Source organism: Brassica napus, chromosome C1 (genome assembly GCF_020379485.1).
Source record: "Brassica napus cultivar Da-Ae chromosome C1, Da-Ae, whole genome shotgun sequence".
NCBI lineage: Eukaryota > Viridiplantae > Streptophyta > Magnoliopsida > Brassicales > Brassicaceae > Brassica > Brassica napus.
In genome coordinates this window covers 21,685,255-21,757,343 of record NC_063444.1, presented here as the reverse complement: position 1 = coordinate 21,757,343, position 72,089 = coordinate 21,685,255, and the positions used below count along the sequence as shown (strand labels likewise).

At 39.5% G+C, this 72,089-nt stretch overlaps 1 protein-coding gene and 2 pseudogenes across 1 annotated transcript; 2 read left to right on the top strand and 1 right to left on the bottom strand.

Annotated features, from left to right (window-relative positions):
• Nucleotides 1-18,093: 18,093 nt before the first annotated feature.
• LOC106405922 (F-box/LRR-repeat protein 16) lies at nucleotides 18,094-19,857 on the top strand. Its single transcript, XM_013846478.3, has one exon. It carries the CDS (start codon nucleotides 18,216-18,218, stop codon nucleotides 19,749-19,751), a length of 1,536 nt encoding a protein of 511 aa, XP_013701932.1. The 5' UTR covers nucleotides 18,094-18,215; the 3' UTR covers nucleotides 19,752-19,857.
• Nucleotides 19,858-20,055: 198 nt separating this feature from the next.
• On the top strand, nucleotides 20,056-24,522 carry LOC106404320 (annotated as a pseudogene).
• A 7,045-nt stretch (nucleotides 24,523-31,567) lies between these two features.
• Nucleotides 31,568-32,973, bottom strand: LOC125580803 (annotated as a pseudogene).
• Nucleotides 32,974-72,089: the final 39,116 nt, after the last annotated feature.

Here is a 72,089-nt window from a genome sequence, read left to right as displayed (position 1 = left end):
GTGTAATTGATTAAATTTATATATTAAATGACAATTTTCTAAAGTAATAATTTTTAAATATTACAGATTTTAATTAAAACTGATTACATTTTGAAACAGATAGAGTAATCTATAAACTAACTCTATATAGATACGATGAAAAAATTGTAAAGTGGTCTCAACTTGAATTTTTCTCATTCTGTGCTTCTCTAATTGGAAGGAAATAATCAACTTCTAATATTATGTTACTTTCAGTATATTAGAAATAGTCGAACAGTAAACCAATTAAAGATGATGTAAGGAAGACATAAAGATGTATTTCCAGTTATCACAAATATAGAATCAATTGACAACAATTTAATTATGTCTAGCGTAGGACAACGTAGAAGAGTTTCCATACCTTCTAATATTATAATCATGTTATAATATTATAATCACTTCATTCTTGGAGTTTAAGATTTTCTATCTGATGATATTATTAGTTTAATCCAAAAAAAAGAAACGGTCTAACTGTACATTGTAATTGGAGAAAGAAAACAAACAAAAATCAACCGAAGACTTTTAAGGTATATGAAACAAAAATTGGAAAAGCAATTCTCTGCAATTAAAGAATAAGACAATAAAATTGTAAAAATACAAAATAAAACAAAAAATATACACAGAAAGAAAGATTTAGTAAAATAAAATCATAATATAATTTCCATAATTGATAGTGCTCAGTTACACTAAAAAGTCTAACTTTACAACATACACAGTTTTATATACATTTTAAAACCTATTATCTAATTAAAATGATTCTAAAAAAAGTGCCGGCATGAAGAGTTAGAAAATATACGATAAAATATAATACATAACGTTAAAAATACATTATCACTGATCACTAAAAAATCATGTTAGTAGTAATAAAAATGAAATGACAACACATTTATTAAAACCATAGAACGGCACGCAACAAAGTGTTATTAAATACACAAACTACAAATTAAATATGCTCAACGCAAACACACATAAAAATGAGACATCATATTTGGATATATTTAAATAAATAATTTTAGATATATTATATTCTTGATAATTTTAAAATTACTTAAAAAGAAACTAAATTATTAAAAAATTAATATACAAATAAAACTAAAGCAATATTTTGTAACGTCAAAATAATAAATGAATAAAAAATATATTATGTTAATAAAATAGATTTTAGATTTTAAAGACTTCTAATTCATGTAATATTACAAAATTCAAAATTTATTTATTACAATTAATATTGGGGTTTTTGCCAAAACTAACCCAAACATATACCCAAACTTGAATCAAATGCAAAACTAACCTAAAAGCCTAGTGAAATTACAGCTCAGCCCCTTGTGACAAAACAAAAAAACAGAAGCCATTTTTACGAATATAGCCCTAGTAAATCGTCTGAGTCGTCTGAGATGTTGGAAGTTGTCTGGACGACTGAAGTGTAAGTCGTCTGGTACCGGTTTATTTTAAAAATAATTTATAAATCTTGTAAAAAAATATTTTGATGCATGAAAAATAAAAATCAAGTAATTATAAACAGTTTTAAGTGATATAAATTAAGATATGATAAAATTGATTTGTTTTGAAGATAGATGAGTGAAAGTAGTGAATCATGAAATACTTTGGTTTAGGAGTTTGGCAAACATATGTTGTAGTATTGTATGTATTGTTAGGGTTAGATTTTGGAAAACTAAAATGTTTTTTTTCAAAAATTAGTTTTCACCTTTATGCGTTTATTTATGTGTATAGTAAACACTTTTAAAGTTTGATTTGATTTTATGAAGTCTTTAATTAGATAATTAAGTTTAGGGGTTATGTTTAGGGTGTGGACGACTTATATTTCAGTCGTCTGTTGAATAATTTACTCGGACGACGTATATTTCAGTCGTCCACATCGTACCGAACCTTTAATTTTACCAATGTACGTTTTAACCTAACCGGATCATTTTACTCGGACGACTTACATTTCAGTCGTCTAGTGAAGAAATTAAAACAGACGACTTACATGTAAGTTGTCCAAATATTCCCGCCTAAAATTTTTTTTAAAAAATATTTTCCCGCTTAAATAATTTAAACCAGACGACTTACTTGTAAGTCGTCTGGAAAGTCTTCTATTTTAGTTTCCCGCTAAAAATATTTAATTTCCCGCTAAAAATATTAAACTCTTCTGGACGACTTACATGTAAGTCGTCTGTTTTAATTTCTTCACCAGACGACTGAAATGTAAGTCGTCCAGGAAGTCGTCTGAGTCAAAAATATTTAACCTAATTGGATTTTTGTCTCCCTATATAAAGAAAAATTTACACATTCTCTCTCCTCCTCTCAAATGGCTGCAACAAAAATGTAATGTTCATCATTCTAAAACTCTCCAACCTCTTTCTAATCTCTTTGATTTGAAAACACCAAACTTTATATGAATTTTTCAGTTTCGTCTCATGTATTTCTTACTAATCTATCTCTTTTGCAGGTTTTTAATCAAATGGTACTCATCTTCCACTAATTTGAAGGTAAATCTATTAATTTTAGATATGTATTTTTGTGTGTTCTATAAATGTAGATTTATCTAATCTTCCACTCATTTTCTCTATTTTTAAGTCATTTGAACGTTTTTGGATATGCAGGTTTTTCAGATCTGGAGTTGATATGCAGGTTTTTCAGATCTGGAAGACTTCTTGGACGACTTACCTGTTAGTCGTCTGGAAGTCGTCTGGAAGTCGCCTGGACTTCTTGGAAGTCTTCTGACAAAGTCGTCTGGACTTCCAGGAAGTCGTCTGGACTTCCAGGAAGTCGTCTGGACTTCATGGAAGTCTTCTGACGAAGTATCCCTTTCATAATAGATCTGAGCGTTTTGGTAAGTTCTTATGTCTGATTTTTCTTCATTTGGTAACTTCTTGTTGTATAAAGTTCTTACTTTTTCCCAAACTAAAACTCTCCAAACCCACTCTAATCTCTTTGACTTGAAAACACCAAACTTTATATGAATTGTCCAGTTTTGTCTCATGTCTTTCTTACTACTCTATCTTTTTTGCAGGTTTTTAATTAGATGGTACTCATCTTCCACTAATTTAAAGGTAGATCTATTATTTTTAGATATGTATTTATGTGTGTTCTGTAAAGGTAGATTTATCTAATCTTTCACTCATTTTTTCTGTTTTTAAGCCATTTGAACGTTTTGGATGTGCAGGTTTTTCAGATCTGGACTTCTCGGACGACTTACCTGTTAGTCGTCTGGAAGTCGTCTGGAAGTCGTCTGGACTTCTTGGAAGTCTTCTGACAAAGTCGTCTGGACTTCCTGTAAAGTCGTCTGGACTTCCTGTAAAGTCGTCTGGAAGTCGTATGAACTTCCTAAAAGTCTTCTGACAAAGTCGTCTGAACTTCCTGGAAGTCGTCTGGACTTCTTAGAAGTCGTCTGGACTTCTTAAAACTTGTGTGCTCTTGTCTACTCAAGTGGAATCCAAGCTTGTCTTTGTAGAGGAATGATCTATAATAGTTTTGTTTGTGGTCTGTTTTGTGAATTGCATGTCTACTCTTTTAGTTGTGAATTTTTTGTAAACTCAGTAATAATGTTTTCCAAGATGTATTAAATGTGCTAACAATGTGTTTACACATTTACAAATCAATGAAATAACAGACTTCAGTAGCCTTTTTCTTATCTTTGGATCTCTCATATACAATAATAAACTCCAATGGCCTTTTTCTCATCTTAATAAACAAGAATGTTGGTAGCTTTATATTGATACAACATTTTAAGAAGCATTTTAACCCTTCTTCCAACTCATAACAATAGTCATCATTATTGTCTATAACAATAATACTTAAGAGATGGAAACAAACAATAGTAACTAGTCAAAGCATATCATATTTTATTATAAGTTTGCGTTGAAAAACTTAGTCAAATTTAGTAAAACTAAGGGAGAGAACATATTTTGTAAATATGAGTTTTACATATCTTGAAGTTACTTATCACTCTTAAAAATACAAGTTATTCAAAAACTAACGTAGAAGACTTAAAAACTAGCGGAGAAGACGCGGACGACTTCAATCTAAGTTGTCCAGACGACTAAACTATACGTCGTCTGGTCAACGCAGAGGTTATTTTTGCAATTGACTTTGAAATCTGTTATTTCGGACGACTGAAAAATAAGTCGTCTACTATTGTTTGGCTAAAAAAAAACTCCAAAAAAGCTATACGACTTACATTTCAGTCGTCATAGGTTAGTTTTGCATTTGACTGGATTATTTCAGAAGTTTGATTTTTCTAGACGACTTACATTTCAGTCGTCTAGTGAAAATTAAAATAATAATTTTTTAAAAAAAGTAGACGACTTACAGTTAAGTCGTCATAGGTTAGTTTTGCAATTGAAAAAAAAACTTCAAGATTTAATTATATACAGACGACTTATAATTCAGTCGTCCAGGAGACGACTGAAATGTAAGTCGTCCAGGATTTACGAGGTTTGACCAGAATCTCGGAAAAAAATCCTGGACGACTTACAAGTAAGTCGTCTCGTGGACGACTGAATTATAAGTCGCCTGTGTATAATTAAATTTTGAAGTTTTTTTTTCAATTGCAAAACTAACCTATGACGACTTAACTGTAAGTCATCTACTTTTTAAAAAATATTATTATTTTAATTTTCGCCAGACGACTGAAATGTAAGTCGTCTGGGGAAGTCAAACTTCTGAAATTATCCAGTCAAATGCAAAACTAACCTATGACGACTGAAATGTAAGTCGTCTAGGTTCTTTGGAAATTTTTTTGAAACCAAACAAAAACAGACGACTTAACTTTGAGTCGTCTCAGGTTACAGATTTCAAAGTCAATTGCAAAAATAACCTCTGCGTTGACCAGACGACTTCCAGGTAAGTTGTCTACAGCCAGACGACTTCCCAAGTAAGTCGTCTGATGAACAGATCTGGAAAAAAACTCGATGTCATACCTTAAATTGGTGAGATAAGTTCCTTAGCATACATAAGGATTCTCCAAGCACACAGAATCACAAACGAAAGTAACCCACCCAGAATCGTTAGCTTCTATGACTCTATGAACCATAAAAAATTTAGAATCAAAATCTTGAGTTTTTTTAGCTCATTGTGGAGAGAAAGTGAGAGATATGTTGTGTTTAGTTCACAAGAATGGAAAAAGAAGAAGGGTAAATCGATTTTGGGAGCATTAAGAGCTTCAAATTGGTTGTTCATGGTGGTTGTGGTATTGATGACAATGGCAATCTTGTAATTACTTGAAGATGATGAGGGTGAGAGAGTAAAAATGCCATTTTCGGAAAAAAAAGAAAAAAAAATTGATGACATTTTCGTAAATTATATGAACTTTTGGGGTGAATAGGGCAAAACCAATTTTCAAAAAAAAAGGAGGTTAGTTTTGTGTTTGACTTTAAGTTATATGTCAATTCTGCAAAAAGCCCATTAATATTTTACCGTTAGATATATTAAAATAATATTCTAGATCGATATTCAATTGTCAGTTTCAACCATTACACGTAAAAAAATATTATTAAGTACGTTTTTTTTTTGAAAATGGAGTTTTATATTTTAAGTAGGTTATTAGAGTACTTTTTCTTTTCGTGAATTTATTCGAGATGATATTCCGATCTTTTAAACTAAGATAATTTATATTATATACATAATTATATATTTTTACATAACTCTAAAATCTCGGACTTGATTCTTCATATTTTATTAGTTAATTGTGTTACATATAATATAAATACTTACTTCAAACTAAAAATATAAAAAAAAATCAAATTTAAAAATTAGTTATATATGATTTAATATACAAAAATTCATATACAAATAAATATGATAAATGTAAGAGATTTAAATATATTATCGTGTGGAAAATGATCAAGTTTAAATAATAGTTACATGCAGCTGCCATCCGTTGTCTCAAAATAGTAGTTGTAACATCATTTTCTTTTGGTTGGATTGTGACAAAGCTCCTAAAATAGCTGATCTCAAATCATTTTATTTCCTAGTCTCCCTTGAAGAAACCCTAGTGCGGCAGTCTTTTCCCCGGTGTTGGAGCTCGTAACGGCGTCGGAGGTTCCTCATTCCTCTTCTCTCTCGTTTTTTCTTTGTCCTCTCGGTTTTCTTCTCACTTTTCGGTGAGATGCTCATGGTCTCTGGTGAGTCCATCGGTTTCTGGTGACTTCGCTGTCTGCGGCAGAGTAAGATCTGGACGATTCGAAGGCGGATCTGGAGCCGCGGCGAGTCGAGCGAAGTGGTGGTCTCGGGTTGGGTCGGCTTTTTCTCAGGTTCCTCGATCCCTTATGTCACATCCCGGTTCTCCCAAACCGGAATGGTTTTGTTTTTCTTGATTATTAACTTGATTTAGACCAAAGCCCATTAGCTTTTATCCTTCTTTTCTGGCCCGTGTAGTAAACCCTAAGGTTTCCTCTTCTTTTCTTATAAAAAGGAGCCTCCTCATTCTCTTCTCTCCCATTAGAAATCAGAGCGAAGCCTTGCAGAGTTCCAGAGAGATCTGAAAACCCTAGCCGTCAAGGTTTCTCTTCTCTTCTCTCTCGCCTGCGTCTCTCTCTCTCTCTCTCTCTCTCTCTCTCTCTCTCTCTCTCCCTTGTGTTCGCCGTTTGCTGAAGGCTGGAGCCAAGCCGTTGGAGATCTCCGATGAACCGATCCAATTATATGTCCAGATCTGTCCTTGTCTTCTTTCTAGATCTGGTCGCTGGTGAGGTAAGGAACCCTAGTTCTCGTTTCTTCCATCTCTTTGTTCTCTTTTATCTTGGATCTCTCATCCCGGATTCTTTGGTGGTAGCACCAATCCTTTTTGTTGTAGACCTGGTTCGTGGAAAGCCATAAGCTTCAGATCTGGTTCTACTCTCTTTTCCATTCTCAGATCTAAGGCCAAGGTGAGGGCTTGGTTCAATCTCTATCTCTTTCTATCATTATCTCATCATGGTAGAAGTGTCTAGGTTGATCATTCATCCCTACTTGTTACTTTCTATAGATCTATTAATATAAATAAATATTCATATGATATATATATATCTTGATGCTTGATGTGTGAAAGACATAGATCTATTACTAAGGTTGTTAAAATATGGTTGGATGATGTTTGAGGATTGAATGTGATGATTGTATTGATTGGGGTTATTGTATATGAGGTTGATATTTATATATTTGGGAGATGTATTGAGTTAGGGAAAGGCTTAAGGCCTATGTGTGCCGGTGTAACGTGGTGGAATGACATATATGTATGTCTCGGGCGTTACATCGTTTCTTGTTGGGTTATGTGGCAATCATTTGAGTTGGCATGATTCATCGCCGAAGCGGGCATGCGGCATGCTTGTAAATGAAGTAACGTAGAAGCGTGATGTCGTGGAGACAACGTGGAACGTATGAACATGGTGGCGGATCAAGCAAGAACCAATGTCGGTAACTTGATTACGTGAAGGCGTGAGACAGCGTGATGTCGTGGAGACAACGCAACATGAAAGTTCTCGAGCGACAACATGAGGAACGCGGGTACCGATTTAGGTGGCGTGCATGGTCTCATCGTTGGCACCGCCGGGGTTTATCCTTGTTTCTTGTTGATTGCTTTCGATTTACTGAATGTTAAAGTTAGATGCTTATGCTATGTTGTGTGATGATTGTTGGTGATTGATTTCGGGGCTCCTAGAGCTTCCCTCACTGAGCTTTTGTCGAAATGCTCACCCCTGCTTCTTCCCTTTTCATTTCAGGTTCGGCTCATATTGGTGGGTTTTTGTCAAAGACGTCCTGGGATCCTAAAGACACATTGTTTCGGCCTTGTGGCTGGAGACAAGTGTCATGATATCGCCGACCATTTCAGCTATGCTGGGTCGGGGTGTCACACCTTACTCTTGGCTTTACTATCTTCGAGAGTTTGTTTTCAGTCTAGTTTGGGTTTGGTAATGTTGTTGTGTTTGAGGATTTATTTTGGTTAGAGGAAATTTTAGGGGCTTGGCTACTGATGGGTCTTTATCTTTGGTCTATCATGCGGCGGGTTGGGTGATCCGGATAGAGTCTTCAGTACTGCTATTTATCTGTTCTGGTGTTGAGTGGTAGCTTTGGGATTCTGCTGCTTTGTTATGATGTATGTAGTTCTGGAGCTTTGAGTTGAGTCAGGTTTCGTTATTGGGGTTTGTCAAACAGATGGTATCTTGTTGCAGAGGCACCTATATTCTCGTCTTTTTTCTGTTGTGGTCGGAGGTTTGGGGCTCAGTATCTGAAGTTGGTTCGGTCTTCAATTTTTCTCTTGCGAAGAGGTGTCTAGCTATTAGTATGTAGGTAGCTATAACTATGACTCGAGTGTCCGCGTGTAAGAGTTGTTTATCATATTTGGCTTGTTCCCGTTAGGAGTTTTAGGCATGTCCTTCTGCCCTGGCTTTTCTGGACTGCTTCAGTTCGACGTGTGGAGCTGCCAAAGTTGGTTATGTCTTCTTTTGTGGTTGTGTGTGTGCCTCCTCTCCTGTCTGTGTGGATTCTAGTTTGAGCGCAGTCCGAGTCTCCTCTCGGAGATAGTATGTGGTGTTAGCGGTTCTTGCGGCTCTTCCTTTCTTGTTCCTTCTCAGACGTTTACTGGTTTGCTTTGGAAGGTTGTAAATCTCTTCTTGCTCAGAAGGTCTGTGCTAGCATCTCGTTTCTCTCTGCTTTCGCTTTTCCTGATCAGTTCAATCCTTTGATTTAATTTTAATCTTTAGTGAAAGTCTCCCATTTGTTTGGCTGTAGTTTCTCCTGTGGGAGCTTATGTCTCCAGTTTCATCTATTTGAAAGCTGGCTTTGGTGACCTAAAGACGTACCCAACCATGTATTCCTTTCAGTTTCGTTTAATATCATCGAAGAAAAAAATAGCAGTTGTTACATTTTACAATGAACAGAAAATATAGAAAAGGTCTAATTTATTTATCTTTCAATATATGTATGGTCAATGTAAATGAAGTCTTTGATTATTCCTCTTTAGTTGTTTCAGTAAAATATCAAAAACATTTATCAATCAAAAATTGTGGTATTTACTAAAAATATGTCTAAAATATCAAAGATATATTAGTTTTTTGAACTGAATGTAAAATTGTATTCAAAACAAAAAAAACTGTTTCTTTACAACATTTGTCTGAGAGTTTTTCGAGTTCTAAACTGAACAAGCTAAATCATTGATGAAAACCAAAGAGAAAGGCTGTGATCATATCTTCTATCCCGAGGGCTTTGATGGACATGGTACAGTTGTGAACCTGCTTGTCTACCGAGCTCACTATCTTAGATGAGAGTAAACCTCTCTCTCCATGCCGTCGATTATTGCATTCGCGCCAAAATGCATGTATAGTGGTCTGAAAAGTGTAACGCAAGAGGTAGGTATGAACTCTTTCTTGCGACGAGTCTGAGATAAGTGTAATGAGAGCTCTGCAGTCAGATGTGAATTGTGCACATAGGATTTCTGTAACCAGTTAAAGATATAATTTATAATGAAAAGACCAAAACCTTTATACAAGTTAAGGGAATATGTTAGGTTGGATTCTCAAACCTCGATGTAGTAATCATTCAACCTTGTGGTGGTCCTTGTAATTGAGTGAGAGTATTTTTTTCAAATATATATATATAATTTTATTAATCAACCCAAACATCAGGAATTACTGTCAATTACAAACGTGATTTGAACAAATCTAAATCTAACGTAACATCCCTAGCTTCGTTCAACCACCACCACACCGGCGTGTTCCGCTAGGTAATTCCATTATCCTCAGACTATTAATCGCCATTTTCAACCATTGATGGTAACCACTTGAAGGTGGAGTTCACCTCGTTTTCCTCGGTTGCCGGTAAATCTCATGCCACCACCGGAGTAGCTGATTTTTTACGATCTCTTCAAGCTCTTAATATTCACAAAGTAAGCGTAAGCTGGTTGAACAATGGCTCAGTAGTATCATACCTGAAACCCTCAGACCACACTCCAAAGTGTGTTCTCCCAACATTAGAAAAGGACCAGATGCGCTGCAGCCGCCTAGTAATTAAAGTGGCAAGGGTACCTGCAATAGAAAAAAGAAAACATCTTAACGAAGCTTGTAAAGAACAAACCCCGATACAGGGATGGATGATCTCCAAGTGCGCCGCTACGGACAGAGAGAAGGAACTCCGGAGACTCACAAAGCACTACAACCATCCACGTACTCCACCTCTTCGAACAAGAGGAAGGTTCTTCAACAGCAAACTCTAGCGAATCAGTGACATACGAGACTTCCACACACAAATAATAAAATCCGACTACTCTCAACCCAGAAAGTGTACTTCTGGTGAGATGGTACCACAAAACATAGCTGGGACAATATGAAGAAGACCGGAGCAGAGGATTAAACTGACGACGCAAAAATGTAGACAACTCCACACGCCACCTAACTCAATCCTCTACACGCGCTGCTGGGAAGTTTCTAAAGACACCGCCGGAAGAAACGAAGCCCACACACGCCTTGACGGAGACCACCGCCGAACTCCAACCTGAGCGAGGTAGAAAGCTGATATACCATGTTTTTAGCCATGTTATATAAGTGTTTTAAAATCTATTTATTATGTTTTGGAGTCTTTTTAGAGTATTTACAGGTTCATGTATGTTTTGAAAAAATATGGTGATTCTGGAGCAGTTTGAAGATAAAAGACGGAAGAAACTCGTAGCTGTTCATCGAACCAGCCAAAGTCGATGTTCATAATCAAATGTCGATCGACAAACATCTCTTGTCGTCGATCGACGGCGAAGCGAGAGAGCGGACCGCTTGTTCATGACCGACTTGAAGCCCAAGGTTCACACATTTACATAACTACCACTGGCCGACTTTGTTCTAATATTTATGTGCTATGCCATTGTATTGGGCAACACACACTTTCTTCTTTTCATACCACAAAGTTTAGGGTTTTTACTAGTTTGGAGAGAAGATCCAAGACTCATTTAGAGCTTTGTATAGGAACTCTAGTTTTTCTACCTTATTCTATTTATGCAGTTTATTCAGATATTTCCTATGTTCTGCTTTGCTATGTCTGAGGAATTCACCTATTAGAGTTATGGTTCAATTTAGGATTATGAAGGATTAGCCAAAACTATAGAATTGCTAAGGTGATAGACATCCTTCAAGGAATTTCTTGTAATGCTTGTGTTCTAGAGTAGCTAACTAGAACCCTGATTTTAGGATTGTGGACAACTACGACGGTAAGTTCTGCACCAGAATAGATTCCTTTAAGCTATAATTGCTAGAAACAAGCGACAACTGATTTAGTTAAGACTAGTGAACCTATCGATCAACTCGCTAACACTTTCTTAAGGAAGCATCGATCGACGCTAAGTCAATAGCATCGATCCGTATCAACAAACGACAACTGAGATATTGGACGTAGTCAATATAATTGATTCACAACGAAAGCTGGATACCTTTTGCATTAGACTTCGAGTTCTAGGATTGTCAACCTGAACATTCTATATCACTATAATCCTGATTATTTGAAATCGTAGATCTAGCTATTTCTATTAATTGTTTACAACCTCAATCAACTGAACAATTGCTTGTTCACCCTGCTTTCATTATTTACTGCTTTTAAACTATTTGCCTAGCTTAATCACCACTGTCCACTGAACTAGATCTATTGTGTGCCCTCACTCCTTGTGTATCCGATCCCTAAGTACTACAATTGAACTTCTTATTTGAGAGAGTAAAAGTCACTCCTTAGGATAATTTGAGTGATATCAAAAGCTCCTCATACACCAAGACACAAAAGAGAAGGATGAGAGCTGACACCACCGCCCCACGCTGACACAGATCCGAGATAGAAACGAGCCGGAGAGAGCCAAAATGAAGACCATGCGCCAACAAAGCTCTGTAAAAGAATGAATCGAACAAAACATAAAATTGTTAATCCAAATTTCAACCACCGTAAAAGTCGACCTCACCACTTCCCCACCACTTACACCTCGTCGCCACTCCGGATGAAGCCTACCACCAAACAAAATTAACACTGACGTCTCGGATCTGAGATCTGATATCGAAAACCACTCTAGAGGTTCGACATATCAGAGAAAGAGATAAAGGAAACAAAAGAGGCAAAGAAGAAGGGAAGGGACACCACCGACGACAGTTCACCGCCGACACCCGGAGACGAAAAAAACGACGAAAATTGAGAGTTATGAGAGAAAGAGTTGAGAGAGTTAGGAGAGAAGCAAAGTTATATTTTCTTCTTTACAAAGTTGTGCTTTACTTTGTAAACGAGGCCAGTCACCAGTGAGTCGATGAACCATAAAACCCTACAATAGTTATGCCTAACATTACATTCACTCACACCATACATAGTGTATAAGAACTTGAAAACTCAACCAGAACAAAATTTTGATGAGCTTAATTGTTGGAAAAAATCAAACTTCTCTTGCCAACGTGACTGGAAAAATTAAGGTGGCGTTTCTCTAAATTTGAAAAAATATGGCGTTAAGCTGAGATATTAGTTAAAAATTAAGGTGGTGTTTCGCTAATTTTGAAAAAATATGCCGTTAAGCTGATATATTAGTTTATTACATTGAAGAGAAATATTAATCTTTGGGTCCAATATTACTATTATAAGGATTATGCTCGATTATTCATGAATTTTAAGAATCATAAAACCTAAAACATTTAATTTGACTTGTGTATATCAGAATTTGCGAACTGGAAAAGTTAACTATATAGTATTACTATTTTTTTCTCAAAAAAATAAATAATTGTGAACATTATGTATTACTATATATATATATTTTTTTTTTCAAACAATAAATAAATATAGTAATACATAATTTTCCAAGTTAGTACGCACGTTTCAAAATAAAGTCGTTTTATAATTTCAATGCAAAATTTATTAATTTTATATTTTTTCTATTTTTTAATTGGTTAAAAAGTGGTTAGGTGTATTGGTAATGATATTTTTATCTATTAAATATATAAAATTAAATGTTTTCTTTGTCTGTGTGTTGGAGTCTAAACACAAGTAATTTGAAACGGAGTGAGTATAATTTATGTAAACTCTAGATCTCTATTTTAATTTGCAAGCTGTCAACAAATATTTGTTTCAAGCATATCTCTATTTTAATAATTTAGTAATCTGCTTAAATACTTTATTCACCGTTTATATATTTTGTTTTCATTTTATTACGTCCAAATCTATGGATAAGTTATTTAGAACATATTTATTCTTACATGTTAGAAAAACATAGATATTCTCATTGGAATATCAACTGTTGATATGAATTTGAATCGATCTACGGTAGAATAGTATATATTTTTTCTCCTTATAGATTTGTATATAGTTTTGTCGGCGAATATGAGAGATCTCATTATCACCAAATTTTATTATAGCTCAGTAAAAAAACTCAAATTACTATATTATACCAATTTCATGCTTTTAAATATTCATTTCACTTTGATAAAAAAGGGGGAAATGGCATAAGAACTCAATTTTTTTGGCTAGCACTTTTAATTTTAAATTAACATTTGTATCATAAAGAACTTTCAACCTAACTTATTGTTCATCAAATAAAAAGTTGACATGTTGTTTCTACAAAAATAATTAATTAATTAATAAAATAAATAAATAAAAATTTTAATTCAGAAAATTAAATAAATATCAGAAAACTAAAAATATCAGAATTAAATAAAATTCATAATATAAAATAAAAATTCAGAAAATTAAATAAAATTCGGAAAATTAAATAAAATTCAGGAAATTAAATAAGAAATTAGAAAATTAAATAAATTCTGAAAATTAAATAAAAATCAGAAAATGAATAAAATAAAATTAAAATACACAAAATTCAGAAATTAGAAAATTCAGAAATTAGAAAATTCAAATTATGTTTAAAAAAAATTAAAATTATGTCTAAAAAAATTTCAAGATTTTCTTTAATTAAAAACTGACATATCATCATTGATAATAAAAGTTTCAAACATATCACTGTTGACACTGTTGACGATGATGGTTTCTCACATAACCATTAGCTACCATATTGAAACCATATCTAATTTGGTTTGGTTTGGTTTTATATTACCGATTTTTTTGGTTTATTCGGTTTTATTCCAAAAAAATATTAGTGTTTGGTTTGATTTCATATTATATGAATTTTAAAGAGTCATGTTGTCAAAGCTATCATTTATTAGAAAAATACCAAATGTTCATAAAAGATAGAATGTCAAAGAATAACAAAATAAATATAAACATATCTACCATCAAATAAAACAATCAATCTAAAACCAAAACCAAAGCTCAAAACTGTGAAATTAAAATAATGAAAAACAAAACACATGCATGAAATAAAAGTTTCTCTTTCACTCTCCCATAGTTGGTGACATTGTCCATCAAAGTCACGCTTCCTCATCTGGAGCCACAAATTTGGATACGAATATTAAAATCACGGATCCGACAGATCCGGATCCGGAAACGGGAAACCTTAAAATTCCCGGATATCTGGACCTGTCTCAGCCCTAGTTCATTCTCATGTAAAAAACATTACTCAACAAAAAATAAAGAAAATATCTCTCAATCTTTGTTTTGTGATTAATACTTGTGTTTTTAGTAATAAAACCACGAACTAAAGATGAATCGTAAAACAACCTCTCAACTAAAAATTCAACAAAAAAAACTTTCAACTTTATAATTTTGTTAACGTCAGTAACCCAGCTTCCCAAAAGATTTCACACATGTCTGACCACATTTTTTTTTCTTTGGGCAAGTCTGGCCACATATATTCATAAATTTCTTCTTCCTTTTATGAAATTACGTTTATATTTTTATCCCATGATAAATAAAGTTTGGAATTTTATGTTTGCTCTTTGAATAATGTAGTATTTGAATCGAAACTATTGGAACTAGGGTAAAGAACAATCAATATTGATAATGAGCTTTTTGACCTATTACTGAATAATAATGCCTACAATGTATTTTCTTGTAGGTTATAATTTTAAGTAGGCCAGTTCAATATGGATTTGGGTCCGGTTTCTGTTTGGATTTTTTGCTTTTTGGTATTTCGATTTATTAAAATTAGCTACCATATTGAAACCATATCTAGTTTCGTTTGGTTCGGTTTTTATATTACTGATTTTTGGTTTATTCGGTTTTATTCCAAAAAGCATTATTGTTTGGTTTGGTTTCATAATATATAAATTTTAAAAAGTCATGTTGTCAAAGTTATCATTTATTAGAAAAATTCCAAATGTTCATAAAAAATATAATGTCAAAGAATAACAAAATAAATAGAAACATATCTACCATCACATAAATAATCAATCTAAAACCAAACCAAAGCTCCAAGGTGTGAAAATAAAATAATGAAAGACAAAACACAAGCACATGAAATAAAAGTTTTTTTTAACTCTCTCATTGTTGGTGACATTGTCCATCAAAAGTAATGCCTCCTCATCTGGAGCCAGGGATTCAAATACGAATATTAAAATCACGGATCCGACAGTTCCTGATCCAGAAACATTAAAATTCCCAGATATATGGATCTGTCTCACCCCTAGTTCGATCTCATGTATAAAAACATTAACTCAACCAAAAATAAAGGAAAGATATCTGAATCTTTGTTTTGTGATTAATACTTGAGTTTTTAGTAATAAAACTATCAACTAAAGATGGATCGTAAAACAACCTCTCGACTAAAAATTTGAGAAAAAGAAACCTTCAATTTTATAATTTCGTTAACGTCAGTCACCCAACTTCCAGAAAGATTTCACACATGTCTGGCCACATTTTTTTTCTTTGGGCAAGTCTGGCCACATATACTCATAAATTTCTTCTTCCTTTTATGAAATTATGTTTATATTTTTATCCCATGATAAATAAAGTTTGACATTTCATGTTTGCTCTTCGAGTTTTCCGTTATGTAGTATTTGAACCAAAACTATTGGAACTAGAGTAAAGATCAAACAATATCGATAATTAGATTTTCTGACCTATTACTGAGTAATGATGCCTTACAATGTCTTTTCTTGTAGGTTATAGTTTTAACTAGGCCAGTTCAATATGGATTTTGGTCCTGCTTATGTTTGTTTTGTTTTTGGTTTTTTTTTTTTGGTATTTCAGTTTATAAAAATTAGCTACCATATTGAAACCATAACTAATTTAGTTTGGTTCAATTCATATATTACCTATTTTTTCGTTTATTCGGTTTTATACCAATTTTTTTTTTTGTTTGGTTTGGTTTCATATTATATGAATTTTAAAGAATCATGTTGTCAAAGCTATCATTTATAAGAAAATTCCCAGATGTTCATAAAAATTAGAATGTCAAAGAATAACAAAATAAATAGAAATATATCTACCATCAAATAAAATAATCAATCTAAAACCAAAACCAAAGCTCAAAAGTGTGAAAATAAAAAAATGCTAAACAAAACATAAGCATGAAATAAAAAGTTTTTTCAACTCTCCCATAGTTGGTGACATTGTCCATCAAGATCATGCTTGTCCATCAAGGTCATGCCTCCTCCGACCAAACTTCGGAGAAATTTAGTTCGTTTATAGATGAGAAAAAAATATCAATAAATCCAATACTTGTAAATATTATAATTCAATGCTTGCAAACTAAAATATGAATTACCTTCTACTAGAGTCCATGAACTATTATAAGTTAATTTGTTATATAAGTCATAAGAAAACTAACTTATATATCAAATCAATTATCATGTATCGTGTTATAATGTATATATTGATATGTTTGATTTTGATCGGGTTTGTTCAGTTTATTCGGTTTGATCGGTTATAAACCTAACCATATCCAAATCCTATGGTTTTTATAAATCATATCCATTCGGTCTATATGGTATATACCAAAACCAAACCATATGTTTATTTAGGTTTGGTTTGGTATTACCATATTGAACATGCGTGATTTAAAGTCAAAAGAGCCCTAAGATGAATCAATGTATGAGGTGCTAGGATCTACGTTTTTTTGGGGTATATAGCACATGGACGGGAAAACAGCTTATTTATGCCCGAACTAGGGGTCGCTGAGAAAATACATACCCCAACTTTTACTGCATGTCAAGACATACCTTCACTAATCAAAAATTTGAAATTTATACCTGAACTAGGGGTCGATAAAAAAATACATATCCCAACTCTTATTGCATGCCAAAACATACCTTAACTAATCAAAAATTTGAAATTCTATACTATTATTTTCGGAATAATTTTTTGCAACGGAACTCTCACGTTAAAAATTAGAGTGGCTAAAGTCTATGTTACCCTTAATGAATTTTTATATATATTTTATTATATAATAAAATGAATTTTATATTAAAAATCTTATATATTTTTTAAAAAAATAATTATGATGATTTTTATATATTATGTTGTTATCTTAAAATAATATTTGACTATTATAAAAGTAAAAAAATTAACAGAAGTGATTTTTTACAATATTATATTTAAAAAAAAAAAATAAGATAATTCTTATATATTGTGTTGTTATCTTGATGTAAATATTATTTACTTATAATATTTACTAAATATTATTTACTTATAATATTTACTTATACAAATATATCTTAAAATCACTTCTTAGAAAATATCCTTATACAAATATATTGCTTCATTAATATTTAGTTAGATATTATTTTTATCTTAAAATTTAACTTTCATAATAGTAAAATATTATTTCAAGATAACAACACAATATATAAAAATTATCTTATATTTTCTAAAAAATATAATATTGCAAAAAATCACTTCACTTAATTTTTTTGCTTTTATAATGGTAAAATATTATTTTAAGATAACAACACAATATATAAGAATCATCATAATTATTTTTTAAAAAATATATAAGATATGTTTTGGTATGCAATAGGAGTTGGAATATGTATTTTTTTTTTATCGACTCTTAGTTCAGACATGAATTTCAAATTTTCGATTAGTGAATATATGTTTTGGCATACAGTAAAAGTTGGGGTATGTATTTTCTGTGGCATAGTTCCCTGCATATGGACTCAAATAGTTGAGAGTTCCATCACCAAAAATGTTTGACAGTTGTGATAACATAATTTAGCAAAAGAAAGCCCAGTGGGCTGAGATAAGGAATAAATAGGCCTTGAAGAAGGGAGAGAGAGGGTTAGTTGGTGGGTGACTTCTTGACGAAAATCTCGGAAAAGCAACTCGTGACTCGTGACTCGTGACTCAACCCTTTTATCCTCTCCACTGGGTGGCGCTCGCATGCACCACACAAAATGGGTCAAGCTCCGTCTTCTCCGGCGGATTCAACTACACGAGACACCGCTCTATGGCTCTGGCCTCCGGATTTCGTAGATTGCGATATCACGGCAGATCTCCCCGACGACTGCCTCGCTCACATCTTCCAGTTCCTCACCGCTGGAGATCGGAAACGATGCTCTCTAGTATCCAAACGTTGGCTACTCGTCGACGGTCAAAACCGCCACCGATTATCGCTGGCCGCCAAGGCGGAGATCCTCCCTTTCTTGCCTTCCATCTTCACCCGATTCGATTCCGTGACGAAGCTCGCTCTCCGATGCGATCGAAACTCCTTCAGCTTGAGCGACGAAGCTTTCGCCATGGTCTCGACTCGCTGCTCGAATCTGACGCGTGTCAAGCTCCGCGGCTGCCGCGAGATCACGGATCTAGGGATGGAGTCGTTCGCGAGAAATTGCAAGAGCCTGAAGAAGCTCTCGTGCGGCTCTTGTGATTTTGGAGCGAGAGGGTTGAACGCTGTGCTGGAGCATTGCAAGGTTCTTGAGGAGTTGTCTGTGAAGAGGATACGAGGGATCCACGAAACGGCGGAGGCGGTTAAGCTCCACTCATCGTCTTCGCTGAGATCTATCTGCTTGAAGGAGCTTGTTAACGGTCAGGTGTTCGAGTCTTTAGTTGCGTCAAGAACGTTAAAGAAGCTGAGAATCATTCGTTGTTTAGGTAATTGGGATAAAGTTCTTCAAGTTAACGGCGATGGTAACAGTTCTTTGACTGAGATTCACTTGGAAAGGCTCCAAGTTAGTGACTTTGGGCTCTCTGCAATATCGAAATGCCGAAAGTTGGAGACTTTGCACATTGTGAAGACACCCGAATGCTCGAATTCAGGTCTGGTTTGTGTTGTGGAGAGATGTAGATTGCTTAGGAAGCTTCACATTGATGGGTGGAGGACTAAGAGGATCGGTGATGAAGGTCTGATGGCTTTATCTATACACTGCTTGTTATTGCAAGAGCTTGTGCTTATTGGTGTTGACGCCACGCATACCAGCTTGTCCCCTATTGCTTCGAACTGTAAGAAGCTGGAACGGTTAGCTCTTTGTGGGAGTGGTGCGATTGGAGATGTAGAGATGGCTTGCATTGCGGAGAAGTGTGTGGCGCTGAGGAAGTTCTGCATCAAGGGGTGTCCGATTACGGATGTTGGGATCAAGGCGCTTGCTTTGGGCTGCCCTAATCTGGTGAAACTGAAGGTGAAGAAGTGTATAGTTGTTACAGGGGATGTCAGGGAGTGGCTGCGTGAACGGCGGAGGACGTTGGTGGTGAGTATGGATGGAGATGAGACCAAAGGTCCGGTCATGGTAAGTGAGCATGGCGGTAGAGGTCTTGAGACGGTGGTTGAGGAGGTGCTGACGCCCGTTGCTGATGGCGGTGGGGATGCAGAGCTTGCAGGTGGTGGTGGTGGTGGTAGGTTAGCTATGTTGAAGACGAAGTTACTTGCAAGTAAGAACTTTGTGGCTTTCACACTAAGGAGATGGTTGCAAAGTGAAGCTACTGGTTCTACTTGAGTCCGCTTCTGTATTACCTCTTGTTTATTTGTATGATCTTAACAATTCATTATCAATATTTCATGTGATCATGTATGTTATTATTATTAACTAGTACTACCAATCATATCTTCTTTTTTTTTTTTTTTCACTTATTAAAAGCTTTAAACTGCAGAGAGAAATGTATGATATGATCAACGTGTCTGATAAGTGTGGTATAACCTGAAATTTCAAGCTCAGTTGCTTTATTAGTCATCTTCAAAGGAGAAAACCGACGTGTCTGCATATCACTTTGTCTCTGAAGTCGGTGTGTATTTTACCCAACTGCGTCGGTAAACCACCGAAAGTTAGCAAGATTTGTCGATATAGAAGACATGGACTACTGTTAGGTACTGTCGGGTTGGGGCCAAGTTTACAGAAAGGCGAATGGCTTTGTCTCTCCCTCATGGAACCAAAAAAGATTGCCGATGAATAAAGATTCAGTAATCTCTATTATTATATTCGATAAATTGCAAATTCATTAGAAGATTAGTATTTTCATGTGTTTTTGTTGTTTGCTAACAAGTTGTTCCAATTTTTTTTGGATAATCATATCGAAACAGAGATCATTACAAAATCTGTTTACCTCGTTTGTATATGAAAACAAAACCCCATTTCGGTATTAGGTTCTAGTTTTTTGTTTGATCTGATATTTACAAAAAAATTTCATGCTTTAAAAAAGGATTTAAAAAAAAATATTGAAAAGAAAAAGAAGATTTGTTGATCAGAAAAGAAGAAGATTTATTTGGAGTTTTACGATTCCAAAAAATTGTGAAATTGGAACACATTATTTGACTTTTAACTCCAAAATTAAACAACTCTTAAAATAACATCATTTACGAAGCATTTTTGGAAAGTTTTCGAGATTATGTAGTTGTTGGAAGTTAAAACGTTTGAAAATTTCTTTAATGTTCTTTAAAAACCCCAACAGTCCTAGGCCAAAATCACTACATTTCACAACTTATTCGACGGCACATATGGATCATAATCTAGCCACCGCCGAGAATAATATTTTCTTTTTTTCTTTGAATATGTTTTGTTAATTTCGAGATTTCTTCCGTTGTCAGGGTACGTTACATTCTATGTATCTTACGTTATATGCTCGATAACATTTTTCGACTAGGTGCTGGAAGAGCTGGTGAAGCAAGTGCATCTTCGAGGTCTACGAGGAGAACACGGAGGATGGATTGATTTTTTAGCTTTTTGCAACCAAAGAGCTTTAACACCATCTAGCATTTCCATGGTTTCCCGTGACGTGTTGGTCGCTTTTCTCACAACCTTCAAGAAGAAAGAAGATTTGAAGGTTTTGTTATTGTAATTATAAACTACCTAATGCTTGCTAATTACTAGAGTGTTGGTTCTAATTCTAAACCAATTCATTTTTTTCTTTAGGCTCTGCAATGTCGTGCCAATAGTCTTCTATTTGAAAAGTTGAAGCAGGTGACTACTGAAAATAACACTCCTGAGCAGGTGAGTGTTAGCTGTCTAACAAAGAAAACATGTTTTAACGATGCGTATATATATATATTGGTAGTAGTATGTGTTTGAATTTATCTTTTGGACTGTACAGATGCTTATTCGACTGACCATGAATCATCCAGAATTCTCATCAGACTATTCTTTCCCATCACTCTCCAATGTTTGTTTCATTTCTTTGGATCATTGTCTCTTTATGTTTAACGTGTTGAAGTTTCTTGTTTAGACTGTTTCTTAAGAATTGCTAAAAGCAGGACTGGCTTGTATCCGATATTGGAATGAAGTCGTCGACTGTGATGAAATCAACCGACATGATAGCTGTCGATTGCGAGATGGTTCTTCGTGAAGATGGGACTGAAGGTCTGGTTAGAGTCGGCGCTGTAGACCGTCATGGAAAGGTATTTGTTGGTTTCTTGTTTTTTTTTTTGTAATCTTGGTTCAGTTGATTAAATGTTTATTGCTTTAGGTGATTCTTGACAAATTTGTGAAACCGGCCAAACCTATTGTTGACTATAGGACAGCCATTACAGGACTTACTGCACATGACATCGAAAAAGCAACTCTCACTGTGGTAGATATTCAGGTATACATTGTTGTATCTATAAATGATATTTTCTCCTATTTTATGAAAATTCTTAATTTAATTGTGCAGAGAGAACTTCAGCACTATCTCTCTGATGGTGCTTTTTGGTTGGTCACAGTCTGAACAAAGACATGAATGGTAAGTAAAAATGGCATTCTAAGAGTGAGTAATATACTATTTTTAATATATAATTGTTCTAAATTATTGGTATATATTGGCTTACAGTGTTGAAGATAGATCATCCTAAAGTAATGGATACAGCACTTGTGTTCAAATTTTCAAATGCTAGAAATTCAAGAAAACCTTCACTTAATGACCTTTACAAGGTACCCTCTATAATGGTTATGTTACTACTATTGAAGTAATTTACTAGAAAAAGACATTCTCGTATTTCTGATTTTTTTTATTTTACAAGCGATTTTTTGTAAGGAAGTTCGAAAGGAAGGTGTTTCTCATAATTGTGTACACGACGCTGCAGCTTCAATGAATATTGCACTTGCTTTTATAAAGAAACCATTTGACACAACAGTTACCCCATCAAAAGAGGTTTTTATAATAGATTTATTTACAAACAAACTATAATTTATCATTTACTGATGGCTTATTTCTATAGATGCTGGAGGCTGAGAAATCAAGACTCTTCATTCATAGAATCCCTTCCTATGTGCCATCTGAAAAATTGAACCTTGTTCTCGCTGGAGAATTTCATTCTACAAAGTTTAAACTTGATGTTAAGGTGATAATCAAAAGCATATGAATATGTTTATTTTAAAGTTTTTTTCTTTCTAAAGTTCCTTCACACTGAATTCTTTTCTGATTTTTTTTTGATAGCCGGCAAAAACACAGGGAGGTAACTATTGTGCTCTTGTTGTTTTCGATAGTTCCAAAGAAGCTGATCAAGCATTCGAAAACGTTAATGGATACAAAGAGAGGGTACTTTAGAATATCTTTATTCGTATTGACTGTAAACTTTGTTTGAAGATATGATGAGTTTGATGAAATGTGATTTTTTTTTTGTTTTTCAGGATTCATTTGGTTTGCCACAAAAACTGTCTAGCTTAAAGCTGAATTCGGGATTAAGTGCAAGTTGTTATGTCCGCAAAATGGTTTAAGATGAATGATGCAACCTTGGAGTATTCTACTATTATAATGACTAGGGCATAGCCTCCACGCAAGCGCGGGGCTGAGAATATTGTTGATGTATTGGATAATCTTGTGTACAGAATGTTGTGTTTTCACTTATACACGCAGTGGCGGATCCAGTCCTAATTTTAAGTGGGATCAATATGGTTCTTAAATAAAAAATAAATGTTAAAGAGGGGTCAAGATGGAATCAAACCTAAATTTTTGTGGGTTCAATGGGTGAATATTACCACTGAGCATTGAGCTACTGAATTTATACAAAATTTAAGCACAAATTTAAAGTTTTTATCAAATTTTTGTGGGTGTCATTTGACACCACTCCTTCTTTGGGTGGATCCGCCGCTGAAACACACGCTACCATGTCTACAAAGCAATTTCTGTTTTGTGGTATTGCATTCAAATTTAAACTTAAAGAATTTTCTCTACCCTATATACGTATATTATGACAATAAATCACTAACAAAATCGCAACATTCCATTATATTGGTACCATGTTCAGATGCTGGTCACAGATTCAACAGACTCAGCTGTCTTCGTTGCGTTTAGCGGGAATAACACAGGTAGCAAAAAATTTGGTGTAATCTTTTCCTTTTTGCACCCTTGTTACATCTATAAATTTTATAATTCTCAAATCAAATCCGTAATTTAGAAAACAGAATGAATCTGTAAGTTTTGGACTTTGAGTTTTTCGTGCTTTTTAAATAACAGATAAGCTTAATCATCAGGTTCAAAATATCTAAGAATGTCAACTCGTAATTAACGATAAAAATACTTATCTAGATTTACTCAAGTCTGATTCTAAAACAATCCATAAATCCCTTGAAAACCTCATAACTTTAAACCTAAATTTAGAAAATCAAAGCATTGCAATATATAAGATTTAGTCGTATTAGAGTCTAATCCTAAATCCATATTTTTTTGTTTGTTTGAAAAGAAGCTTTATATGGTTACAAGAGGAAAGGAAAACTTTATACAGTTTCACTCAGTATTTATGAGAAAAGTTGGAGGATATGCAGCCCAACACATCATTGAACAATTTTTTTATTTTTTTTTATCATTGAACAATTTAGAACACTGGTTACTCATATTTTTCTTTTTAAGAGTATAAGATTTTAAGAATTTAGAATTAGGCTGTGCCCTTTCCACTCAGGCTCAGTGTTCGAAACAGCTTGGTACCAACATTGAGCCATACATTCATAAAAAGCAAGGTAATAATAATCAATACCATTAAAAGAGGATCATTCTCAAATTATATCCTTAATGAAAATTGCAGTTTTCTCAAAAATACCCTTATTTTTACAAAGAATTAATAAAATTCATTAATGGCATTTAAGTCTTTTGGTTTTGGGCCTACAGATACACCTAAATGGATCTATAAATAATAGGCCTATATATATATTTAAAATATATATTAATTTTAAATTTAATCTAAGTATAAATATATTATGAACAATAAATGAATTAAGAAACATGAAAATATTATTTTCTTAAATATACGTATCAATATTCAAAATAGATCATTTGAATATTATACATATTTTCAATACAAACCAAAATCGTATATCCTACACCATATATCATATACATATTTGAATATCATTTTTCAGTGTATAATGTCATTTTATACATAATATTAATATGGCAATTACGAGTGTTCAAGAATATTTTAAAAACTATCTTAAAATAAATTTTTAAATCTAAAATACAAACACAAACTTATAATAGGTTATTAATAACGAAAATAAACTAATATTGTCATATCAATAAGTTATTTTATATTATCATTTTTTATTTAGATAACATGATAAAATTTTATCAAATTCTAAGGAATCACTAATTTATGTAATATTAATAAATATATGAGTAATTTAATCAATTTTTTAAAAAAGTACTATAAGATATTTTGTTATCGGATCAATAGTATCAGATCGCGGGTTAATAGTCAGTTTTTAGGTTTTTACCGGGTTATATCGGATTTTTAATTAACAAATTTTTCATTAAATCCGAACAGGATTATATACAATGTATCGGGTCTATAGGTTCAAACATGAATCTAGGTCAGATATGAAAACAAATTTTAAAACTCAAACATTATTATAGAACAGCTACCATATTTCGAACAAATACCATATTTTGAAGAGAAAAAAAACAAATGATAAAAACCTAAAAACTCAATTGTTATGGTTCGAAATGAAAAATAATGGTAATTTGTAAATCAGTTTTCGATTAATAAATAAAAAACAAACAAACCCGCGCTTTCTAAGCGCGGGTCAAAATCTAGTTACCTTTTAAAATATTAATAAAAGAAGTTTCAAGTAGAAAAATTAATATAATCTTGTATTTTCAAAATTGTATACAATTAGCACACGCACAAACCGTTAGTAGATTAGATGACATACAAAATGACTTAGAGATCAAATATATCATATGATTGTAGATGCAACAATTTACTCCTTATTTTAAGCAAGAACCAACTACGACAAAATTTATGTATGATGTGTATCTCTTTATTTCCTTTTTAAAAGTACATCCTAAAAAAGAATTGAAAAGAAATAATATTTACATTTGCAAATGACTTGTTATACACATACATAAAATGATAAAACTGTGTTTGCAGAGACAAAGTCCAAGACTTTTTACGTAGTGAGAAAAAGAAGAGAGTAGAAAGATTCCTAACTACTCTTTGAAAAAAAATAAAATTTCTTTCAAGTGTCAATCTTTATCGACTTGTGAACACGCTCTTGTTCTTTTGTAACTGAAGCAAAGAAAGTAAACTTTGTTTGTCGTTATCTACCATAACACATGAATCTGCAGGTAAAAGCAATCTCAAGGTGAAGCTTTCTACTTGCTTGACTCTTAATTTCACAATTTTGTTTTTCCTCATTCTAGAAACTAAACATGAATGTAAAAAAAAAAAAACCTGAATACCACAGTTCAACTGCAATCCATAACATTGACTGAGACAGAACCTTAAGCAAAGACAACTAACGGTTTAGATCGCACCATATGTTCTTTCACTTGGTCTATGTGTTGGTGCTTGAGTAGAAGACGTGGAAGCTCGGTCCCATGAGACTTCATTGGCAAAGGCCTTGTTGATCTCTTCGGTTCTCTTGAGTAGCTTTGTCCACTTCCACTCACCTGTTTACAAAGACCATATCCAGTACATTACCTATAAATTGGCTCCTGTGGATTTATAAACTATACTAAAGACCAACAGTGAGGTTTCATAAATGAATACTTATAGAATCCATTATATAAAAGATGAGACTGGTAATGAAAAAGAGAAATACCGAAAAAAACGTAACTTCATGGGGGATTCATGCTTTTGGCGGAAGAGTTCCAGCAAGCCATCCTCAGATGCTACCAGGGTTTTGTCTTTTGCCATTCATATTGGCGGTGGCTTGTTCAGACACAACGGCTCTCTGACGGTGGAGGAATTCCAGTTTCTTTTCAAGTGTTTCCATTGTCTTAATCTTTTGTCTTACCTCTGCATCCTCAACCTGTGAGCACATCGATAATGTTCAGATATCAAACAGGAACTTACACTACGCTTTCAAAATGGAAAGAGAAGTAATATCCTACATACCTCTAATTTGAAACACCTCGACTATTCTGCTGCAACTCCGCAGACTGAAGTTCCTATTACAAAAAATGGTTGCTATGACAAAACAATCTCTGAAGAAATTCTCTCAAACACATGTCTCCTGCTTTCTAGTCGCTTATAATGGTACACTGAATTAGAATCAATTTGAAAGGCAATAGTATTATTTATTCACCTTGTATAACTCAGTGTTTCTCGTAACAGTCTCTGTTAACTCTTCCTTCAAAGTTTATATCTTCTCCATGCCTCTAGATCCTCCTTACTCGGATTTGAGGGATGTGATTACACGCTCCTTTTTTCCTTCAACCTATGGATTTATATACAACATACAAAGGAGAAAAAAAATATATGAATTTCATGTGATTACTTTGTTATTCACACGGTTGAAGGAGGGAGAATTCAGCTAGAAGATACCAACCTTAGTAGTATGTGATGCGCCCAGTTATCTCAAAACACAATAAAAACGCAGTTCCACACATTGATGAACTGAACCTTCATGATATCTACGACCAGCGGGGATGAAGCCGTGGATCTCCGAATTCTGCATATTCAGTCAGATGAGATATTTAAATGAAGAGTTAGATAGGCGATTATAAACAGATCTGGAAGAGAGGTTGCAATTGATCGAAGAAGTCTTTACCGTGTCATCAAGGAAGAGAAGCTGATTCCCATGAACTCGTCATTTTTTTGATGTTCCGAGAATCCCGAAAATGGAGAGAACCGAAAGTTGAGTGGCAGACGGCGGCTTTGGCAACTGGAGCAGCGGATGAAATCATTTTAAGAAGGTGTAATACAGTTTTATTGGAGGACGAATTGTTTAGAGAATGAGGGCCGTAGGGTTCCTCTCGTAAGATAACGTATATATAAGGCGGAATGGAGGAGGTGTAGCGAACGTGGTCTGCCATTGATTGGGAGACGTAGAGGTTGATAACGGAGATTGTGATTCCGTTATAAAGATCCGTTCCGAGAAACACCAAATCGAAGCTCAAGTACAAAAGATCCCGACGATAGAACGATCTTTCCCACAATGAACTATGTAACGAATTACAGAATTGTATCAAGATTTGAGAAATTACAACTCTATTTTCCTGAATGAATCTAAAAGAGAGAGACCATGACTCTGTTTATACTCGTAACAGAACAAACTGATTCAACTAATCAAAATAAGACGCGTGTCACACTCTGATTAGCTCCTCCTTTCTGTTACGCTGTTAACGACTTCCTCCCTTTCCTCCACTCCTTATTTGACACCTGTCTTTCTTTACATCCTCCGTTTTCCCTGTAACACAACTTCCCTCCTTTGACAACCTTGACCACAAGGTTAGAACTCAAATGCTGGAAACTTCTTCTTCATATCAAACAAATACTCCCACGTCGCTTCCTCCGCTGTTTGGTTAGACCATTGCACCAATACCATCGTAGCTGCTTGGCCTTGGCGTTGAACCATCTTGCGAGCCAAGCAAAACGTAGGTTCCTTGAGCGACACATCATATAAGACCGAAGGCAACTGATTAGATGTAGTGGCATTCCCTACCAAACGCTTCAACTGAGATACATGAAAGACCGGGTGGATTTGAGATGATGTAGGTAGTTGCAACTTATATGCCACTACTCCCACCTTATCCAAGATCTTATAAGGACCATAGTACTTCAGTGCTATCTTTTGAGAAGAGCGTTGAACCACTGATTGTTGCCTGTAAGGTTGAAGCTTCACAAACACCCAATCTCCTAACTCAAAAGATCTCTCACTGCGATGCCTATCAGCCACCTGCTTCATCCTGTGTTGTGCTCGTAGTAAATGAAAGTTAAGAACCATTAACATATCTTCCTTCTCCTGTAAACTCTTAGCCACTACTTGAACTCTAGCTTCTCCCGACAAGTAAGGAAGATGAATTGGTGGAGGTTGACCAAAGACAATCTCATAAGGGGTAGTCTGAGTAGCTGAGTGATAGCTTGTATTATACCAATACTCCGCAAGAGTCAGCCATTTACTCCATAACTGTGGCTTATCATTTGTCATGCATCTCAAATAAGTCTCCAAGCAACGATTTACTACTTCCGTATGACCATCACTCTGCGGATGATAAGCCGTTGATAGGTTTAAGGTGCATCCTTGTAGCTTGAATAACTCCTGCCAAAAGTCACTTGTGAAGATTGCATCTCGATCACTGACTATAGAGCGCGGCATACCATGCAGCTTAAACACATTGTCCAGGAAAGCTTGAGCCACTGAAGCTGCCGAGTAAGGGTGTTTCAAGGCAATGAAATGTGCTGCTTTACTCAAACGATCCACCACCACTAGTATTATTGACCTCCCACCCGAGAGAGGTAAACCATCTATGAAATCCATAGAGATATCCATCCAAACACCTTCAGGTATAGGTAATGGCTGCAATAGACCAGGAGATGCTGCAGTGTCGTATTTACACTGTTGACAAACCATACATGCTCTGATCTAGGCCTGGATATCTTTAGCCATGCCTTTCCAATAGAACAAACTCTTCACTCTCTGAACTGTTACATCCCGTCCTGAATGTCCTGCATGACTAGACCCATGTAACCAATTCAAAATCATCTCTCGGAGTGTTACTTCAGATGGCACCACAATTTTATTCTTCCTCCGCAAAATGTTCTGGTACCAAGATAAATGTTTCTTACTCGTAGGTTTCTTTTTCAACTCCTCAATGATGTCTTTTAACAGCGCATCCTTCTCATATTCTTCTTGTATCCTCTTCAACAAGTCACACTCCACTACTGTCATTGCCATATGCAATATTTCTGCTCCATCCACTCTAGATAATGCATCTGCCACCACATTATCTTTACTTTGTTTATACTGAATCTCATAGTCGAATTCTAGCAACTTTGCTAACCATTTTTGCTGTATTGAAGTGTTAAGCCATTGCTCTAGTAAATACTTCAAGCTTCTCTGATCAGTCTTGATCACAAAATGATTAGTCAACAAGTAGTGCCTCAATTTTTGTATTGCAAACACAACAGCTAGTAACTCCTTCTCATAGATCGATAAACTCAGTTGCTTGCCTTTCAAATGACGACTTATGAATGCCAATGGATGACCCTCCTGCATCAAAACCGCACCAATGCCTTGATTGCAGGCATCAGTCTCCACCACAAAAGGTTTATCAAATTGAGGAAGGGCTAAAACCGATGCCGAACATAAAGCTTTCTTCAACTGCTCCAATGAAACCTGAGCCTCCTCAGTCCATTTAAAAGCATCCTTCTTTGCAATACAGTCATAGGTCTCGCTATGATGCCAAAATCCTTCACAAAATGCCTATAATAGCCTGCTAGCCCCAAGAACCCTCTCAACTTTTTCAAGGTACTTGGTGTTGGCCATTCAGCGACTGCTTTGATCTTACTTAGATCAGTAGACACTCCTGAAGCTTGTATGAAATGTCCCAAGTACTCCACTCTTGATGTTGCAAACGCACATTTGCTCTGCTTAGCAAACATCTTATGGATTCTCATCAATTCAAAGACTATTCTGAGATGTTTGAGATGATCTTCCATACAAGATTTGTATATGAGAATGTCATCAAACAATATCAGAACAAACTTCCTCAAGCACTCCTTAAACACATCATTCATCCATCCTTGAAATGTTGCAGGTGCGTTTGTTAATCCAAACGGCATGACCAAGTACTCATAATGCCCACTATGCGTTTTAAAAGCCGTTTTATGAACATCCTCCTTCTCCATTCTTAACTGATGGTAACCAGCCCTCAAATCAATCTTTGAGTAAACTGATGATCCTCCAAGCTCATCCATCAAGTCATCAATGAGAGGAATAGGGAATCTATCTTTCACAGTCATGTTGTTCAATATTCTATAGTCTACATAGAGCCTCCAAGTGTTGTCCTTCTTCTTGACCAAGACGACTGGTGACACATAGGGACTGGAACTTGGCTGGACTGTTCCTGCTTGGAGCAATTCTTTAACCATTTTATCCACTTCATTCTTTTGATAAACCGCATACCTATAGGGTCGTTGGTTTACTGGCTCAGCTCCTTCCTTCAAGATTATCTTGTGGTTGTGATTGAGCCTGAAAGGTGGTAACTCTTTCGGTTCTTGAAATATATATGCATACTCTCTTGTTAGCTTCTCAATCCTCTCATCCATATGGCCTTGTGTTGTGTTAACTCCTAACACATTCAACTTCACAGCTGCTCCGTCACATTCTTCATATGCATAAATCATATGTAACTGCATCTCAGACTCTTGCGACTTATGCTTCCTCTTAAACTTCACTTCTCTTACTGATCCTGGTTGAATACTCGTCAGTAATACTTTATGATTTCCCCACTTAAACCTCATCTCCAGCTTCTCAAAATCCCATGTAATAGGTCCAAGCTTTGCCAACCATTGAACTCCCAAAACCATATCGTGACCACCAAGCGGAATTACCATGAAGTCAGAGGTAAACTGTTGACCTTGAAACTCCCATTGGAGGTTCTCAATCTTTCCAGACACTGTAATTCTATTGCCATCAGCTACTGCAACTTTTGTCTTCCCTGCTTCTTTGATTTTACATCCCAATATCTCTGCAATCTTAGGATCAATGAAGTTATGTGTTGATCCTGAGTCAATCAATACGTATATCGTCTTCTTCCCATGATATCCCCTCACTTTCATTGTAGTATAATCAGTAATACCAGATATCGCATTGATTGAGATCCTAGCTTGATCCTTCGCTTCATATTGTTCCTCCTCTTCTTCATAATCCAACGCCTCATGAAAAATATCTTCTTCCTCACACTCCATTGCATACAATTGAGTCTTTTTATGTTTTAAGTAATGATCAGGAGTAAACTTCTCATCACAGTAATAGCATAACCCTTTAGCTCTCCTCTCGCTCATCTCCGCTTGAGATAAGAATGGTTTCATCTTACCATTCGTTTCTCTCTGCTTTGACACCTCCTCCTTGTTCTTACTTCCTTCTTCCTTCTTACTCCCTAGTATTTCCTTCTGTTGATTCTACGGAGGCTTATGTTGGCTCCAATTACTCTTCGTTTCTCTCCTCGGATGTGCCCTTTCGTACAATCTACCCAGTACTAAACACTCTCGAGTTGAAGTTGGATGAAACATTCTGACATGCATCTGAGTATCCAATCTCAACCCTGCCAAATAAGCACTCAATAGGTATTCCTCTGACATACGAAGCCTTGCTCTGATCAACTCAAACTCAGCATGATACTCCGCAATCCCTTCTGTCTCCTTCAATTTCTTCAACTCCGCAATAGGATCATCCAAGACTTCTTCAAATCTTTCTTTAAGTCTATTCCTGTAACCTCTCCAATTGCGTAATATCAAAGCTCCCTCATCTTCTTGTACTATGCCATGCGTAAGCTTCACCATCAAAATGCATCGACTTAAGACTGACTTTAGCCTCCTCCGAAGTATCATCAATCACAAAGAACTGCTCAACCTTCGGAAACCACTCTTTGACCTTAGTACCGTCGAATCTATGAAAGTCGATCTTCCCCAATCTCGTCATACCATTATTGTGACGATGAAATCCATGTTGATTGAATCACGGAACGTTGTTCTCCGCACCGGAATTCATTTCGTCATGAACTGGTATTGTAGCACTCGTCGACGCGTTTATCGTATTACGATTCATCATCATTTCGAACGCTTCCACCTTCTCCTTCACACGCTCTCCTATCTGAGACGTTTTCTCGTTCTGTAACTCTATCGCCTTCTCAATCGCTTCAAATCGTGACGTCGTAGCTCCATCCATCTTATGCACCGCCATCGTGTTCTTCAATAGAGCTTGTGCTCTTGTTTCCACCATTGTTTCCGATCACTAACGCCGCCTAATCCGAGGATGCGACGGCTCTGATACCACTGATAACGGAGATTGTGATTCCGTTATAAAGATCGATTCACCGTTCCGAGAAACACCAAATCGAAGCTCAAGTACAAAAGATCCTGAAGATAGAACGATCTTTCCCACAATGAACTATGAAACGAATTACAGAAATGTATCAAGATTTGAGAAATTACAACTCTATTTTTTGAATGAATCTAAAAGAAAGAGACGACGACTCTGTTTATACTCGTAACAAAACAAACAGACTCGACTAATCAAAATAAGACGCGTGTCACACTCTGATTAGCTCCTCCTTTCTGTTAAGCGGTTAACGACTTCCTCCCTTTCCTCCACTCCTTATTTGACACCTGTCTTTCTCTACATCCTCTGTTTTCCCTGCAACAGAGGTAAAGAATTATAAAACGATTCATGGAATCAGAAACAAACAATCTGCGCTTCTCTCTATGAATCAGCCAAACCCTTGTGGGAACCGAAATTCGCACTGTCGATTTCCGTTTAAATTAGGAAAGTTAGGAAAACCCTAATTTCCCAGAGGTCCCGGATATCTGTTAAACCACACGCCAAGCAATCAGAACACACAATTAAAGAAGAAAAGAAATAAGAAATCGTAAAAGAGAGCAAAAAGATTTTTATTCCGAATTCGCGTATGAGCGTTACAACAAGGTAGAAGCCTTCGCTATGAGAGCTGTCGGCGAGATTCCTAGTTCTAACAACCTAAGATTGCAAAACCTAGTTGAGTCGCAGCTCGAAAAAACAAAAACGGAAAGTTGCCTAATTGCTCTAAGTGCTAAGCTTGCTCTGAAAAAAGTCTCTCCCCATGCCTCTCGCGTAGGACTTCTTATATACTGGCTCCTAGGTCGGTTTACGCTTTTCCTCTTCTGCCCTTAAGTCGTCATAGCATAAAAATGGAGATATTCCATTTTTTCCGATCTTCGTAATTATTTTCAAAATTTCGTATTTATCCGCGGAGACTTGACATTTATCTTTCCTTGCGAACTAAGCGTAAACCGTCATGCGGCTTACGGGCTGTTGGCTAAGAAATCGTAAGTTGGGCCTCGAGTCATGTCTTAGGTCCCTTTGGGCCGTCTTCTGACTCGAAGCGTTTATTACGGCTTCTTTCGATAAAGAACAAACTTTTCGTGGTTTTTACCGTAAAGTTTGATCGATGACTTACAATGGCGGGAAACATGAAATGGGTTCGCTACGGTCTTCGGGAGATAGCATCGACGGGTAGACGAGAATGCATGGACTAATGTCGTATCAACGTTTCGGAAGAGGTCGGTCGCTACGTAGCGACCGAGCGGAACGAACGCTTAGCGACCGAGCTTCGGCTTGAGCTCGGTCGCTACGTTGCGACCGAGCTTCGGCTCGAGCTTGGTTGCTACGTTGCGACCGAGCGGAATGAACACTCGGTCACTACGTAGCGACCGGGCTTCGACAATCTGATTATACGAAGGATTTTTTGAGTAAGTAACGGGCGACCGGTTTTTAAAAATTTATTAAATTGACGCGACATATGGAGATGTCAAAATAACGATGTTTCCGCAGATTTTTGAAAAACGTTTTCGCTTTTGTTTTTATTCTTCGGTGAAAGTTTCTCTGAGTCACTCATGGAGTTTGCCCAAAGGTTATTTCACCGAGATCTAGTCGCGAAATGTTTTTGCAGGTTTCTTGAATGAATCAGTTAAACAGCGATAGACTTAGTCGACGAGCGGGGAGGACGTGTTCTCTTTGTCGTATTTTCTGTTACTTTTGTTCTTGATTTTGCTTTGTCGCAAATGTTTTTGATGTTTTTCCGTGAGTCGGGTTGTTCAACGAAAAATGAGAGTGATGCTTTGATGCCTAAAGAATTCTCGTATAATGATTCTTATACGAAACTCATTTTATCAAATCGGAAAAGATCTTTATGACTTCAACAAATCATCGACTTTCATTCTGAAGTTTGGCAGAGGTTTTCTAAACGAATGATTGCGATGATAGATTCTGTATAGTCTTTGAGAATTTTTCCAACATGGTTTGGATCAGTTCCTATCGTTTAGACGAATCTCAGATTGTCGTTTGCTTTTAGGATGATCTTGATGAGACATCGCATTGTTTGAATATGTTTTTGAAGTATGAGAGTATACGAGTATAGCATACGCACCTACTCCGTCCCTTTTTTCTCGAGGAATAGAATGATCGACAGTCCGAGTCGGTTTGAAGACGACGCTTGGACTGTAATTTGGTTGTTTCCAGGTTGAAGACTTGGAATATGTCGGTTCCGAGAGAATTGCCAGAAACAAATCTGTTTTACGACGACGTTCATGTCTCTAGTTTTTTCTCTCCTTAGGAAGCGAGCTTGATATGCGTGGCGATTGTTTCTGGATTTTCGGAGAGTTTAGATCGGTTTGCAAGATCTGGACGAACAGTTATGGGACAATATATCGAGACATGAAAAATCACCTAAGACTTAGTTCGCTAGACTATCCACCTAGGTTTTACGTTTCCTAAAGTTCTATGGCAGTCTCAAAGGCGTTTTTATTTCTTAGTAATTTCCTACGAAAAATCCAAGTCTGATTTCAAAAATTTCAAGTCGCAATTACCTTAGTTCTCTCGAAGATGCAGTTTTGTCTCTTCTCAGTTTTGCTAGCTCATTTGCCCTTCTCTTTTTGTGTCTGTCTGCCCACTTCGAATAGCAAGAATATTAACTTTTCATGCACTTCTCTGCTTTCTTGGCCGCGTTTTGGCTGCTGCCAATATTGCGGTTTTCGTGATCCATGTTTCAATCTTAGTATAATTGGATTTACGAAAATGAATAGGCATCTCGTCGAAAACTTTTTAGCGTTTAGGAATAGCCAGGGATGATCGAGAGATGCCAAGGATGTTCAGTACGACTCGCCAGGTGATGAAGTTTTGGCCACAGATCAAGGCGCGAGAGGACGGATGGTGAGACCATGGAGACAGGCGGTTGGGCGAATTTTGATTCTCGGATTTCGCTCCATCTCTTTCCTTATCCGATATTCTTTTTCTACGATCGTTGTTAGATTTTCGAAGGTTGTCATATGTTGCGAAAGTTTTTCCAAAAAAATTATAGCGATTGACTCGTTCGCGGGTCGGTTGTAACGTAGCGACCAACCGAGTGGCTAGGTCGCTCAATACGTAGCGACCGACCATGTAGCTTGGTTGCTCAATACGTAGCGACCAGCCGAGTGTCTTGGTCGCTCAATACGTAGCGACCGACCGAGTGGCTTGATCGCTCAATACGTAGCGACCGACCGAGTGGCTAGGTCTCTCAATTCATAGCGACCGACCAAGTTGCTTGGTCGCTCAATTCGTAGCGACCGACCGAGTGTCTTGGTCGCTCAATACGTAGCGACCGACCGAGTGGCTTGGTCGCTCAATACGTAGCGACCGACCGAGTGGCTTGGTCGCTCAATACGTAGCGACCGACCGAGTGTCTTATTCGCTCAATACGTAGCGACCGACCGAGTGGCTTGGTCGCTCAATACGTAGCGACCGACCGAGTGGCTAGGTCGCTCAATACGTAGCGACCGACCGAGTGGCTAGGTCGCTCAATACGTAGCGACCGACCGAGTGGCTTGGTCGCTCAATACGTAGCGACCGACCGATTAGCTAGGTCGTTCAATACGTAGTGACCGACCGAGCGGCTAGGTCGCTCAATACGTAGCGACCGACCGAGCGGCTAGGTCGCTCAATACGTAGCGACCGACCGAGCGGCTTGGTCGCTCAATACGTAGCGACCGACCGAGTGTCTTGGTCGCTCAATACGTAGCGACCGACCGAGTGGCTAGGTCGCTCAATACGTAGCGACCGACCGAGTGGCTAGGTCGCTCAATACGTAGCGACCGACCGAGTGGCTAGGTCGCTCAATACGTAGCGACCGACCGAGTGTCTTGGTTGCTCAATACGTAGCGACCGACCGAGTGGCTTGGTCGCTCAATACGTAGCGACCGACCGAGTGGCTTGGTCGCTCAATACGTAGCGACCGACCGAGTAGCTAGGTCGCTCAATATGTAGCGACCGACCGAGTGTCTCGGTCGCTCAATACGTAGCGACCGACCGAGTGGCTTGGTCGCTCAATACGTAGCGACCGACCGAGTGGATAGGTCGCTCAATACGTAGCGACCGACCGAGTAGCTAGGTCGCTCAATACGTAGCGACCGACCGAGTGTCTTGGTCGCTCAATACGTAGCGACCGACCGAGTGTCTTGGTTGGTCAACTTTATGACAGTTATTCCGCAAAATGTTATCGATTTTAATTTTACGAAAGTTGTTTCGTAAAATGTTGTCGAGCTTAATTCTTGCGAAGGTTATTTCGCAAGATATTGTTGAGCATAATTTTTACGAGATTTGTTCCGTAATGAGGTTTTCAAGTTTTGGCTGTACGAGAGTTGTGACGAGGCTAATTATTGCAACCAAACTTAGTCAGAAGTTTTTCTCTTATCCGTGGGATTGATCCGTGGAAGTTTCGAGCAGTTTTTCTTTTTCGAAGTAAGATTTAGGTGACAAACAGCGACAAATCGCAGAGTTTATTACTATGAAAGTGTACTTGAATTCTTACGAAATCTTAGGCTTCCGAAAACATTTTAGTGGTGGGGATACAATCTCCCGTTTTGCTTCTTTAGGTTTCGAGTGATTCTATAGAAATCAACTTCGTTTCTCTGAAAATTATTTTGAAGAAGTACAGCCGTGGAGGTTTTGTAACCGATTTGCTGCGTTTCCTTTTGCTAAGATTAATCTAGGGTTTTTTCCGAAAGATATTCGGAAGAAGTACAGCGGCGAGCTATGTACCCGATTCGATGTGCTTCCTTTTTCCGCGATTAACCTAGGATTTTTCTGCGGTTTAGGGGAGAGCAAGTTTTACTTTTCCGAAAAGCTTTCGTAAAAATGTGTTTTGGTAAAACCCTTATGCGTTGAGACTTCTTTAGTTCGTTAATGAGCCAAACTTACGGGGTTTGATAAAATTGATTGTTTCCCTTTACGTTTAGACAGAGAAATCGCGAGCTCGTTTCGTTGCACTTCCTGTGGCGAAGAGTCGCGGCTAGGTTTTCGATTTTCTCAAGACATTGTCTTACCAGCGTTATTGCAAACTGCGATTTTGTCTTTCGTATTTCCAGACATTGTTTTGATCAAGCGTTTTGCGGTTATGAGTTAGTGTAATCCGTCGCCCCCTCCTTCTAGCGCCAAACTGTGGGAACCGAAATTCGCACTGTCGATTTCCGTTTAAATTAGGAAAGTTAGAAAACCCTAATTTCCCAGAGGTCCCGGATATCTGTTAAACCACACGCCAAGCAATCAGAACACGCAATTAAAGACGAAAAGAAATAAGAAATCGTAAAAGAGAGCAAAAAGAGTTTTATTCCGAATCCGCGTATGAGCGTTACAACAAGGTAGAAGCCTTGGCTATGAGAGTTGTCGACGAGATTCCTAGTTCTAACAACCTAAGACTGCAAAACCTAGTTGAGTCGCAGCTCGAAATAACAAAAACAGAAAGTTGTCTAATTGCTCTAAGTGCAAAGCTTGCTCTGAAAAAAGTCTCTCCCCATGCCTCTCGCCTAGGACTCCTTATATACTGGCTCCTAGGTCGGTTTACGCTTTTCCTCTTCTACCCTTAAGCCGTCATAGCATATAAATGAAGATATTCCATTTTTTTCCGATCTTCGTAATTATTTTCAAAATTTCGTATTTATCCGCAGAGACTTGACATTTATCTTTCCTTGCGAACCAAGCGTAAACCGTCATGCGGCTTACGGGCTGTTGGTTAAGAAATCGTAAGTTGGGCCTCGAGTCATGTCTTAGGTCCCTTTGGGCCGTCTTCTGACTCGAAGCGTTTATTACGGCTTCTTTCGATAAAGAACGAACTTTCCGCGGTTTTTACCGTAAAGTTTGATCGATGACTTAGAATGGCGGGAAACATGAAATGGGTTCGCTACGGTCTTTGGGAGATAGCATTGAAGAGTAGACGAGAATGCATGGACTAATGTCGTATCAACGTTTTGGAAAAGCTCGGTCGCTACGTAGCGACCGAGCGGAACGAACCCTCGGTCGCTACGTAGCGACCGGGCTTCGGCTCGAACTTGGTCGCTACGTAGCGACCGAGCTTGAGCTCGAGCTTGGTCGCTACGTAGCGATCGAGCGGAACACGCGTTCGGTCGCTTCGTAGCGACCTTTTTTGAGCTCTTGTCCGATGTCCCGTGTTTCCTCCGCAAAGCTTTTCGTAAGTAAGAATCTTTTCCGAAGATTTATTTTCGTAAAAACGTTCATGCCGATTTTTACGGACTTTCAGACATTGATTCCGTCGTGACCGATTTTGACCCCAACAACCCTAAATTCAATCGACGAACAAGTGTCAAGAAGATGATGTATACTGGGCCATAAACAAATTAGGTGTCAAAGGCCCATCCAAAACAGTATTTGGATTTTCTTTAACAAACGCCAGCCCAATAAGATTTTTTTTTAAAAAAAGCTGTGGGGCTCACATACCTGCTGACGTGTCGCCTCGGGAAAGAAGCAACTGCCTCATTATATTATAGATTTTGGAAAACTGTATTCTATCCTTTTCGACGCTATCTTTTATTTTTTATGTTTGGTATTAAAATAACATGAAAGTGTTGTTTGTATTCATGCTTATAGCAACATATATATACAACGTAGTATCTCCTACTACCCTTAGGAATATGTAAATATGGATAATTACTACATATGGAGTTATCTTTATCTTAACTATCGTTCTTATCTCTATACCCCCCTCAAGTGGGCGATGAAACTTCTTGAATCCCCAACTTGGACATGAGATAAGTGAATGTTGTAGAAGGTAGTGACTTAGTGAGTAGATCAGCTGGTTGCTCCTTGGTTGAAATGTGTTCCATTGTGATGAGTTTATCTTGAACATCATCTCGAACTTGATGGCAGTCGTTCTCTATATGTTTCGTACGTTTGTGGAAGACTGGATTCTTAGCAATATATGTAGTTGATTGAGTGTCACAGAAAAACTTCATAGGCTCTTTATGTTGAATGTCGAAGGAAGTCAGAATGCGCTTAATCCAATTTAACTCATGCAATGTGTAAGCCATCGACCGGTATTCAGATTCGACAGACGAAGCAGACACAATGTTCTGTTTCTTAGTCTTCCACGACACTGGAGAAGATCCCAATAAGATAATGTAGGAACTTAAGGAACCGCGAGTCACCGGACATGCACTCCAGTCGGCAACACCAATATCACAACTTAGAAATCTATAGTTGGGGCTAATCCCTCATAACCTATTTAAACCGTAAAATCTAACAAGAGAACTACTCAGACATGGCCAAGCAATTCATAACTACAATATCGTATGAAAAATGCATTAGAATAATAGATAGATATTAATGGAGTTCCAATCACAAATAACTTTGAATTTTCTCTCCAACCTACTAAAAATCCTAGAAACCTTTCCTGTGAAAAACAATAAAACAAGAAAGCACACTTTGCCTCTAACATATTGGCAAAACTTATATAATTTGGTTAAATCTCGTTAGGGGTAATCTTGTAAATTAGTGAAGACTTGGGCTCTAAGTTGGGTGAGACCAAACGGGTTTTCTGCGCGCTTCGCTATCGATCGATGTCAAGATGTGAACATCGATCGATTATCCCTCTTCAATGTCGACCGATGGTCGAGCTCGATGGTCATCTCGGGTGCTTACTCCAAATATCTCCAAAATGCTCCAAAATCACCACTTTCCTCCAAATCACTCCTGATCCTATAAATATTCTAAATAGATTTTATAATATAATAATTAGTAGTTAAAACACTTATAAACCATGGATAAAAATGGGTCAAATCCATGGTCTATCAACTCCCTTAGACTTACCATTTTGCTTGTCCTCAAGTAAAACAAACAGGTAGCCTCTCTTAAAGAGGTTTGAAAACAGCAGAGAGTCACATGATTTAAAACTTAGAATCATCACATCTACAATATTACCTCTACAATATTACAATCCACATCTAAGAAGTCCTAATCACAAAAGCACATTAAACCATATCCTAACTTAACAACCAAATTCAACTAGCCAACAACTTAGCAAATCCTGTCTGACATTCCCTTCTACCAACCTCATTTCTTAGTATATATAAAAGTGCAGGCTTTACCTTGGGGGTATCGATCACATAATGCAAGCATGCTCCAACAATTATCTGGACCTGCATGTAAACAATAGTTCATATTCTCTCTCTCTACTAATTTTCTCTCCCAGTCAAAGTCTGCTTATATTGCAAGATCATTGACCAAGATTGGACAGGCTTCCATGAATCAAGCTTTAATGGTTGTAGCCACCAAATCCTGTTCACTTCTTTTTGACCTATTTCCAAGGATTATTTGTGAAGCAAGCTTTAATGGTTGTAGCCACCAAGTCCTGTTCGAATTCCTTCCTAATTAATCTATAACTAATTTTTTTTTTTTTTTTATAAACTATATCTATAATTTTAATCTATATTTCGAAAGTAGAGAGAAGGGGTGATAAATCTACACAAGGCTTTACCTTCCAGACTTGTTTGAAGAATCCGATCTCATGTATACCAAGCCCCAAGACAGGCAGTTGTGTCAAGTTTAGTGTTGGAGGTTATCTTTGGTTCCTTCAAACAATCTCAGCAAGTATGAATAGTTGATAGGTTGATCCACTTTAGTATCTTTAGTACTATCTGCAATCAGTAGTATAGAATGGTGGTAAAGAGTGGTTAGATAACAAGCAAAAATCTAATAAGTTCATTATCTCTTTCTTGACTCAATAAAAACTTTTTTGAAAACATTTTAATAAGACTCATGAATAAACTACTATCAGTAAACCTCCGCCCAGACTTAAACTACACTGTCCCCAGTGTATATTCAGTTGAAGTTATGGTGATAACTAAATCATAAGGACTCAATGTAAGAAGTTAGAACAATATACCAGACCGGAATGGATGTCGACCGACGTATAGGTGTTGATATCGGTCGCAGCAGGTGATGTTCTGTCGATCGATGTCGGCAGTGTTTCGTCGGTCGATACTCACGGCAATCGTCTACTCGGATCTTTTATTTTTATATGACCTGCAGTAAATAAATAAAAACCAACATAAATACTAGATTAATAAAAACCAATTAAATATTACCTAATATTGGGTTGCCTCCCACTCAGCGGTTTGTTATAGTCATTTCGCTTGACTTTGGAGGTGATTTGTTCCGTAAAGAGGTTTTCAAGTTTTGGCTGTACGAGAGCTGTGACGAGGCTAATTATTGCAACCAAACTTAGTCAGAAGTTTTTCTCTTATCCGTGGGATTGATCCGTGGAAGTTTCGAGCAGTTTTTTTTTTCGAAGTAAGATTTAGGTGACAAACAGCGACAACTCGCAAAGTTTATTACTATGAAAGTGATACTTGAATTCTTACGAAATCTTAGGCTTCAGAAAACATTTTAGCGGTGGGGATACAATCTCCCATTTTGCTTTATTTTTTTTAGTCTTCATCAGCCGTTTTAGGTTTCGAGTGATTCTATAGAAATCAACTTCGTTTCTCTGAAAGTTATTTTGAAGAAGTACAGCCGTGGGGGTTTTGTAACCGATCTGCTGCGCTTCCATTTTCTACGATTAATCTAGGGTTTTTTCCGAAAGATATTCGGAAGAAGTACAGCGGCGAGCTATGTACCCGATTCGATGTGCTTCCTTTTTCCGCGATTAACCTATGGTTTTTCTGCGGTTTAGGGGAGAGCAAGTTTTACTTTTCCGAAAAGCATTCGGAAAACTGTTTTGGTAAAACCCTTATGCGTTGAGACTTCTTTAGTTCGATAATGAGTCAAACTTACGGGGTTTGATAAAATTGATCGTTTCCCTTTACGTTTAGACAGAGCGGAACGAACGTTCGGTCTCTACGTAGCGACCGAGCTTGAGCTCGAGCTCGGTCGCTACGTAGAGATCGAGCGGAACACGCGTTCGGTCGCTTCGTAGCGACCTTTTTTGAGCTCTTGTCCGATGTCTCGTGTTTCCTCCGCAAAGCTTTTCGTAAGTAAGAATCTTTTCCGAAGATTTATTTTCGTAAAAACGTTCATGCCGATTTTTACGGACTTTCAGACATTGATTCCGTCGTGACCGATTTTGACCCCAACAACCCTAAATTCAATTGACGAACAAGTGTCAAGAAGATGATGTATACTGGGCCATAAACAAATTAGGTGTCAAAGGCCCATCCAAAACAGTATTTGGATTTTCTTTAACAAACGCGAGCCCAATAAGAATTTTTTTTTAAAAAGCTGTGGGGCCCACATACCTGCTGACGTGCCGCCTCGGGAAAGAAGCAACTGCTTCATTATATTATAGATTTTGGAAAACTGTATTCTATCCTTTTCGACGCTATCTTTTATTTTTTTATGTTTGGTATTAAAATAACATGAAAGTGTTGTTTGTATTCATGCTTATAGCAACATATATATACAACGTAGTATCTCCTACTACCCTTAGGAATATGTAAATATGGATAATTACAACATATGGAGTTATCGTTATCTTAACTATCGTCCTTATCTCTATACCCCCCCTCAAGTGGGCGATGAAACTTCTTGAATCCCCAACTTGGACAGGAGATAAGTGAATGTTGTAGAAGGTAGTGACTTAGTGAGTAGATCAGCTGGTTGCTCCTTGGTTGAAATGTGTTCCATTGTGATGAGTTTATCTTGAACATCATCTCGAACTTGATGACAGTCGTTCTCTATGTGTTTCGTACGTTTGTGGAAGACTGGATTCTTAGCAATATATGTAGTTGATTGACTGTCACAGAACAACTTCATAGGCTCTCTATGTTGAATGCCGAAGGAAGTCAGAATGCGCTTAATCCATTTTAACTCATGCAATGTGTAAGCCATCGACCGGTATTCAGATTCGGCAGACGAAGCAGACACAATGTTCTGTTTCTTAGTCTTCCACGACACTGGAGAAGATCCCAATAAGATAATGTAGGAACTTAAGGAACAGCGAGTCACCAGACATGCACTCCAGTCTGCAACACAAATATCACAACTTAGAAATCTATAGTTGGGGCTAATCCCTCATAACCTATTTAAACCCTAAAATCTAACAAGAGAACTACTCAGACATGGCCAAACAATTCATAACAACAATATGGTATGAAAAATGCATTAGAATAATAGATAGATATTAATGGAGTTCCCATCACAAATAACTTTGGATCTTCTCTCCAATCTACTAAAAATCCTAGAAACCTTTGCTGTGAAAAACAATAAAACAAGAAAGCACACTTTGCCTCTAACATGTTGGCAAAACTTATATAATTAGGTTAAAATTCGTCAGGGGTAATCTTGTAAATTAGTGAAGACTTGGGCTCTAAGTTGGCTGAGACCAAACGGGTTTTCTGCGCGCTTCGCTATCGATCGATGTCAAGATGTGAACATCGATCGATTATCCCTCTTCAATGTCGACCGATGGTCGAGCTCGATGGTCATCTCGGGTGCTTACTCCAAATATCTCCAAAATGCTTCAAAATCATCACTTTCCTCCAAATCACTCCTGATCCTATAAATATTCTAAATAGACTTTATAATATAATAATTAGTAGTTAAAACACTTATAAACCATGGATAAAAATGGGTCAAATCCATGGTCTATCAACTCCTCCAGGCTTACCATTTTGCTTGTTCTCAAGTAAAACAAACAGGTAGTCTCTCTTAAAGAGGTTTGAAAACAGCAGAGAGTCACATGATTTAAAACTTAGTATCACCACCTCTACAATATTACTTCTACAATATTGCAGTCCACATCTAAGAAGTCATAATCACAAAAGCACATTAAACCATATCCTAACTTAACAACCAAATTCAACTAGCCAACAACTTAGCAAATCATGTCTGACATTCCCTTCTACCAACCTCATTTCTTAGTATATATAAAAGTGCAGGCTTTACCTTGGGGGTATCGATCATAGAATGCAAGGATGCTCCAACAATTATCTGGACCTGCATGTAAACAATAGTTCATATCCTCTCTCTCTACTAATTTTTTCTCCCAGTCAAAGTCTGCTTATATTGCAAGATCATTGACTAAGATTGGACAGACTTCCATAAATCAAGCTTTAATGGTTGTAGCTACCAAATCCTGTTCACTTCTTTTTGACCTATATCCTAGGATTATTTGTGAAGCAAGCCTTGATGGTTGTAGCCACCAAGTCCTGTTCGAATCCCTTCCTAATTAATCTATAACTAATTTTTTTTTTTGTTTTTTTTATAAACTATATCTATAATTTTAATCTATATTTCAAAAGTAGAGAGAGGGGGTGATAAATCTACACAAGGATTTACCTTCCAGACTTGTTTGAAGAATCCGATCCCATGTATACCAAGCCCCAAGACAAGCAGTTGTGTCAAGTTTAGTGTTGGAGGTTAGCTTTGGTTCCTTCAAACAATATCAGCAAGTGTGAATAGTTGATAGGTTGATCCACTTTAGTATCTTTAGTACTATCTGCAATCAGTAGTCTAGAATGGTGGTAAAGAGTGGTTAGATAACAAGCAAAAATCTAATAAGTTCATTATCCTCTTCTTGACTCAATAAAAACTTTTTTGAAAACATTTTAATAAGACTCATGAATAAACTACTATCAGTAAACCTCCCCCCAGACTTAAACTACACTGTCCCCAGTGTATATTCAGTCGGAGTTATGGTGATAACTAAATCATAAGGACTCAATGTAACAAGTTAGAACAATATACCAGACTGAAATGGATGTCGACCGACGTAAAGGTGTTGATATCGGTCGCAGCAGGTGATGTTCTGTCGATCGATGTCGGCAGTGTTTTGTCGGTCGATACTCACGGCAATCGTCTACTCGGATCTTTTATTTTTATTTTTATATGACCTGCAGTAAATAAATAAAAACCAACATAAATACTAGATTAATAAAAACCAATTAAATATTACCTAATAGTGGGTTGCCTCCCACTCAGCGGTTTGTTATAGTCATTTAGCTTGACTTTGGAGGTGATTTGGCTAGTAATGTTGAAAGCTGGAACTTGCTGGAAAACAAGTGTCCATCTCTTCTCTGCGCTTGTTGAACCATGTACCAGTGAAGTCTCGTATCGCTTCATCTCCTCTGCGCCATCTTTCCTTTATTGTTGCAGTTGTGTTTTCCATCTTCTGCAATCGACCTCCAAGACGCTCAAGGTTGAACTGATGTCTCATAAGTGTGGCGTAAGTGTCAGCTGAGATCTCCTCTCCATGGTTGTGTGTATAAGACATGTCTGATGTCACCTTTGGTACTAGCCTGCCTCGGTTTGTAGCATTGTCGACCAATGTTTGTCTATGAATGTCGGTCGATTTGTTGTTGTATTTTTCGATCGATGCTAATGCTTCTGGTCGACGGGCAATGTAACTCTGAATCTCCACTAATTCCCCATGTATTGCTTGTATCTGAGAAGTCAAAGCACTCATGGTAAGGTCTATTAGGAAATAGATGTCATCACATCTCCTATCAAGCCTCTCTTTTGTAGTTTCCAGAGTTCTGTAAATCTCTTCTACCAACTGATCAATTTCTGGTCTGGTGTGAAAATCTGGTTGAGACTTCATCGGGCTCCATATACTCCCTAGAACATCTCATTGATCTCGTTCTTGGTGTAGATAATTGGTACCAGCTTGGTCTGTGTGAATGAGCTAGCATGTTCTGTAAGACATATGCAGCTGTGCTCATCTCTCGAAGCTCTTTCCATTAGCTTTCGGATATCATCCTTGGACACATTGATGATGTGTCCATCCACATCTCTTGCACATCCCTAATCATTTCTGTAGACTCCATACTCATCTTTCTCTTCCCAGTAGAATTTTCCAGTTCCAAAAAGGTCAAAGGCTCTTCTACCAAATTCTGGATGTCTGTCGATCAATGGATGAACGTCAACGTCGATCGACAGTCGAGTAGGGTGTCTATACTTCTGCTTGAAGCGATTGTCTATGCCACCAGCTGTGTCATAGAACTTTTTTGTAACCCTCTGTTGATGTGTTGGGACGGTGCATTGTTGCATGAAGAGATTATCTACTCCATTAGCCATCTGAAGAATGTCTGCAATTTCCTCGCTGTATACTTGCAGTGCATGTCCATCTATTGCTCTTGCGTAGCCATCTTGGTCCCTGAAAATACCAAATTCATTCTGTGTTAGATACTGGTTATCATAATTAGGGGTTTTGCTTACAGTGGATGATGGTTTTGGATAGATGTCGATCGATGATGGAGGTTTTTCGTCGATCGACAGGCGGTTGGCTCTGTCGATAAAATGTCTGAAACGTGTTCTTTTCCCAGTAGCTTCTGCTCGCTGTTGATCTACTTCATCACGTCTTTGCATGTTAAGAAGTTCCTCATATGTGAAACCTTCGTGAGGTTCATCTACTCCTGGCTCATGAATTTCCGTTTCTACTGCATAGCTTTCGTGATGGTGATCATCTGCCCAACTGCCAATCGAGTAGTCTCCTTCTCGTACACGGTCGACTCCAGTGTCGATCGATGGGAAGTAGGCAATGTCGGTCAATGCTTGTTTTCGGCTTGTCTGATGAGGATGAGTATCGATCGATGTTGAGATTGTTCTGTCGATCGACGGTGCATTCGTTTTCCAAGAGGAATGGTGGAGAAGTCTATCTTCCTCATCAAGAATGGCTATGTACTCTATAGCTCGTTCCTCCTCATAATCTTCATCATACTCCTCCATATGCATGGTGTGTCTGGTATGTGCTGCCATAATGGGGTTGAAGTAGTCGTTCTCCCAATATTCTGGGCTACTGTCGATCAATTTCTGGTGGGCACTGTCGATCGATGTGGCTGTGTGAGTTTTGATCGACGCCGAGTATTCTGTCTCGTACTCAGCTCCACAATGGCATGCTACGATGAGTCCTGGATCATTAATTCTTCTGGAGGACGTTTGTGGCTTCTTGACTGGAATAGGATTGTAGTGGACATGAGGATCTATGAGTGTCAGGCACAACTGGTTGGTTTGCAAGTTGCACACTGCTCCTACTGTCGACAAGAAAGCTCTCCCAAGTAATAGAGAAGAGTTTCAGTTTAGCTTGATATCCAAGACATGGAAATCAAATGGAACTAGGGCATTATCAATCTGCACCTCTAGACCTCTCACAATTCCCCCTGAACTCCTCTGAGAACAAGCCACAAAAGTGAATAATTCCTTGGAATGCTCCACCTGCAGACCCAGATAGTCTGTTATAACCCTAGGTAGGATGCTGAATGATGCTCCTGTGTCGCACAAGGCATGTGGGAACTCTATATACTCTTCACCATACATGGTATTGCAAATTACCCAGGATCATTCTTCTTCTTCTTCAGTGTAATCCTCTTCTTCATCTTTTCTCTAGCTTCACCGAACATTCTCCTAATGTCCTATTCAGTCTCTCTGGTTTCTCTGAAGAACATCCATAATCTGTTGGTAAAATAAGCCTCCTCGAATGGTGTTGGGGTCGAAAACGGTTACGACGAAGTTAACGTCCAAATCCCCGAAGAAGAAATATTCTTCGACAAATACTTTTTCGAAATAGATTTTTCTTTACGAAAAGCTTTGCGGAAAAAATGCGAATCATCGGACAAGAGCTCGAGAAGGATCGTTACACAGCGTCCAAACACTTGCTCCGCTCGGTCGCAAAGTAGCGACCGAGTTCGATCCAAAGCTCAGTCGCTACGTAGCGACCAAACGTCCATTCCGCTCGATCGCTACGTAGTGACCGAGCTCGAACCAAAGTTCGGTCGCTACGTAGCGACTAAGCGCTTGGTCGACCAAGCTCTTCCGAAACTTCGATACGACATCAGTCCATGCATTCTCGTCTACCCTTCGATGCTATCTCCCGAATACCGTAGCGAACCCATCTCACGTTCCCCGCCATTTCTAAGCGATCAATCAAACTTTACCGTAAAAACCGCAGAAAGTTCATTCTTTATCGAAAGAAGCCGTAATAAACGCTTCGAGTCGAAAGACGGCCCAAAGGGACCTAAGACATGACTCGAGGCCCAACTTACGATTTCTTAACCAACAGCCCGTAAAACACATGTCGGTTTACGCTTGGTTCGTAAGGGAAGATAAATGTCTAGTTTCCGCGGATAAATACGAAATTTCGAAGATAATTACGAAGATCAGAAAAAATGGAATATCTTCATTTTTATGCTATGGCGGCTTAAGGGCAAAAGAGGAAAAGCGTAAACCGACCTTGGAGCCAGTATATAAGGGGTCCTAGGCGAGAGGCATAAAGGAGAACTTTTTCAGAGAAAACTTAGCACTTAGAGCAATTAGACAACTTTCCGTTTTTGTTATTTCGAGCTGTGACTCAATTAGGTTTAGCCGTCTTAGGGTTGCTAGAACTAGGAATCTTGCCGACAGCTCTCGAGCCCAGGCTTATACCTTGTTGTAAACGCTCATACGCAAATTCGGAATAAGACTTCTCTTCGCTCTCTTCTTACGATTTTTATACTTCTTCGTTGTCATTATTGTGTTCTGATTTGCTTGGCGTGTGGTATTAGCAGATATCCGAGACCTCTGGGAAATTAGGGTTTTCCTAGTTTCCTTATTTAAACGGAAATCGACAGTGCGAATTTCGGTTCCCACAGTTTGGCGCTAGAAGGAGGGGGGTACGGATCAATCTAACCCGCAAAAACCACTCAACGATCAAGAACGATATGCAAGACTCAACGTGCGCGAATGTCTTCTCGTTCAAGGGGGGAGCAACGGTCGATCGAGCCACACCTCGAAACGATCTCCTTGTTATCGAACTGACGATCCGAGATATCGACGTCGCAAGGGTGCTAATTGACACCGGAAGTTCGGCCGATATCATCTTCAAAGATACTCTCGAGAAAATGGGCATCGATCAATTCGAAATCATGAAATACCCTAGCCCACTACTGGGACTTTCGGGAGAAACGACCATGGCCTACGGATCGATTAATCTCGCAGTCAATGCCAGAACCGTGACAAGAGTCACAGAGTTTCTAGTTGTTGACCGTCCTGCATCTTACAACGTTATCATGGGAACGCCATGGTTGAACGCCATGCGTGCCATCCCATCCACGTACCATCTTTGCCTCAAGTTTCCAACCCCTAACGAAATCGAGGTAATATGGGGAAACCCAAGAGTATCACAGGTGTGCTACGCCGCGGAACAAAAACGAAAAAATACCAGACCTCGAGACCGTTCCTAGAAAAACGGAGAAAAAGGTCTCCGACCAAGGTTCGCGAAGTCAAGATTCGGCTGAACTCTACTGGCAGTCTCGTAACATCGCGGCCCTAGAGGAAAAATGCGAACCAACTTGCGAGCATGTGGTCACAGTCTGTCTCGACGAAGCATCTCCGGAATGATGCGTCGAAATCGGAGCCAATCTCCGCGAGCCTTTGAGGACAGAGCTCGTAACCTGTCTAAAAAAGAACCTCAATACTTTCGCATGGGCCGCGGAAGATATGCCAGGGATTGACATTGACATAACGTGTCACGAATTAAATATCGATCCGACTTTCAAGCCCGTCAAACAAAAAAGGCGGAAGCTAGGACCTGAATGAGCTTCCGCGGTCAACAACGAGGTCGAAAAATTGCTTAAAGTCGGGTCAATAACAGAAGTGAGGTATCCAGACTGGCTCACCAACCCCGTAGTAGTAAAAAAAAAACGGAAAATGGCGAGTTTGCGTGGATTTTACCGACGTAAACAAGGCATGTCCAAAAGATAGTTTCCCCCTGCCACACATCGATCGGTTGGTAGAAGCAACGGCAGGAAACGAACTTCTGTCTTTCATGGACGCCTTCTCAGGTTACAATCAAATTATGATGAACCCTGACGATCGCGAAAAGACTGCGTTCATTACCGATCGCGGAACCTATTGCTACAGGGTAATGCCCTTCAGCCTCAAAAACGCTGGCGCAACTTACCAACGAATCGTGAACCGTATGTTCTCTCAACAACTCGGTAAAACGATGGAGGTTTATATCGACGACATACTCGTCAAATCCCTCCAAGCAAAGGATCACGTATCACATCTCGAGGAATCTTTCGCGCAGTTAAATTCCCATAACATGAAGCTCAACCCGACAAAATGCAGATTCGCCGTGGCATCAGAGGAATTCCTCGGCTACCTAGTCACATTCCGTGTCATCGAGGCTAATCCAAAACAGATCAACGCACTGATCGAGATGGCTTCGCCGAAGAATAAGTGGGAAGTCCAGAGGTTGACCGGTAGAGTCGCGGCACTTAACCGTTTTATTTTGCGATCAACAGACAAGTGCCTGCCTTTCTATGATGTCTTACTGGGAAATAAAAAATTCGAATGGTCGGAAGAATGCGAAAACGCTTTCCAACAGCTGAAGCGGTATTTCGCTTCCCCCCCCAGTCCTCGCAAAACCAGTGGAGGGGGAACCTTTGTTCTTGTACATCGCTGTATCAGCAACAGCTGTGAGCGGCGTTCTAATCAGGAAAGAACGCGGCGAACAGAAACCTATTTTCTATATCAGCAAAACCTTGTTGGATGCCGAATCTAGATACCCGCTAATGGAAAAATTAGCATGCGCGGTCATAACATCGGCCCGAAAACTAAGACCATATTTACAATCCCACACGATCGTCGTCCTCACGACTTTTTCCCTACGAACGATCCTGCATAGCCCGAGTCAATCGGGCCGATTAGTCAAATGGGCAGTAGAACTGAGCGAATACGATTTCGAGTACCGACCGAGAACAAGCGCAAAGTCAAAAGTGCTTGCGGACTTCTTGATCGAATTACCGATAGAGATCATAACCAACGAGGAACCAAATTCCACTTGGCTCCTTCACGTTGACGGATCCTCGCCCAAGCAGGGATCAAGCGTCGGAATTCGCCTCACATCTCCAACGAACGAGATCTTAGAGCAATCATTTAGGCTGGAATTCCACGCCTCAAACAACGAAGCCGAATACGAAGCATTCATCGCAGGACTGCGTTTGGCTCACGGCTTGAAGATACGAAACATCCACGCTTACTGCGATTCCCAGTTAGTGGCAAGTCAGTACAACGGAGAGTATGAGGCCAGGGACGAACGGATGGATGCGTACCTCAAACTGGTCCGAAAACTAGCTCAAAAGTTTGACTGTTTTGCCCTCACACGAATTCCCCATTCCGAAAACATCCAGGCAGATGCTCTCGCGGCCTTAGCATCAAGTTCTGATCCAGGACTTAAAAGGGTAATTCCGGTCTAGTTCATCGAACACCCGAGCATCGAACCACCAATCGTCGTCAACCTCATAGAAGGTCAATATGACGAAGAAGAAGAAGAAGTTGCAATACAACCGCAATCAGAGCAATCTGATTACGGCTGCGATACCCCGTGGCTGCAGAAAATTCAAGACTACATTATCGACGGATGCCTGCCCACCGAGAAATGGGCAGCCCGGAAAGTCCGAACACAGGCCGCGCGCTACGTAACAGTAGATGGCAAAATTTACAAATGGAGATTCTCCGGACCACTCATGACGTGCCTGGAAGGGGAAGAAGCGAAAAAGTGATGGAAGAAGTACATTCTAGGTCCTGCGGCAATCATTCCGGCGGAAGATCACTGGCAGTGAAAATCAAACGCCATGGATACTACTGGCCAACGATGATCGGAGATTGCGAGAAGTTCGCACGAAAATGTGAAAAATGCCAGAGGCATGATCCAACCATCCGACAACCAGCCGAAGTCCTCTCCTCCATCACATCGCCCTATCCTTTTATGCGCTGGGCCATGGACATCGTTGGTCCTCTTCATAATTCAAAGCAAAAGCGTTTCCTTTTAGTCCTCACCGATTTCTTTTCAAAATGGGTAGAGGCAGATTCGTACGCAAGTATAAAAGATGTCCAAGTCGAAAGTTTCATATGAAAAACATCATCTGTAGGCATGGAGTTCCTTACGAAATCGTAACTGATAACAGATCTCAGTTTTTCTCCACCCGGTTTTAGGCGTTCTGTGAAAAATGGAAGATACGGCTTAACAAATCTACACCCAAATATCCGCAGTGTAACGGACAAGCTGAAACGATTAATAAAACCATTCTCGACGGACTGAAGAAACGCTTAGAGGCCAAAAAGGGCAGGTGGGCCGACAAACTCGAAGGAGTCCTCTGGTCCCACCGTACCACCCCGAGGCGAGCAACAGGAGAAACCCCTTTCGCTCTGGTGTACGGAACGGAATGCATGATTCCCGCAGAAGTAGAATTCCCCGGTGTTCGAAGAAGATTGCTTCCCGAATGAGAGGAGCTCATCAACGCAATGCTCCTCGACGACCTCGATCTCATTAACAAGCGCCGAGATCGAGCGCTCATTCGAATCCAAAATTACCAACACGCAGCCGCGAAGTACTACAATTCCAACGTACGGAATCGCAGATTTAATCAGGGAGATCTAGTCCTTCGCAAAGTCTTCCAAAGCACCGCTGAACGAAACGCGGGAAAACTCGGAGCAAACTGGGAAGGACCCTATAAAATCGAAAAAATCGTCCGACCAGGCTCCTACGAAATAGCCAACATGCAAGGCATAAAAATTCCAAGGACCTGGAACGCGATGCATCTAAAAAAATACTATCACTGACCAACTCGCAATCACCGAACTACGAGTCGGTTTGATCTCCATAAGGAGTACGTAGGCAGTTTGTCAAAAGGCAAATTCAGCTGTCCCCCCTCATCAAAAAGGGGGGGAGTGGATACGTATACTCGTATACTCTCAAACTCGAAAACATCCGACCACGCCTTCGATGTTTCCAACATATCTCAACCAAGCAAATTATCTTTTATCCGCGAAACATTTTCAAATTTCGAAAATAAATCAGCCGTTCGGAAGAAGCAGCCATTGTCCTCGCGAGACGTCGTGAGAGATGCTTCAAGGATTACTTCTTCCGAACGACGAAAACGGACACTCCGTCAAAAAATGATGAACATTTTAACACATATCTTGCGAAAAGCTCTAAACAACGGCATTTGCCGCCAAGTTCGGTGCTGATCACATCGAACTCTCGAACGTCCTAAATAGACATAGCCATCTTACAAAGATGACTCTCGTACATCCGACACAAGGATAATAGCGCTATAAAAGAAACCCGAAATTTTGGTCCAACACTTCTGGTTGGCTTAAAAATTGTCTCTGGAGAGATGTTCGATTCGTATCTAACAAGTCATATAAGCCGAGAACCTATCGCGGATTTTAAATCGGTACAAATCAGGTTAAAATCGCGACAGATAAATCGATAGCCGGCTAGTCACCGCACAAAATCTTAAACCGAAAGTAAACCTAGGTCTTGCCCTAAACCCAGCGCACTGGTCTCTAACATCTCAAGGCATGATATCCAAAAGATACGAGATCCCAAAACCATGCCTCTATGTTTATGTTCGACATCTTCAGATATCCCGCGAAGTCGATACCTCGCGGAAAAACTCTCGAAACAGATCTCGAACAAAACATTTCACATCGAAAAAGGATATGAGACGACAACTCATCACCCTTCTTCCACTCCATACGTAAGCTTATGAAAAATGCAACTCGACCATCTTGTCATAAAAGCCGCAGAGCGGCGGGGATTCAAAGCCACACACGGCCAGTCCCGAAACACGAAATAAGGCCATTTAAGGCCGAAACATCAAACATAAAAAAAAAAAAATCTCCCGCAAGAGATCTAACCAAAGTCATCCTCAGAGCTCACGCTCCCTCTTCACCCGTCGCTTCATCTAAACCTGGAGCCGCGTCACCCCCGAGTACCGGATCCTTCCCCTCAGGGCCTTCTGAACACGTCGGAAGGAGGCACGCAGATTTCAGGTCAGCTAGGATGAGATCGAAATCTCCATCCACGACTGCCGAATCTCCCTTGCACCCGGACAGTCGGGCCTCTTCGGCCTCTAAGGTCGGAGGAGTCTCACTTTGGAATGACTGAACCACGGCCATCCCACCCTCGATCGTCGCCAAGGCTAAATCCCTGTTCCGAATGCACTCGAGAGAGCCCAGAAAGGCGGAGATCTTCGCCAAGCGAGCTTGGAACTCAGAACTAAGAGCGTCCTTGGCCTCTCGAATCCCGCGGCTCACTAATCCTGCATCATTCTCAATCTGACGCTGGAGACGACGAACCTCCAAAGATTTGGCCTTCCTGGCTTTCTTCTCCTTGAGCAATGAACTCGCCGTCTTCTCGAGGTCCCTCTCGAGCTCCCCTATCGCGATCTCAAGTTTCGACACTTTCACGGAGTGAGAACCCTTGACAGCCGTCAGCATGGCCTCGGTTTCGGACCATCTACCCTGAAGTTCCAACAACTCCCCGGCAAGACGACTGGTCTCAGAACCGCACTTGCTGATCATCCCGTCGATCAACGACACGAACTGCGAAACGAGAAGAAAGTTAGAGATTCTTTGTCTTTTAGAAAAATATACAACGATCAAGAAAGTGAGTGAGCGACAAACCTTTCCGCGAAGCCCTGACGCTAAGCTCGAGCCTCCTTGCTGCGAAGATTCCCCGTCACCACCCTTGGTAAACTTCCTCTTCCGGCCCTTAGGCTGAGTAACCGGAACAACACTAGGAGTGTGCAGCGCTAGAACGATCTCCTTCCTGGCCGGAGGAGGCGGCATAGAGTCAGCGGCCCTCCCCTTATCTTCGACGAGAATCGGAGTCGTGGACGATCCAGCAGGTAAAGCCGAAGCATCCAGAACAACCGAGCCTGCGAGAGTTCCCGTATCTCGCGGAGTTACGCCCTCGGTCCCATGACCCGGAGCAACGGCCAGTGCAGAAGAGGACGGTAACTCGGCGCCGTCTCGAACCTTTTCTTTCTCGGATTGGCGACGAACTAATTTCTCTCGAAAGGAGAGATGATCGGCAACGCAAGCCGGCGCTTCAACCGGAGAAGTCGGAATCGACGCCGGAGATGTAGCCTCGCCCATCTACACATCGGAACTTTGCTTGTCACCATGGGAAGAAGACATGTTAAAAACAAGAAATTTGGAGCTAGAGAGTTTTTGAAGGTTTGAAGAAGGAATGGTGTGAAGCAAATGAATGACAACAGCTCACTACTTATAGAAGTATGAGCTCGGAATTTTATATTTTTTAAATAAACATTTTCTCGAGAATTCTCTTCCGCAGAGTTTGAAGTAAACTTCGTTCAATACGCCTAACTTCGCCAAAATCGTCAAACCGCCCGCAAGAGTCTCGACTCTAACGAGTTGGGGGGCTAACTGTTGGGGTCGAAAACGGTTAATACGAAGTTAACGTCCAAATCCCCGAAGAAGAAAAATTCTTCGACAAATACTTTTTCGAAATAGATTCTTCTTTACGAAAAGCTTTGCGGAAAAAAACGCGAATCATCGGACAAGAGCTCGAGAAGGATCGTTAAGCAGCGACCAAACACGTGCTCCGCTCGGTTGCTACGTAGCGACCGAGTTCGAGCCAAAGCTCAGTCGCTACGTAGCGACCAAACGTCCATTCCGCTCGGTCGCTACGTAGCGACAGATCTCGAGCCGGAGCTCTTTTCTACCGGAATTCTGAAGACTCTCTTTTGGAAACTTTCCCTTTCCTTTTCATTAGCTCCCCTCTTCAGATGTTTCGCCACTTTTTCCTTTCTTTTTCTCAGGGTTCTTCCCATAGGAACCCTATCAATTTCCATAGGATCTGCTCTGAAGGTGTCCTGATAGCCTCTGGTGGGTTATCTGAAGGTTTGGGTTGTGTCCTGAGTGCATTGAGATGTGCAATGTCTATCTTTGGCATCTGCACTCGATATGTAAGAGGTGCTTGTCAATCGATGGGTGCTGGAGTTTGTCGATCTATGGCGGTCTCTTTCTATCGATCGACGGGAGTATCATAATGTCGATCGATTTTGACATAAACATGGCTGGGCGGATGTGGGTGTCTTGCTGTGAACTCCTCGTGAGTCAGGATCCTCACGGAATTGCAAGATGTGGTCGAATCCGTAGGTGTCATTGATCGATGCGCTGGAGAGCCTGTCGATCGATTTTGATTGAAGTCTGTCGATCGATGTTCGATGTCCGGCGTTGATCGACACCAATGCGATCCCCCGAAACTCATCAAGCTTTCTACTTCGAAATCTCCTTCTTACAGCTTCTCCTGCTTCACCACTTGTGAGAAATCATCATCTATGATGGCATTCACGTGGTGCTTCATCACATCATCCCCTATCCCTCTTGTTAAGGCTTCTTGCCTCTTAACAGCTTCTCCTGTCAGAACAACCTGCATCTCCAGCTTCTTCACATGAGTGCTCAAAGTCTCAAACTTTGTGTTCAGGTTGGTGTAGACAGAGTCAATATTCCCATTGAAGTCCACCGTCATGCGCTGCTGTCCCTGAAGAACTCTTTCAAGCATCTCTTCTATCTTGCTCTCTTGAGTAGGTGGTGGTGGCTTCTGGTAGTAGGAGTTTCCATAACCACTGTTGTTGCTGTAGGGTTTCTGGTGCTGCGAACTTTGGTTGAAATTTCCCCTATTTCCATAGGAATTTTTGTTTCCACCCTGGTTTCGAGAACCCTGGAATCCAGTTCCACTGATGAAGTTCACATCTTCTTCTTCCTCTGCTCTACCCTCTGTGTCTACAGCCTCTGCATCCTCAACCAAGCAGACCTGCTTCCTGAGAAGCTTGTGAACACTGTTCAGGTTTGCCTTCACTTCATCCATCTGGTCATTCCCAAGAATGGCTGCAGATCTCTTCCTCTCAAAATCAGTGTTCTTGGTGCTGATACTGGATGTTAAGTTTTCAATAACTTTCACAGCCTTCTCTAGATTCCTGGTGTTGAAGTTCCCATTGCTAGAAGCATCAAGAGCCATTTGACGCGATGCCTCTGTAGAATGTACTGAGCAGTTGCACTTCATTGAATCCATGGTGTGGACAGTCTCTCTGATAAGACGTGAATCTGATCCAGGAGCTTCTGAATAATTCTACAGGCTCCTGAGTGAATGTAGCAATCTTGCTCCCCAAGTCTTCAGCACGCGCCTTATCAAAGAAGTTGCATAAGATTGCATTCTTGATGTCGCTCCAGGATGTGAGAGATCCTGGTGGTAACTGCTTAAGCCACTGTGAAGCATCTCCAGACAGTGAGTACTTGAAGAGCTTGCATAGGAGGTAGTCTTCAGAGACTCCCTAGAATTTAATAGCAGATATATGATCCTGGAACCTCTCCAGATGGTCCATAGGATGCTCATTAGATAACCCATAGTAGGGTGTCTGTCCTACGAGTGTGTAGTACTGTGGCTTCAACTCGAAATTCCCCCTCTGAATAGTTGGAGGACGAATGGCTGATCTGTTGGTGTAGAACTGATCTGGACGGTTGTAGTCAGCCAACGTTTTGGGTTTAGCAGCCTCATCTACAGGTAGAGTAGTGCCTGTAGCATCAGTATCAGGCTCAGGGATTGGAGCCCCCTGAGCATCTATCCTCTGACTTGTTGCATTACGCAGATGACCCTCCTGGTCATACAGGTCTCCCTCATCATCACGTACAAGAATCAAAGTCGCAACCATGTCGCGCGGCTCAGTATCGATCAATGTTCGGATTGAAGTGTCTATCGATATCAGATGGAAGGTGTCGGTCGACGGTGGAAAGCGAGTGTCGGTTGATGAGATTGGTGTCGGGGTCGACGGTGGTTGACGAGAATCGATCGATGAACTTGTGTTGTTGTCGATCGATGAGGAACGTATTCCTTTACTGATTAATAAACTCCAAGCTTGCAGGATCTGATGAGAATAGCAGTTGAGTTTCATTGTTGCTTCTGTTACTGCTGGGCATGTATCTGAAAAGCCAATAAAAAAAATTTTGTGTCAGAAAGTGGTTTTAAGAAGAAACCTAGATTAAATCTATAAGGCGATCAAATTTTCCCGGCAACGACACCAAATTTGATATCACTCAAATTACCCTAAGAAGTGAATTACTCTCTCAACTAAGAGGTTCAGTTGTAGTACTTAGGGATCGAATCCACAGAGAGCAAGAGAACCTAATAAATCTAATCAGAATTGTTAAGCTAGGTGGTTTAATGATTTAAATGTAAAGTTGCAGTTGTTGAGCAAGTAATTGCTCGATTGATTGGTTAAGGTTTTGGTGCTTAAAAGGAAATAGCTAGACTTAGGGTTTTTATTCATGAAATTTAGAATTATAATCCTATAGATGCCTAACAAGTTGCATGCATGATATTGTAGAGCTCAACACTTATAAACGAACCACTAGGCTCTCGGTTTCTTGGTTCGTCTATTGACCAGTGTCGATCGATGATTCTATATGAATATCGATCGATGCACAAACGTCGACCGATTATTCTATTTGAATATCGATTGACGCTATTGGTCAACCGTTAATGCGCAGGTTGAATATGCTCACTAAGCTCACTAGATCAGCTCTCGCCTTACTCTAGCAAGTCTTAGCTCAAGTAGAATGGTTTCAGGATGAGATGAAAGCTATCGCTTATATCTAACAATCCTATGGCAAGTTCTAGGTAGTTAATCTAGAATCAGGCATTAATGACAATCCTAAAGATTAATAGCACAACTTAGCAATCTATAGTTGGAGCTAATCCCTCATAACCTATTTAAACCCTAAAATCTAACAAGAGAACTACTCAGACATGGCCAAGCAATTCATAACAGCAATAAGGTATGAAGACTGTATTAGAGTAATCGATAGATATTGATGGAGTTCCAATCACAAATAACTTTGGATCTTCTCTCCAATCTACTAGAAATCCTAGAAACCTTTGCTGTGAAAAATAATAAAACAAGAAAGCACACTTTGCCTCTAACATGTTGGCAAAGCTTATATAATTAGGTTAAAACTCGTCAGGGGTAATCTTGTAAATTAGTGAAGAGTTGGGCTCTAAGTTGGCTGAGACCAAACGGGTTTTCTGCGCGCTTCGCTGTCGATCGAAGTCAAGATGTGAACATCGATCGATTTTTCCTCTTCAATGTCGACCGATGGTCGAGCTCGATGGTCATCTCGGGTGCTTACTCCAAATATCTCCAAAATGCTCCAAAATCATCACTTTCCTCCAAATCACTCCTGATCCTATAATATTCTAAATAGACTTTATAATATAATAATTAGCAGTTAAAACACTTATAAACCATGGGTAAAAGTGGGTCAAATCCATGGTCTATCAGTGGCCAGGAGAATATGCATTGTCAGCGATATAATTTGAGATGGGATACAAAGTGTTACCTGAGACCATAGTTGAGGAACCAAGAGAAGAGTCGGGTGGAGCTAGAGGTGTGTGTATATTTTTCTGAGCCGCGTTAGTAACATAATTCTTTAGAAGGATAGAAGGCTGACGTTGGCGATGACAGCGACCCAATAGCTCAGGAAGACCGGGTAAGGAAGGTTCAGTGTTGCTCATATTTTGGTCTGGTGTAGGGGATGAAGGAGTGTCTATAGAAGATATATGTGTGGCGGCACTGTTAACTGGTTGTTCGTCTGAGGAAGACGAGTCAGAAGTGACCGGTGGTAGTTCGGTAGTAGATACATGAACAGGGGAATTGGTAGTGCTAGTGGTGTTAGAGGAATCTATAGTAGGAACTGTAGTAACTGTAGGGTTAGAAGAGGGAATCAAAGATGTTTCAGTTGTGGTAGGTGGTGGTGACAGAGTAGAGGGAGACCAGTCATCAGTAGTGGTGTCAACCGGTAATGGTGATGGTGTAGAGTTTTGTTTTTGGTGATTGGTAAGTCCCGGAAACTGTTCTTCGAAGAAGCTTCAAAGAAGACAACGTCGCGACTAGTAAAGAACTCACTATTTTCAAAGTCGTACACATTCCAAGATTTTTTCCCATGAGGGTAACTAACAAATAGACACATGCGACTACGAGGAGAAAACTTGTCATGATCTTTAGGACGTCGTTGGGCAAAGCAGAGACAGCCACCCGCAGAGTATCATATTTGGGAGCAGAACCATGCAGCAACTCATATGGAGATTTTCCACCTAAGAGACATGATGGTGTGCCGTTGATAAGATGAGCAGCTGTTAGTATACTCTGGCCCCAAAAAGTAACAGGAATGTTGGCTTGAAAGAGGTAGGCACGAGCGACGTTGAGAATATGGCGATGTTTACGCTCTACACGTCCGTTTTACTGTGGTGTGTCGACTGAGGATGTCTGATGTGTAATGCCTTCTTTACGAAGGTAGGGTTTGAGTTTTAGAAACTCTGTGCCATTGTCTGTCCGAAATGTTTTTACTGAGAAATCGAATTGTGGTTTAGCCATGGCGCAAAAGTTTTGTAGTAGCGTAGGGACCTCAGATTTCTCGAGCATAAGATGGATCCAAACTTCTCTAGAGTAATCATCAACAATGGTGAGAAAGTAGACTGCACCACAAGAGGAATGAGTATGGTAGGGACCCCAAACATCACAATGAACTAGTGCAAAAGGTTTAATAACTTTATTATGACTCTCGTTGAAAAACTTCACGTGTCTGTTTGGAAAGAGAACAAATATAACACGAATTGGTATGATCAAAATCCAAAGCAACACTATCTATGACTGGTAAAGTAGACAAAAGATTGTGTGCCGGATCTCCCAGTCGTCGATGCCAGAGTTCTGAAGAAGAAGCTTTTTCCTTTCCAGTCAAATTAGCTCGTGCAACTGTGACACCCGTGAAATAATACACACCCTCTCTCTCTTCACCGGCTCCAATCAGGGTCCTCATAAAACGGTCTTGTAAAACACATAATGTATCAGTAAAAATCGCAATACATCCAGTTTGCTTGAGAAGTTTCGAAACAGATATAAGCGTGCAGGTAAAGTCAGGGACGTATAACACATCGAGCAAGAAACATGAGGAATTGAGATACAATGTTCCCAATTTCGTTGCTCTAGAACTGTGACCGTTTGGAAAAGTAACTGGAGATGAAGCAATATCCCGAATATTGTGAAGTAAGGCTAGGTCTCCAGCCATGTGATGCGACGCCCCTGTATCAATTATAACGTCCGATAATAAAGGTTTACCCGTCATATGATTAGTGGAGAGTTGAGACTGCTGGTTTTGTAGAAGGCTGATCAGTGCAGCGATTTGATCTGAAGAAACATTAGAGTTCCCTGAAGAAGTAGAAGGTGCAGATCGAGAAGTATTCACACGACCACGACCACGAGAGTTATTTCCTCGTCCACTGCGACCTCTTTGAGACTGACCAGTAGATTGATTGTTCCTTTGTTGTTCATTGAACCACTTGGGATAACCATGGAGGAGGAAACATTCTGAGGCTTCATGGCCTTTGCGATTGCATGAGTGCAACTACGGTTAGGGTCACGACTGCGATTTGTTGTGGTGAGGGTTGTAGGAGGAGTAGAAGTTGAAGAATCTGTCTTAACAGTAAACCCGAGTACATCTTGTTTAAGCTCAGTTGTAAGCATGGTTAGTGTGTGATGTTTTGCTTGGATTACTCGTGAGTAAGCTAGATTGAGATCAGGTAACGGTATGAGCCAACGCTTCACAAGTGCATGTGTAGGAGGATTTAAAATTCTGTAGTTCTTCCCATAGTTTAGATAGCCGACCAAAGTAAGCCAGGACAGTTTCACCGTTTTGTTTGAAGTTGGTGATCTCATCCTCAAGTAGGTTCTTGCGCACACTATTCTTCACCGAGAATCTTCGCTCGAGAGAATCCCACAGTTGATAGGCATCCATAACATGGCCAACAGTAGATCGGACAGGACGATCAGTCGACGTACGTATCCATCCTACGATCATGGAATTAGCAGAAGTCCATCGAGATAGATCAGGGTTTGTCAAGGGTTTAACTATAGTGCCTTCGATAAACCCTATCTTCTGTTTAGCGTGAAGAGAGTTCTAGAACTCAGTTGCCCATTCAGAGTAATTGTCGCCTTTAAGAATCACTGGCATGATTAACGCGCCTGGATTGTCAGAGGGGTATAGATAATAAAGGGTCAAAGGACCACTTTCGGTAGTAGGAGTAGTAGATGGAGTAGCATGAGTAGTAGATGGAGAAGTAGTAGATGATGTAGGAGATGCAGTAGTAGCCATGATTGTTGCTTATCAATCAGGTAGTAGAAAGAAGCGTAATGCGGAAGCGAAAATTTGAGTATTTAGGTCAAAAGATCGTTTAAGCTCTAATACCATAAAATAATATGAAAGTGTTGTTTTTTATTCATGCTTATAGCAACATATATATATACAACGTAGTATCTCCTACTACCCGTAGGAATATGTAAATATGGATAATTACAACATATGAAGTTATCGTTATCTTAACTATGGTCCTTATCTATATAGGTATTCTGCTCGTACTTAAGTTCAATAATATTTATCTGTTTCTCTGCTACTACGTCAACAATCTATGGTAAAGCTATTTAACACTAACAAAAAATAGCCTTTGTGAAAACCAAAATGATCTAAAGAAAAATGAATAGTTTAAGCAACAATTTATAATGAATATGAATCTTGTATGCAGGAATAAGTATATTATTAACACACAATTGAAAAAGAATAAGATTGTAACGACCCGGTTTCCTTAACCAGTTGGTTTGATTTTTCTCTTTAGTTAATTTGGATTAAACCAAATTATTTCCTAAAAGAAGACTTATATATAATCGTATGTATCATTTTTCTCTAATAGAAAAGCCCTAGCCGTATGACTATGAAGCCATCCCCATCTTCTTCTCCCTTGATCTCTCCTATGATTCATGCCTCTCTTATTCATCTTGTCTCTCCTTCTCTTATTATTTTTGTTCCTCATGTAATGATCCACTGGTGTCCGTTAGCTTGTTCTCGTGCGAGGAAAGGAGGTACGTCGCACCGGAGCCGATTGATAGAGGACGTGAGCAACGCCAGAGTCACCGTCTCAAAACCACCGGACGTGGAACTGTATAGCCGTGAGTTGAACGCTACCGGGGGTGCAGTTGTGTCACCGGAGATCTATGCCGCCAAGGTCTGGATCGCCGCCATCACCACTCATCTTTTATGCGATCTCCATCCATGCCCATGTGATAACGTAAGCTTACGTAAGTGATCGTACGCTCATGTCATATTGTGGATTCCTAATGTGCGTGAACTTATGTATATGAGTTGTCCCTTTTCCTTGTTTCTTGAGAATCAAGAAACATAATGCCAAATCTTATAGTTTAATTATTTTCTTGTTTTGTCTTTTTATTTCCGATCTATTGGGTCGTTGGAAAGAATTTGAGATCCATGGTGAAACCCATGTTTGCTTAATGATCAAGTTATCATGTCTATTCTCCGAACTGCTTTCAGTTCTTCCGATTTGGCTAAGGTGAGAGCTACTCCGTTAAATCCCGAGCTAGTTTAGTACTACTATTATGGAAAGTCTAGTTTCGAAACATGATCTGTCTCTGTGAATCGAGTCTGTTTGAGAGTCTTGTTTGTTTAGGATAATAGAGGATTCAACGGTTGTGTGAAATGATTGATGTTAAAGACTGTTATATATATATATATATATATATATATATATATAGTTATATAGTAGGGACTATGTGATGAGTGCGGGGGCTAGAGAGATCTGGACTAGCGACGCATATGAGTACGGGGCCAGAGAAATTTGAGCTAGCGACGTATAGTGTGCGGGGCAACAGAGACATCTGAGATAGCGACGCATATGTGATGAGTACGGGGGCCCAGAGACGTCTGAGCTAGCGACGTATATATTGTGTGGTGCGGGGTGAAGAGACGTTTGCATATCGACGCATATTGATGGAGTGCGGGGGTCCAGAGATGTCTGGATTAGCGATGCTTATTATATTATCGTATATCCGTATGAGGAGAATGCAGGGTGTGTGGACTGGCTATGTACCATCAGCGCATTGTTTGTTTTGTGTGATGCGCTAGACATCTTGTTTGTTCATGCTAGAGCTATGCCTACATAGTCGTACTGCTATGTACTAAGTCAGTGGTTTGGGTTTAGCATCCCATACCTCACTGGGTGACTCCCCTGTTGCTCATCCCTCTTTTTTCCCATTGCAGGTGGGCTTGCCGAGTAGTTGGATATATGGACGGTTTTGTGTCTTGGGATAATTGTATTTTATTCCGGTTTTAATTAACTTTTCGATTTAATGTATTTGTTTTTTTTAATTATAAACTTTTTTTATTTGGAAATTATTTGATTAAAAGGTTTGACATTTTATTCGGTTTTATAACTTGGTTTAATTTGGTATTTTACCGAAAGTAACACGCCGTTCTCAAGAGAGGAGGAGACAGGTGTTACAATTTGGTATCAGAGCGGGGGTCCGTCTCGGCTCTGACCCGGGACGGCGATTTATGGGACTCGGATTTTATTGATTTTCAATGTTTTTGGGATTGGGATTTTGGAAGAAAAAAAAAGTGATCGAGTTTCATTTGGTTATTCGTTAGCTTTTCGTATTTTGTTTCGTTTTGGAGGAGAAGATCAAGCTTATGTTCGGTTTCTTTGTCCTCATAATCTCGTGTTCTTCTTTTCCTTTGTATCCATTGAAGTTCTTCTCCAGATCCATTTTAGAATTCGGGACGAATTCCGATTAAGTGGGGAAGAATTGTAACGACCCGGTTTTCTTAACCAGTTGGTTTGATTTTTCTCTTTAGTTAATTTAGATTAGGGATGTCAATCAAGGAGCTGAACCGCGGGCCTGGCCCGTAAAAGCTTGCTGCGGGACGGGATTGGGCCTCCATTTTGTCAAACAGGTTCATCTTGTCTCTCCTTCTCTTATTATTTTTGTTCCTCATGTCATGATCCACTGGTGTCCGTTAGCTTGTTCTCGTGCGAGGAAAGGAGGTACGTCGCACCGGAGCCGATTGATGGAGGACGTGAGCAACGCCAGAGTCACCGTCTCAACACCACCGGACGTGAAACTGTATAGCCGTGAGTTGAACGCTACCGAGGGTGCAGTTGTGTCACCGGAGATCTATGCCGCCAAGGTCTGGATCGCCGCCATCACCACTCATCTTTTATGCGATCTCCATCCATGCCCATGTGATAACGTAAGTGATCGTACGCTCATGTCATATTGTGGATTCCTAATGTGCGTGAACTTATGTATATGGGTTGTCCCTTTTCCTTGTTTCTTGAGAATCAAGTAACATTATGCCAAATTGTTGTAACAATTGTGAGAAGAAACAGATGCGGAAACAGATGAATAAAAACGATGTAACAACGACATATATATTTAACGTGGTTCACCCCTAGGGCTACGTCCACGGGCAAAGAGAGATCTTATTATTGGAGGCGATATTGAGCTTACAAAGTGCAAGTTTATGGTTACTTTGAATACAAGATATATATAGTAACATCTCGCATCTAAAACCCTAGACTAAACGGACTCATGGGCCTAAGCCCACGATCAGATGTAACATCCATAATAACTTGATGCAACGCTCTTGATGCAACCGAGTCGGTATGATGTATGTGATGTAACATCTATCGCCTAGATGTAACATCCAGATTCAAGACATATCAACAATTCTCCACCTTGACTTGAATCCTCTCAATAACAGATGTACCAGATGCACCTTCAAGTGCCAGATGTACCAGATGCGTTTCTCTGCGCCAGATGTACAAGATGCGTCATCAGCGCCAGATGTACAAGATGCACTTTCAAGTGCCAGATGCGCCATCAACGCCAAATGTACCAGATGCGTTCTTCAACGCCAAATGTACCATCGCTCTCTTTGCCTCAGATGTCCCTTCGGACCAGATGTGTTGCTATGACGAACCAGACGCCCTTTAACGGCCAGATGCTCAACTAGAGCAAGACATTCGTCATCAGCCGGATATCCCAACGGACTGGATGTCCCAACGGACCAGATGTCCCAATGGACCAGACGCCCCAACGGGCCAGATGTCCCAACGGACTAGACGCCCCAACGGGCCGGATGTCCCAACGGACCAGATATCATTGCGGACCAAATGTCCTTGCAGACCAGATGCCCCAACGGGCCAGATGTCCTTGCAGACCAGATGTCCGTGCAGACCAGATGCCCCAACGGGCCGTTCGCCCTAACGAGCCAGATGTCCTTGCGGACCAGAAGCCCCAACGGGCCAGATGTCCTTGCGGACGAGAAGCCCCAACGGGCATGATGCCCCAACGGGCCAGATGTCCCAACGGGCTAAACCATATACATGGTGAGATGAACATTTGCAGTGCACAGAATACTGATAGGTTCATCTGAAGACATCACGAACCTTGTCAACACCTCATTAATGTAGGCCTTCTGTGACAAGAACAGCTCCTTCTCCCTATCTCTGAAGATCTCCATCCCTAAAATCTTCATTGCTGCACCCAAATCATTCATCTCAACTTCAAAACCCAGAAGCTCCAGCTTCTCGATGTCACACTTCTCTTCAGCTAACAACATGTCATCCACGTAGAGTACCAAACAGATGAACATCGCATCCTTCAACTTACTCATGCAGACACACCAATCATAAGGACTTCTGATGTAGCCCAACTTGATTATCTAGCTGTCGAATCTCTTGTACCATCCTCTGAGAGACTGCTTAAATCCACAAAGTGACTTCTGAAGCTTACACACATAGTCATCCTTTTCAGGAACTCGACAACCATCTGGCTGAGTCTTGTATATCTGCTTTAGCTCTCCATGAAGATACACTGTCTTCACATCAAATTGCTCAAGCTCCAAGTCCTGACGTGCTACCAGCGTTAGCAACACTCTGATGGACGTATGTCTGACCATCGATGAGAATATCTCATTGTAGTCTACTCCATCTCTCTGACTGAAACTTCTTGCAACAATCCGAGCTTTATACTTAGCTTCTTTTGCCAGTGATGCTCCATCCTTAATCTTGAAGACCCACTTGCATGTAACATCCCTTCTCTTCGATGGTAATGAGGTCAGGTCCCATGTATGATTCTTCTGATGAGACTCCACGTCTCTCGTTGCAACATGCCATTTCTCAGACTCGGGACTAGAAACAGCTTCCATGTAAGTAGATGACGCATCCACTTCCTCTGCAACCTGAAGTGCATAACCCACCATATCCTCGAAGCGATATCTCTCTGGTGGCCGGACATCAACTTTTCTTGGTCGATCTTTTACGATGCTACGCTCTGTAACATCAAGCGGCTGAATCTTCGTAGACTCCAACTGAACATCTTCTACACGCTCCTCTTGATTTTCTCTGTATGCCTGCACATCGATCACTTCATGATCATCTTGCAGCTCCATCTGTTTATCAATGCTACCCTTTTCTGCTTCAGAACTTGACCGTGAGCTTCTAACCATAGATGCTTCATCAAAGATACCATTCCTGCTTAGAACCATTTGGTTTTCTGATGGAGACCAGACCATGTATCTCTTGACTCCATCACTGTAGCCCATAAACACTCTTAAAAGTGAATATTCAGCAGATCTACCTGACCACACCTCAGAAGGTATCGGAACAAGATTTATCAAGTAGCAAGCCGCGTTAACTGATTCAGCCCAAAACCGCTTCTCCAAACCAGCACTCGAGAGCATGCACATCGTTCTCTCTAGCATTATCTGGTTTATCCATTTTGCAACACCATCCCGCTGTGGTGTTCTCATGTCTGTAAGATGCTTGGCAGATGTTGCATCCTTACAAAACTGTTTGAACTCTTCTGAGAGCATGCACATCGTTCTCTCTAAAACCGTTGTACCCTTCAGTAAATACAAAGTACCGTTCATGAAACCCTTCAGAATCACATCAGAACCCTTGTAGACATTCAAAACTCCATCGCCACCCGAATATTTGAACCCTCTCTTGTCCAGGAGACTTACGGATATCAAATTCTTCGTCATTGATGGAACATGCCTAACCTTGTTCAATGTGCAGAATCTACCATCATGTGTTATGAGCTTGATTGAGCCAATCCCAACAATCTTGCAGACAAAGTCGTTTGCCATCTTAATCTTGTTGTCAAGTACCTCTGTGTACTCTGAAAACCACTCTCCTCGGTGTCATATGGTAGGATGCTCCCGTATCAAGAACCCACACATCAGAAGAGTGTGTGTGTCCGTACACAACAAGAGCGATGTCGTCGTCAAACTTGGTTTCATCCTCGGCTACTGCAACAGACCCAATCCGTTGCTCCTTCATCTTGGGACAGTCTGACTTCCAATGTCCCTTCTCTTTGCAATAGTTGCAAATATCAGATGCTTTAGGACCCCTTGGAAACGACTTCTTATCTCTCGAAGTCCTTCTGTTCCCATGTCCCTTCACACCACTGACAAACAATCCCGATGCTTGATTGTCTGTCCCTGAGCTGGATGCCTTATGGCGTAATTCCCGACTGTGAAGCGCCGACCTAACTTCTTCCAGTCTCACTGTATCTTTGCCAACAATGAACGATTGCACGAAGTTCTCGAAAGAGTTCGGCAAAGATACCAACAGGATTAGAGCAACGTCTTCATCCTCCACCTTAACATCGATGTTACGCAGCTCCAGTAATATCAAATTTAACTTGTCAAGATGGTCGCGAAGCTCAATATCTTCTTGCATACGCAAGGCAAAGAGGCGTTGCTTCAGAAGTAGCTTGTTCGTTAGAGATTTTGTCATATACAAGCTCTCCAACTTCTGCCACAAACTAGCAGCAGTTTTCTCATCCGACACTTCGATGATGATCTCGTCTACTAGACACAACAAAATTGTTGAGAACGCCTTCTCTTCTAGAGTCTCCAAATCAGCTGCTTCAGATTTCTTCTCTGACAATGGTCCCCAGATGCCTTGTTGCTTCAACAACGCCTGCATCTTAATCTGCCAAAGACTGAAGCTATTTCTCCCATCAAACTTGTCGATCTTCGCTCTTATTCCAGACATCTTCTCACAAGATCACAACCCGAAGCTCTGATACCAGTTTGTTGTAACAATTGTGAGAAGAAACAGATGCGGAAACAGATGAATAAAAACGATGTAACAACGACACATATATTTAACGTGGTTCACCCCTAGGGCTACGTCCACGGGCAAAGAGAGATCTTATTATTGGAGGCGATATTGAGCTTACAAAGTGCAAGTTCAGGGTTACTTCGAATACAAGATATATATAGTAACATCTCGTATCTAAAACCCTAGACTAAACGGACTCATGGGCCTAAGCCCACGATCAAATGTAACATCCATAATAACTTGATGCAACGCTCTTGATGCAACCGAGTCGGTATGATGTACGTGATGTAACATCCATCGCCTAGATGTAACATCCAGATTCAAGGCATATCAACACAAATCTTATAGTTTAATTATTTTCTTGTTTTGTCTTTTTATTTCCGATCTATTGGGTCGTTGGCGAGAATTTGAGATCCATGGTGAAACCCATGTTTGCTTAATGATCAAGTTATCATGTCTATTCTCCGATCTGCTTTCAGTTTTCTGATTTGGCCAAGGTGAGGGCTACTCCGTTAAATCCCGAGCTAGTTTAGTATTACTATTAGGAAAAGTCTAGTTTCAAAACATGATCCGTCTCTGTGAATCGAGTCTGTTTGAAAGTCTTGTTTGTTTACTATTATTTTTGAATATTAAACTGAAAATTGGATAATAGAGGATTCAACGGTTGTGTGAAATGATTGATGTTAAAGACTGTTATATATATATATATATAGTTATATAGTAGGGACTATGTGATGAGTGCGGGGGCCAGAGAGATTTGGGCTAGCGACGCATATGAGTACGGGGGCCAGAGAAATCTGAGCTAGCGACGTATAGAGTGCGGGGGCACAGAGACATCTGAGCTAGCGTCGCATATGTGATGAGTACGGGGGGGCCAGAGACGTCTGAGCTAGCGACATATATATTGTGTGGTGCGGGGTGCAGAGACGTTTGCATATCGACGCATATTGGTGGAGTGCGGGGGTCCAGAGATGTCTGGACTAGCGACGCATATTATATTATCGTATATCCGTATGAGAAGAATGCGGGCTGTGTGGACTAGCTATGTACCATCAGTGCATTGTTTGTTTTGTGTAATGCGCTAGGCATCTGGTTTGTTCATGCTAGAGCTATGCCTACATAGTCGTAGTGCTATGTACTGGTCAGTGGTTTGCGGTTTACACTACAAGAAAACAGCGATATTCTGACGGACATTCCGACGGAAAATGAAATCCTCGGAATATATCGAGGAATTTCCGAGGAAATTCCGAGGAAACACAAAATTGGGTTTCCTCGGAATTTCCTCGGAATATACCGACGGGATTCCGAGGAAACTACAGTCCGTCGGAATATTCCGAGGAAATTCCGAGGAAAACTCTGTTCCTCGGAAAAAACCGATGAATTCCGAGGAAATATTATAGCCGTTGGAGAGCCGTTGGGGGATTTTACAAAATTCCGAGAAAATTCCGACGAACTAGTTTTGTCCGTCGGAATTCCGTCGGAATTTCCTCGGTATGTCGGCAGGATTTAAACTATAAATACAAGCACTCCTCTTCCTCTTCATTCACTTCATATCTTCATCCTCCCTCTTACTCTATTTACACACGAATTTGATTCATAAAAAATATGTCTTCTTCAAATTATTTTCGTTCTTGGATCGATCGACCTCATTTGGATCCGAACACGAGATTGCTTACGGAAGAATACCAACGAGGTATAACTGAATTCATGGGGTTAGTTCACCGACAACCGGAAGCAAAAACAGGTATGTTAAGATGTCCTTGCTCTAATTGTAAAAATAGAAAGGTTATTAAAGAGTGGGATGTTTGGACTCATCTATATTTGAGTGGGTTTACACGAAGTTACAAAATTTGGTATCATCATGGGGAAACTGATTATGAACATGGTAGTACTAGTGAACCTCAGCCAGCGGTTAGATTAGAAGAACCAATTAGAACGGATGTAGATTATGGTGTAGGTACTGAGCAGATGGTAAATGATCATTTTAGAGGGGAAGATTTACCCAATGCAGAAGCTAGGAGATTTTATGATATGTTGGATGCTGGAAAGCAACCATTGTACGAAGGTTGCAGAGATGGTCATTCAGCTTTATCATCTGCTACAAGATTGATGGGCATTAAAACAGATTATAATTTGGCTGAAGACTGTGTGGATGCGATTGCTGATTTTGTAAAAGGTATTCTACCCGAGGATAATGTAGCTCCTGGTTCATACTACGAGGTTCAGAAACTCGTAGCTGGTCTTGGTTTATCGTATCAGGTAATAGATGTATGCAGCGACAACTGCATGATTTATTGGAGGGTGGATGAACAGCGGGTTACATGCAAATTTTGTGGAAAGCCTCGTTATAAAGATACAATTGGAAGAGTTCCAGTGCCATATAAAAGGATGTGGTATTTACCTTTGACGGAAAGGTTGCAGAGGTTGTATCTGTCTGAACGCACAGCGCAACCAATGAGATGGCATGCGGAGCACTCAACAGATGGTGAGATCAGACATCCTTCAGATGCAAAAGCGTGGAAGCATTTCCAATCAAAGTATCCCGACTTTGCGTATGAGAGAAGAAATGTCTACCTTGGATTATGTACTGATGGTTTCAGTCCGTTTGGCAAGAGTGGAAGACAGTATTCTCTATGGCCCGTCATTCTTACACCATACAACCTCCCCCCAAACTTGTGCTTGCGACGAGAGTTTTTGTTTCTCTCGATTCTCGTTCCCGGACCAGAGCATCCTAAGAGATCACTTGATGTGTTTCTTCAGCCACTAATATATGAGTTGCAACAACTATGGGCTCAAGGTGCTGAAACATACGATGTTTCGTGTAAAGAAAACTTTCAAATGCGGGCAGTACTAATGTG

What these genes read in the sequence shown, in the direction of transcription:
- LOC106405922 (XM_013846478.3), top strand. Translation starts at nt 18,216, where the DNA reads ATGGGTCAAGCTCCGTCTTCTCCGGCGGATTCAACTACACGAGACACC.